Source organism: Eptesicus fuscus, chromosome 12, assembly GCF_027574615.1.
Source record: "Eptesicus fuscus isolate TK198812 chromosome 12, DD_ASM_mEF_20220401, whole genome shotgun sequence".
Classification (NCBI taxonomy): Eukaryota; Metazoa; Chordata; class Mammalia; order Chiroptera; family Vespertilionidae; genus Eptesicus; species Eptesicus fuscus.
Window position 1 is genome coordinate 26,709,135 of NC_072484.1, and position 72,089 is coordinate 26,781,223.

Sequence of the window (72,089 nt, forward strand, 5' to 3'; positions counted from 1 at the left end):
GGTTTAAAAGGTTTCTCTAGTAGGAATGCCCAATATTGAATAGGCCCAGCATGGACAACTTAACACTTATATGTATTCCCATTCTGAGTTTTAATTTGTAAAGTGATCTGTGTTTTAATATAGATATTAATTTCCCATTCCCTGGTCCGATGTTCACAATGGGAGCAGCAATGCTGAGGGACCTAGGGCCATGCCCTGACCCCTTCCCTTCTCTACCCGCTCACCGGAGGTTCTCTCATCCAGATCCAATCTTTAAATCTATGGAAAATCTATTCTGAAGATTCTGAAATCTATTCCTCCATTCCCAAGTTCTCCCCGGAACTCCAGATTCATAGTCAATTGCCCACCTGAGAAACAACCGGTCTCTCATCTCTCACATGTCCCGAAAAGTAACTCCTGGCTGTGTTACCCAAATCTGGTCTTCTATCAAAATTTCCGCACCTCAGTAAACAACACTGAAATCCTCCCAGTTTCTCAAGTAAGAACGCTGAAAGCTAACTTTGATAAGACTCTTTTCTCTCAGTCCTTATGCATCATCTATTGGGAATTCTTGCTGAATCCATAGGCATCAAATTTTCTAAAAATCGAATTCTCTCCATCCGCACTGCTACCACCTGTATTAGCCATCTAGTGTGGTATAATAAATCATTCCAGCACACAGAGCCCTAAAACAACAAGGATGTATTATTTCACACAGTTTCTAAGGGTCAGGGGTCTGGAAGGGACTTAGCTAGGTCATTCCAGCTCAGGTTCTCTCATGAGGCAGCAAACTGTCAACCATGGCTTCAGTCACCTCACCCCGGGAAAGGATGCTCAGCTGAGGTCACTCATGGAGTTGTTAGCATGGCTCCGTTCCTTGCTGGCACCTGGCTGGAGGTTTTAGTTCCTTGCTACATCGGCTTCTCCTCAGGGTAGCTCATAACATGGTAGCCTGCTTCTCCCAGCATGGAAGACCCAAGAAAGAGAGCCACCTGGATGGAAGCAATAGTCTTTTATGACCTGCTCTATTCTGTTCGTCACATTGACTAGCCTTGGTAAAATGTGGGAGTTGACTACACAAGGGTGGAAACACTAGGAGGAGGGAAAGTTTGGGGTCAAAAGTGATGACTGGCTACCATATCACCCATCGCAGCCCACGCCTCCACCCTAGACTGCCTTGGTGGCTGAAATAGCCTCCTTATCCATCTCCCTGTTTCTCTTCTTGCCATTTCCATTCATTAACCACTTAGCAGCCAGATGTAGCGTTTGGAAACATAAGTCTTCTCATTCCTGTACTTAAAACTCTCCAATGGCTTCTCATTTTACTTAGAGTAAGATCCAAACTCTTAAGCTGGCCCTGCCTACTTGTCAGCCTCATTTCCCACCACACCCAGCCACCATGGATATATCCCTGTTCTTCCAACAAACTAGGTTGGGTTCCTCTTCCTTGGGAAGATATCGATCGCAGCTTAATTGTCACCTCCAAAAACGTCAGCACACACTATCCTAACTAAAGGACTGATTCAGACACTCTCCTGCCCAACTGTAATCCTGCCCCCTGCCCCCACATGAACACAAGTGTAGTTTATACCTGTTCCAAGGATCTTAATTTTGTGTTCAGGGGAAGGCAGAGATCTTGATCTGAGGCAATGAAGGCTCCTCCCATCTATATGGAATGACTCATGATTGCTCTAAGCAGGCATGATAATCCTTTCCCTTCAAGGATACAAAAGGGTCTAGAAGTGTCATGTGGACATATACTGACGCATGAGAGATGAGGAGGTGTCTATTGGGGGTTTCCCTTCTAACATAAAAAGAGCAGGCTTGTTTAGGACAGCATCCTTTTCTGGGCCACTGCTTTTCTGAGTGTAACTACAGTGGGGATGGAATGTCCAGAGCTAGGATGGTTGAGATGAGCAATTGTCTTGAGATGATGAGATAAGCAGAATGATAAGAATGATAAATTCTAAGATACAGAAATCACAGGACTCTGATCTTTGAAGTATTACACCATTTCTGCTCTACCAACCTCTACCAGACTCCTTCACATGAAAAGTAACTACATGTCCTTATCACTTAAGACCCTGTTGGGCATATCTTTCTGTTACATGCAGCTGAAACATCCTGATTGATAGGCTCATTCACAAAGAACCGTCTTGCTAAGTGATGATGACTCACGATTTAAGAATCTTAGACTCTGTAATGTAGCGTGTACTTAAAAATACCAGATGACAAAGAACCAACAGAATTACTGAGGCCTGTGATTTTCTTGCTAAACTTTCTTGAAGCTCTTAAGTAGTTACCAGTGAAGACTGAAGTATAAAAGTGACTTGTTTTATAAGCATTTCCGTGGAAAAACCTTGCTTAATAAACCTAAGAATAAAAATGCATCTTTAATGAGTATGACTACTACTGAGAAATAGTAGGTGTTTTGCCTCAAGGATCTGAGCTTGTGAATTACCTGACCCAAAGAAAGAGCCAGTTTTATTCACATTTCAAAGATGAGGAAACTGAGGCTCCGAGAGGTTAATTTGCCCCCAAAGTCATTCAGTTTCCAAGACAAAGCTGGAATTTGAACCTGGGTCCACTGACCTGGCGTTCACAGGCTGATCTCCAGCACTATCCTCCAGCTTCCAGTGGAGATGCTCAGCCCATGACCAACTCCCTTCCTTCCTTTCTCTTTAGATCTACAGAATCAGTGTCTTGGAATGTGTCTCACCTGAATGACCTGTACATCCACACCTAAGGTGCAGCTCACCCCTTGGTCATCTTTAGGCATCTGTATCTTAAAGAGTACACATTGGAGAAAACTTATTTACACTTGCTGTTACTCACCCAGAGGAATATTTTCAATCTTCTGAAGACTATTAAACACCCAACATAATAAGGAAAAAATCTTGTGCCTTAAAGTTAATGGATTTTAATGCCAGAGCTGTTCAGTCCGTGACAGCTTTTCATATTCCATGTCATTTATCTTGGTCAATATTCAATTTTGGCACAATCTCTTACCCATTTAATTGGCTTTACTATTTGCACACTTCCCCCCTGCATCCCTGACTTCTTTCCATATAACAACAGAGTAATCCTTCACAACTCTAAGTCAGATTACATCACTCCTCCTCCCAAATTACCTCATGGCTTCACATGTCAATCAGGGTAAAAACTGAAGTCCTTACAATGGCTGACCAGGCTCTCTAAGATATTGTCCCCTTTTGTACTTAGATCTCATTGCCTAAGATTCTTCGCCTTGCTTACTTCTCTTGGGTAAAGGCCTCCTTTCTATTCCTCATATAAGCCAGATGATCTCTTTTATCTCAGGGCTTTTGCATATGTTGTTCCCTCTACTTGGAAAACTGTTCCTCCAGGTATCTGCATGTCTTGCCTCCCAATTCTCTACCTCAATGTTTTACTATCAATGAAATCTTTACGGCACACTATCTATAAAGTAGCAACACCTACTCTCCATCAGACACTTCCTCTCCTTTTTTGGGTGCTTTTTTTTTCTTCTTCAAAACACTGATTACAACCTGATACAGCATAACATTTATTGCCAGTCTTCCTTCCATTGTCTTATAACCTCCTCAAAAACAGGGCCTTTGTTTTGGTCAGTGTGTTCCCAGAATTTAAGCATGCTTGTCATGTGACAGGTGCTCAAATGAGTATTTGTTGAATGAATGGAATGGGTGAATGGACAAATTTATCTTGGGTAGTGAAGTCACATCATTGTTCTGTGACTGAGTTCCCGCATCTATGAAACAAAGAAGTGAAGATGAAAGGATCTCCACTATTTCTCCTTTTTCTCTTATACCACATAAATCAAAACGCAGGCCTGCCTCCAGCTTGAGAACCAAGGGGATGATCATCAGGCCCGGCAGTTTCTCTCGGTCTTTCACCCGTTGGCTTCCTGGGTGGCCCTGGGCAAGTCACTTAACTCTGTTCTTTCAGTTACCCATTTATAGAACAAGGCTAACACTTACCTACCGCACTGGGGAGTTGGGAGCATTAATTAATGCTTGTAAAGTGCCCTGGTATTTCTCGATTAAAAGATTCAATTAGAGTAAATTGTTACTATTAGGCAAATGAAAATGAAATAACAAGACTATTCTAGGCACTATAATTCATACGAAGTCCAGCTTTAAAAAGAATCATCACCTACATTCTAAAATAATCCACAAAACATTCTCCTAAAAGACAGTTTTTCCAAAATTTCCATCATCTAAGAAGAAATTCAGTTTCAAAGAAGAAACATGCCAACTTTTCCTAACTTAGAATGTTCCCTGGTTGTTGAATCTAGTTGTATATGTGATTGAAACTACATTTCAAAAATTTACCATTAAAGAAAAAGAGAATATAATTTAGTCCAGTGCCTATGTCTTATGCTTAAAGACCAAAAGGAAAATAAATATTTTAATGCATAAAATATTTCAAAGAAAAATGTATCACAGTTGCTCATGTTTGTGAAGATATTCAAGATCACTCGAGAAATGGAGACTACAATGAGCTAGTATATTTTGAAATACCCACACTGTGAATGGAGCTGATACTCTGCTAACCAGGTAACTTTAGGCAAGCTGAGACTCTTTAAAGGACGTTATTAAACTTCAAATCATTTTTATAATCCTCACTGAAGGATATGTTTTTATTGAATTTTGGGGGAGAAAAGGGGAGAGGGAGAGGGAGAGAGAGAGAGAGAGAGAGAGAGAGAGAGAGAGAGGGAGAGGGAGAGGGAGAGAGAGAGAGAGGGAGAGAGGGAGAGAGAGAGAGAGAGAGAGAGAGAGAGAGAGAGAGAGAGAGAGGAAGAAGAAGAAGAAGAAGAAGAAGAAGAAGAAGAAGAAGAAGAAGAAGAAGAAGAAGAAGAAGAAGAAGGCCGAAGCCAGTTTTGCTCAGTGGATAGAGCATCAGCCTGCGGACTGAAAGATCCCAGGTTCGATTCCGGTCAGGGGCATGTACCTTGGTTGCAGGCACATCCCCAGTGGGTGGTGTGCAGGAGGCAGCTGGTTGATGTTTCTCTCTCATCGATGTTTCTAGCTCTCTATCCCTCTCCCTTCCTCTCTGTGAAAAATCAATAAAATATATTAAAAAAAAAAAAGAAGGAGGAGGAGGAGGAGGAGGGGAAGAAGAGAGGAGGGGAGGGGAGGGAAGGAGAGGGGAAGGAAGGGGAGGGGAGGGGTGGGGCGGGGCAGGGCGGGGCGGGGCGAGGAGGGGAGGGGAGGGGAGAGGAGAGGAGAGGAGAGAAGAAGAGAAGAGAAGAGAAGAGAAGAGAAGAGAAGAGAAGAGAAGAGAAGAGAAGAGAAGAGAAGAGAAGAGAAGAGAAGAGAACACCAGTTACCTCCCATACACCCCCTGACCGAGGATTGAACCCACAACCTTTTTGGTGTAGGGAACAATGCTCCAACCAACTGAGCCTCTCAACCAGGGCTAAACTTCAAATAATATTCAAATCATCCTTCCCAAAGAGAAAGCTTTCCAACTGCATTTTAAGCAAACTTCTTTATTCAACTGAAACCCCTAGTACTCTCTGAAAGAGAATGTCATACATTTCATCTCCTTCCTCCATGCCTTCCTTCTAAGCCAACTTCTGTCCTTCCCTCTCTATTCCCTTTCTTCATTTTCTTCATAGTCATGAAGGTTCTTAAAGTGGGTTGACTCTGCCTGCCCACTACAGGAAACCGGGGAGACCACTTCTTTTGTAAGGATTTGATCAGACTTCTGGGAAATTGGGGTTGATTGGCAATGCCCAGGAAGAACTAAGATTGGGACATCAGAACACCTGTTTGGGAACACTTGTGAATATGGTAGATGTGAGTTTTAGAGAAGGGCCCCTCAAAGGCTTACCAGTTCAACAGGCAGGGAATGGTTATTAAATGTAAAGCTAAGCTAATTCACTTACAAGTTTTTTAGACCCCACCCCTGAATCTCCAGTTTACCCATTTTGTCGAATTGCTAAGGATAACAAATGTGAAGGATTTTCTAAGTAGTAAAAACCTATGTAAACTTTCAAAATTATTATTATCTACTAGACCTGCTTTTTGGGAAATGGACTTATTTGGTAACCAGACTAATATTATGGCTTCTCTTCCCAGAAAAATGCACATAAACATAAAAATTTTAAATATGATTTCAGGGGCTTGGGAAATCTCTTAAGATTCAAGAATCCCAGACACTTTGGTCAAAGTGAACCCAATTAAGAAGACTTTCTAAGGAGATCTACAGACAGGATCCCGTAGTACTATGAATTCCCCACGTTAAAAGAAAAGATCCATGGACAATGTATGGTCCAGTAGGCTTTTATTCAGTGATTCATGAACCGGGCAGCATCCAATCTAACAAATAGAAAGGAGCTCCAAATAATTTCACAATGCAAAAGATTTTTTAGACTAATGTGGGAAGGATAGAAGAAGTTACACAGAGCATGTACTGATTGGTAAAAGCAGGGTTACTTTCCTTAAATGAAGCAAAGGGAAGTCTTGGGACCAGGTCAGGTAATTTGTGCTGAATAGTCAAGAACTAAGATTGGTTGACCTAAGCCTTTCTTTTCTGGGAGAGTGGAACATAGGAACTTATTAAAGTTTTGGTTTGCTGACATAAGGCTTAGCATGAGCAACTCCATCTTGGGCTTAATCTGGTTGCTTTAACATCCAAAATTGAGAACATTTTCCTGAAGAAGTTTCCTTGGCTTCCCTTGTGCTATCAAGTTCATCAAGTCTATGACCCACTTCAAGTTAAGAACATCTCAGCTAGGGACCCTTGAAACACTAATTTGGCTCCCTTGGTCAGAGTCTGAATTTCTCCAAGAGAGAAGCATGTCTCATTCAGTAGAATGGTTGAATTGTTGGCATAAAATAAAATAGAGGAAAGAAACATCAAGCAGAGACATACAAAACTCTATACATATATACACACAGATTAATTTTATTTCCTAGATATTGCCAGGTATTTCCCATAGTAGGCATTTAAATCATGTGAGGCATATTTTAGACTTTATCAGCTTCACAATTAACATTTTCATGTGAAGAGTGTTATATAGATAATGGCATCTTCTCAACTTTAATGTGTATACAATTTACCACCAAATCTTTTTAAAATGTTGGTCCTCATTTAGCATGTTAGGGTGAGGGCCTGAGATTTGCATTTCAAACAAGCTCCCAGGTGATACTAATGTGTCCAGCTCATTTGGAAGAGCAAAGACATAGTGAACAGAGGAAGTGTATGTTAACAGTTCCATTTACTAATCACCTATTCACTCACTACTTTTGAGACCAGGATATAAAGGCTGCTTATGGATAGAGTTAAGGTAAAAAAGAGGTCCATAAAATAATAATTGAATAGACTCTCATACAGAAATGCCAAGAATCTCCACTATAATCCAACTGGAAGAGATATTAAATACAAAGTGAGATGTTGATTGGATTTTCCCACTCTCCTTTTTTTTTTTTTTTAATGTTTGGGTTTGTTTGTTTGTTTTTAAAACATTTTTTTTTTTAATTTCAGAGAGGAAGGGAGAGAAAAACATCAATGATGAGAGAGAATTAACTATTGGCTGCCTCCTGTACACACCACATTGGGGATCGAGCCTGCAACCTGGGCACATACCCTGACCAGGAATCAAACTGTGACCTCCTGGTCCATAGGTCGATGCTCAACCGCTGAGCCATACAGGTCTGGCCTGATTTTCCCGTTATCCATCTAATTATATTGATACAGAATAAGCAAAGATATTTTACTTGTACTTAAGTTTTTATTGAACAGAAACACAAAGGTTATATATCTAAACATTTTATCAAACTAGTCAACATGATCACATTGTCAGGGGAGGTAAACTTCTTACCCCAAATAAGAATTTCTGAGCACAATCCCATATACATTATCATACCTAATAAAATGGTAATATGCAAATTACCATCACTCCACTATGCCCACGATTGGGCCGTTGGGAGGCTGGGGGCAGGACTCGGGGTGGCCGATTGGGCTGACTCACGAGTCCCCGCCCCCCGTTCCTCCTGCCGTCCCCAACGGCCAGCGCTGCGGGAGGACCCATGTGGCCAGCAGAAGGCACCAGTGGCGGAACTCGGGGTGGCTGATTGCGTGGCTGCCCGCACCAGTTTTCCGCCAGCACCAGTTTTCCTCTGGTCACCCGCCGATTGGAGTGCCTCCCGCCACTGCGATCGGCCACCCAGAGTTCCTCCACCGGCGGCACTGGAGGAACTCAGGGTGGCCGATCCTGGAAGCACTCCAATCAGCGGTGGCCAGAAGAAACGGCGCTGGAGGAACTCGGGGTGACCGATCACGCTGGAGGCCAGAGGAAACGGCGCTCCGATCAGCGGGTGGCCAGAGGAAAACTGGTGCTGGCGCAAAACTGGTGCCAGCAGCCAGGTGAAGGAAGGTCTTTTGCACGAAACTTCATGCAACGGGCTTCTAGTCCTATATAATAAAAGGCTAATATGCAAATTGACCGAACAGCTGAACAACCAGCCACTATGACACACACTGACTAGGGGGCAGATGCTGAAAGCAGGAGCTGCCCCCTGTTGGTCAGTGTGCTCCCATAGGGGGAACGCCACTCAGCCAGAAGCTGGGCTCATGGCTGGCGAGCGCAGCTGCGATGGCGGGAGCCTCTCCCACCTCTCAGCAGCACTAAGGATGTCCGACTGAGCCATCAGTCGGACATCCCTGGAGGGCTCCTGGACTGCGAGAGGGTGCAGGCCAGGCTGAGGGACCCCTGAGTGCACGGATTTCGTGCTCCAGGACTCTAGTTTAATATAAAGTTGCCCTTCTTTCTCCTTTTGCTTTAGGCAATTTAGCCTCTTCTTCTCACCCCTGAAAATGACCAGGTAAGGTTCTATTACCCTCAATTTCTCTTTATGGTTCCTCAATGCTCCTCAAATACATCTACCAAGGGAAGGTGTTCATTTTCATCTATGTACTTATAACTCCCTACATAACTTTTCAAAGTTCTTGAAAGGGCAGATTTTAAGAGCTTCATACTCTTGCTGTAAGTACACATGTTAATGGGCCTCAATAAAACCAGAGTTTCAGGGGGGTTCTCTACTTTCAGGATCTTTTATTGAAAATAAATTCCAAAGTTTCTCCTTTCTCTTTGTGGTGAATTACTTTTCTACTGTACTTTAAATTGACACGTTTATTTCAAGTGGAAGAAAAATTTTAATTTTCCTATTGATAGTGTTAGCCCAGTGTTATTCTTATATATTGACTCTTTTTTTTTTTATTTCCAAAGGAAGTTTGGAGTGGATCAAGGCCACTTCATCAGAATAGAGCCCCAGACAAAGAGGCAGAACTTCCAAGATCCAGTCCCACCCCTACCAGGCATTAGTCACACAGACATGAATGGACAGCCGATAGCTACCCTTCTAAGTTTCTGCAAATATGGTGGCAGCAGTTTGGCGTTAACATGAACTCTGGATGAGGCCCTAGTTCTAGTTCTCTCTCTGGCCCATGAGACTCTGAGAGGATTTGTTTCTCCTTTGTAATTTCAGATTCTTCCTCTGTGTAAAGAGAGAATTGGCTAGCTGGTCTCTATTGATGATTATAGCTCTAAATGTTGCTTCTATGGGAATCTGATAACAAGGGCAGATCAGCAAGACTAACTCAATGCTCAGTGGGTACCTACCCATAACAAGGGTGTGGGGAACTTTAGTTTTGCTGCCATGTTTATCAATATTTGATGACAGTGTTGCTGGTAAATTTTGCAGCACATATTCCCAAGCCTTTCAGACAGTTATACAAAATTTAAAAAAAAATTAAACCAAACAAACTTACATTCTAGCTTACCTTGAGCTTGCATAAAGGTAAAGATCAAAGATAAATTATGTAGATCTTAATATGTATTTAATTTGATGCTTTATGTCTGGCAGACCATGTTAGAGGTCTGTTGGTGTTTTCTTCTGAAGTCAAGTGTAAACTCCTGGTAGCAACATGCCAAAGGTGAGACACTATGTATATATATAAAAGCCTAAGTGACCATTAAGGCAGAACAACCAGAACGACTGGTCACTATGACGCACACTGACCACTCCGATCACCTGATCGGTGCCTGCGGTGACAGATGCAGCAGAGCCAGGCCAAGGAGGGTGTAGGCGGGGGTGTGGCCAGCTGCCAGCAGCTGGGGTAAGGAAGGCCCCAGCCAGCAACTTCCCAATCCCTGAAAGCTTTTGAAAAACCTCTTCCTGGGGAGGCTTTTCTTTTCCCCACCAGAGGCATGCAATTCAAAGGCGCTAGCTGCAGAGCCGCCTGCCGTAGAGCCCCCTAATCTCTCCCCACACCCAATCAGATTGAGTCTGGCATGCAGAACACTCTGAGCTGCTGCCTGCAGGTGGAAAGCTGGCGGGGATGGGCCTCGGACCAGGACTACCCAGCCCCCAGCACTCTCTCTGCCTGGAGGCATCCAGCTGCAGACCTCCAACCCCATTAACTGGATCAGTGGTGGGGTAGAAAGCGACCCGGGAAGGTGAGGAAATGAAACTTGGGGCAAGTACCACAGGTTCAGTCCCCGTGACCTTCCTCTCCCAGGATAATGCTGTGCTCCCTAACTTCCCATGCACCAAGAGATAAATGTGGATTCACAAAGAGGCAGGCCCCTGAGGAGCTTCAGCTGGGGGGACGAGAGGAGTTACTCACTTCTGACACCCTCACCCTTTGCTTTAAGGCTGCATTCTCCTTCCCTAACACATGTTGCTTGAAGTACACGATAGTTTGTGTTTAGACATGCGATAAACGTGGGGAAAGCAAAGTTTTGTGCTTTAGAACAAAAGAGTCTGGAGTCTTTGGGGAGGTGTTCCTCTCTCTCTCTCTCTCTCTCTCTCTCTCTCTCTCTCTCTCTCTCACACACACACACACACACACACACACACACACACTCACTCCTTCCTCCCCTCTTCCCTGGCCTGGCGAACCTTCAAATCTTCACACAGAAAGTTAAGCCTAGCTCCTCAGAACCCACCCTTGCTGGAGTGGCCTCTGTTTTGTTTTTTTCTCTCAAAAGGTTTTTTTTCTAATCTCTAAACCAGCAGTTGGACATCCCCTGAGGGGTCCAGATTGTGAGAGGGCGCAGGCCAGGCTGAGGGACTCCTGTGCACAAATTTTGTGCACCAGGCCTCTAGTCTTAATATAATCTACCTTGTGTCCTTTTTGTCTCCAAAAACAAAATCGGTATCCCCACGTATAAGATAAACTAGAAGGTAAGTTATAAGATAAAGAATAAAATGATGCTTTTTCATGCTTCTTTTAGTGCAAAAAAAAATATTTATCCTATTCCTGTTAAATTCATCAGAAGGACCGTGATCTATACTCTCTTTAGTAAAGAGTATTTTGATGTCTGCACAACCCTAATGGGTGTTTTATCTTCACAAAAGTCTCTCAAATTCTAAATGATCAAATTTGTTTGTAAACTATAACCCAAATTCACAGCTTGTATATTTAAGAAGAATTAATGCACAAACTACACACACACACACACACACACACACACACACACTCCAGACCATGCAGAAATATAAGGAAAAAACTAATCTAAATGTAAGTAAAACTTATATTTTGACAAGAAAACCACTTGTCATAATAAAGATGAGCCTCAACATTGTGACCTTTTGTTCCAATACCATGAAGATTATATATATTCATTTTGCTTTTCTAGTAGCTAAAACCACACATTGCTACACCATAACTAATGGAAAAAGCTTTCCAACAAGTCTCCTTTGACAGTGCTTAACTTTATTATCCCATTACAATATATTGGGCACAAGGGGGCACTGAAAGAGTGAACAATCCCTTCTACCATGCTAGAACTGACACCTCAGTGTTCACCTTTCATTCTGCTACAGCGGAACTGTTGCTTTCATTCTTCCTTTCTTTTGTCTTTTTTAATACTTGCAAGGAATGTGCCAGCTATTCTGATCATGTGAGGGAAATGCATCCAACCCCATGGGCAACACCACTGTGAATGGCCTTTTCTAAGAGTATACATGTCATGTCATTATGAACCCGCATCATGGTTCACTAAAATGCCAAACATCTGTGGCAAGATTCTACCAGTTCACTACTCAGTAGTCATAACACCCTTCCTTCTTACTAACAAAACCCTTGGGTTGTTGGAGGCAGCTACGATCTACATTGCCCATCCTCTCTAGATGAGTGTGGACAATAACATGGAAGAGGAAGTTGCCGGGGAGAGTTATCCAAAGGGTGTTTGCTGAATTGGTAGGAGTCCATTCCCCTTCCTCTTTCTGCCTGCCTAGAAAGTGAAGGCCACAGCCAGCACTGTATCAGCCATCTTTCAATTCCAAAACAAAGGTGGAATAGAAAAAACAAGCCTAAGGCCTTGTAGGGATACGGAACTTCCATTTCATCCCTACACTGCCTCCTTCCAAATGTCAATGTGTGAAAGAAAAAGCAAATATTATCTGGTGTAATTCCCTATGATTTGGGTCTCTGAAGCTTTGACATAAAAGCATTTTAAAACTGCAATTCCCAAATAATACATCCTGAAAATATCCTGGTTAGCAGTGGTGGCTCTTTAATTATATATGGCAACGGAACTGAACCAAAGGCAATATTTCCCTGAGCTCCCATCCAGTCCCATGAAAGATATGCATGTTTGTGAAAAGTCCTGAGTTAAAATGTGTTTTTAAACATTTTTTTTAAATTTAATTGGACAAATACGAAATATCAATGCATATTCCCTACAGGAAAGTCTTATGGTGATCATAATAAATTCCAAGTCTCCTCTAGATTACTGCTATTTTGTCTACAAAGGCAACTGCCTGCTACATCACCCGCTGGACTCCACACCAGGAACCCCAATGGGAAGCACTACAGGGTCAGTGCCGAGCTTTGCCCACCCACACTGCTCACTGGAATAGGCAGGCAGCTGCACTGCTAACAATTTCCCCTCTCAGCACCCTGGTCAGCGGCCTCACCCTGAACTCTCACAGCTCCCAACACCCTTGGCTGTCACCCCATCCTCACCAGGGACCCTCTTCAATCCTTCCACTAAAAGAAGACTGGAAAAAACAAATGTCCAAAAGCAGCAACTTCTTGAGAAATAACCTGGGCTTCTGTGTCTATTTTTCCCATGAAAGAAATAAATGTTTATTTTTATCACATTAGTTATGCAGTTAGTTAAATGTGATTTTAAATCTCCCTACTATTTGTACTATTATTTTCCATGTTATCTCAGTGGGTAGAAAATTCAATCTAGAATTTTTTAATGAGTGCAAATATTTTTTAAAAATGTGAATCTTTGAATTATCAAAGTTTGATGATGTGCTTTTGGAGTCTAGTCAAAGGACATTATTATTGAAAAATATGTAATTGTTTTATAGAATAACGGAGGAAGATGAAGCTCTAATTATTAGATGAGTTCCAGTGCAATACCTTATTCTACAGAAAAATTACAGTGGTTAGGGTTATCAGCCATAATATTTTTGATACAGAGTTTGAATCATTTTTTAAAATCATCTTTAATCCAAAAATACCTTGCTATATTAAGAGGAAATCACATGGCTTATGGAAAGTAAATTATATATACTGTGGCATCTTTAAATGGATAGGGGATTTATATTCTCTAACTCAACCAAGTCCAGGGGCAAAATCTTTATATATATATATTTTTTTATTGAATTTTAGAAAGGAAGGAAGGGAGAGGGATAGAAAGAGAGAAACATCAGTGAGAGAGAAACATCATGGATTGGCTGCCTCCCGCACACCCCCAGACTGGAGATCTAGCCTGAAACCCTAGCATGTGCCCTGACCTTGTAGGGATACAGGAATCCAACCTGTGACCTCTTGGTTCCTGGGTCAATGCTCAACTGCTGAGTCACACTGGCAAGGCCAAAATCTTTTCAATTGCAGAGTTTCAATTAACACAAAGAATTGTTTTTTAATTGAAAAAATAATTAACTACTGAGCAGGCTACATTAAATAAGGTTATACATTTTCAGGATGGAGGTGTCTCTTTTAAAGTATAAGTGACCATCGATTTCCTCACGAGAGAGGCTTTCACCTGTGTGTTTAGGCTTCGAAGTCTGCAATGCAGACCTTAATCTTGGCTGGTAATTATGAACAGTTTCAGCATCCTGGTTTTTAATATGTTAAACTGAAAATATACGTGTATACATTATAAAAGGTAACATGTTTTTACATTTAAAGTGCTTTGTACATCTGTTCCAAGTAGCTTATGTATCCATTTGGTGAAAAAACACATTAACATTAAAGTCCCTCCTCCCTGATAACCTTGTGTTCAGGTGAAGGACTCAAGGCATTTTCAGCTATTAGCACAAAAGGCAGAGGTGAAAGTGGATCTCGTGGCCACTCTTTTCTCAATTCCCAATACTTCACTACACGCTAGCTACTCAATGTACAGTCTGCAGACCAACAGCAGCAGCCCTACTTGGGAATGTGGAAATGCAGAGTCTCAGGTACCACTTCCTATTAACTCTACATGATCCCCAGGGGATGTGCAGATGCACTGAAGTCTGAGGAGCACTGCTTTAGTGCTACAAAAACTCAAGTTCATGCCAAGTCTATATCTGTGCCACCTGTGAATCTTCAAAACCTATAGCTAGAAATGACACTGTTAATAGAAACTCTGTCATTTCTCTTAGTCCTCACAAGCTAAAAATCAATTAACATAAATTAATATCAGAGATGCTTGATATTTAAACAGAAAGAAATACCTGGCAGACCAGCACACGTGAAGCTTCTCCATCCACTTCCCTTTCACCACCAGGGATGTGTTAGAATGCAGATGGTCTGGCTGCCCATTTGTCTTTAATTTTTCTTTAGGTTCTTTAATTTTAGCTTTAGTAAAGATTATTGTTATATTAAACACACATGTACACATATTCCTGAGGAATGATGTAAGCAATTTTCAATGGCCATTTTCACCATTCTCTATTTTTTCAAGTACAAACTTGAGGACCTATTCCCATGTAAGCTATTATCTATTTACATTTTTGGAAAATTCAATAAATACCTGTTAGGTTCACCAGCACTTTCTTACTAGATGTCTTGTCTTAGATGGATTTGTGTCACTGAGCAATAGTTTGGAAACATTTAAGCAATAATTTAACCTTGAGAGATGGCACTAATGCATTATAAACTAATGTATAACAGATGTGGTCAGAAAGAGGGAAGGTGGGGGTGGGAGGGTGGTTAGGTAGGTGGGAAGAGGTCAACCAAAGAACTTGTATGCATATCTATAATAATAAAAGTGTAATATGCTAATTAGACCAGACAGCCGAACGACCTTTCAGACATCCTTCCGGATGAAGCTGCGGTGGTGGGGGCCAAGGCAGAGGCAGTTAGGGGTGATCAGGCAGGCAGGCGATCAGGCAGGCAGGCAAAGTGGTTAGGGGCAATCAGGCAGTCAGGCAAATGGTTAGGGGTGATCAGACAGGCAGAGTGGTTAGGGGTAACCAGGCAAGCAGGCAGAGGCGGTTAGGGGCAATGAGGCAGGCAGGCAAGTGGTTAGGAGCCAGCGGTCCTGGATTGCGAGAGGGGTGTCTGCAGGGATCGGGCCTAAACTGGCAGTCAGACATCCCCCAAGGGGTCCCGGATTGCGAGAGGGCGCAGGCTGGGCTGAGGGGACCACTGCCCCCTCCCCCATGCACGAATTTCATGCACCAGGCCTCTAGTACTAGTATATGCATAACCCAGTGGTCGGCAAACCGCGGCTCGCTAGTCACATGCGCCGCATCTCCCGTCGCCCGACCGACCGACACCCCCACTTCTTCTAACTCCACTTCTTCAAAATAGACTCGCCCAGGCCGAAAACCGACTTCTGCGCATGGGCCACGAAGTTTCAATCGCACTGTACCTGTGCGCCCACACGTGGTATTTTGTGGAAGAGCCACACTCAAGGGGCCAAAGAGCCACATGTGGCTCGAAAGCCGCGGTTTGCCGACCACTGGCATAACCCATGGACACAGACAATAATATGGTAAAAGCCTGGGGCAGAGGGTGGGAGCAGGCTAAATGAGGTCATTGGGGGAGAAGAGGGGGATGTATATAATGCTTTCAACAATAAAGACTTAAAATAAATAAATAAATAAATAAATATCTTTTTAAAAAAGTGAATATGGGCATTTAAATAGCTATGATCTGGGTTGGAGAGGAGGTAGAGATGTTGAGGAAGACAAAAAAAAAAAAGAATGAGTGTAAGAAAGGAAATATCACTGGAATGTTGAAATTGCAAATGAAACCCACAGAAGTCAGGAAATTCAAGAGTTAAGGCTCCCACTGCTCCCTTAATTCTGCCCCTGGTGTTGGGCGAATGCACTGTGTATGTATCTTTCATTACCAGATCCCATAACACTTAGCAACAGAGCCCTCTTAGGATGGTGATGAAGAAGCATATGGCTCCTTATGAAATAAGCTTTAAATACATTGAAAGGTTAAAAACTAATATAACAAGGCCCTTTTTCCTATAAAAGTTTAATGTTAATTATAAAATCGGATAACATTGTTACCGCGTGAAATATGAAATGCACAAGGCGCACTCCCCTGGGACACAGTTGATGTGCACTGCATGCAGAATGGCATTTCCACCTTCAGTGTATAAAAGTGGAAATACTTCCTTCTCCCGGGGGAAAAAATATGGAATTAGTGAATGTAGTAAAATTTCAGAATCTCTACTTTGCTTTTCATAAGGAGACTAAATTTCAGAGACTTCAAGCTCTAGTTAGGGTAACAATATACTAAAAAACCAATCTGTGGCAGGCTATGGGGAATAACGAATGATTCTTCCCCAAACAAAATATTTTCTGGCTGATTTTGGAAATCTGTGTATGGTATTACCTTCCTTCAGACTTATCTTCCTAATGATATTTATTCTTGACAAAAGAATGCCTCTCTGAATGTATTAAAGATTTTTTAAAAATCATCTCAGGAGTGTGTCTACTTGAAGATGAAAAACAAAGCAGCATAGGATTAAAATGTGCACAAATCATTTGAAAATGCCCTCTCTCCACGAAGGTACAGTAAACAGTTAATGAACAGTGAAAAGTGCACTCTATAGACATATCGGTTTAGTGGTTATTAAGGCAATGCTGACACTTTTGAAGAGAAAATTAACCCTTCAAGGAGTGGCCATATAATTGTGGGGCCCAATGCAAATGAAAATATGGGACCCTTGGTAAAATATTATTAAGAATTTCAAGGTGATGACACAAGAGCTTTAAATCAAGGGCAAGCACTTCTAAGAATGAGGCCATATGTGGCGACACAAATTGCACACCCTGACTCCTTCGATTAAACCAATTCCTCTACTCTGAATTTCTCATGGTATTTGCCACTTTCTATTATTCTTAGTTCTTTGAGTGCCATCCTTACTTCGCCCATTAGCCTGTAAAATTCTTTTTAGGCAGGAACTGTGAAAAGAACATGAGCTCTTGAATCAGGTAAATCTGCCTTTAATTTCCAACCTCCGACACCTACTAGTTGTCATGAACCTATTTGTATTATTTAGTTTCTGAGACTTGGTTTTCTCATCTTTAAAATGGGATAATGAGCCTGGCCACCATGGCTCAGTGGTTGAGAATTGACCTATGAACCAAGAGGTCATAGTTCGATTCCCAGTTAGGGCATATGCCCAGGTTGCTGGCTGGATCCCCAGTGTGGAGTTTGCAGGAGGCAGCCAATCAATGATTCTCTCTCATCATTGATGTTTTTATCTCTCTCTCCCTCTCCCTTCCTCTCTGAAATCAACAAAAATATATATTTTAATGGGATAATGGTAATACCTTCAGGATAAAATTGCTGTGAGGGTAAAATATGATAATTCACAGTATTTGACCCACAGTGAGTACTTAAAAATGGTGGCTATTCATATTATTGCACCATACAGTTTTGTGAGGAGTGCGATGAGAGAATAGAAAGAACTTCACAATGTTTAATGATATGGGATTGGTTAGAAATTATCTGATAAGTTCCTACAATGGCATGCTGTATTGCTGAGGTGAATCTCTTCATCTGCCCAGAGCACTCAGCAGCCCCTGAGAGCAGGTTTGAAATGCAAATTCTTAGACCCCAGCCAGACCTACCAAATCAGGAACTCTGAGGGTTGCACCTGGCCATCTGGGAGAAAAGGGGGGGAGGGTATGCTGAGTCCTCCAGGTGATTCTGATATGTTCTGATGTTCAAGAACCACTGATCTATTACATGAATTGGGCCTGTGTCTTCTTAACTATATTTTTATTAATTTACTAGAGGCCCAGTGCACGAAATTTGTGCACTCGGGGGGGTGGGGGGGGATCCCTCAGCCCAGCCTGTGCTCTCTCACAGTCCAGGAGCCCTGCAATTGATAGCCATGCAGATGGAGGCCCCGCTCACCCGCTTCAGCACCTCCAGGTAGCCTGGGCCTCCCTCTGCAGGGCGATCAATTGTGGGGTTCCACGATGGATTACCTCAAAGAGGGAGGCCCCACCAACCCACCACAGCCTGTTGGTTTGTGCCCTGGGCCTCCCTCTGTGAGGTGATAGATCGTGAAGCCCCCCAATTGATCGCTCCACAGCGGGTGGCCTGGGCCTCCCTCTGTGGGGTGATCGTGGAGCATCCTTGGGTGATAGCGGGGCTCCCCCAACCATCCGCTTCACACCTGCCTTGGCTGGCCTGGCACCAGTGTGTGTCATAGTGTAGTTGTCGGGGGGGGGGGGTCGTTCTGCTGTTCGAACGTTTGGTTGATTTGCATATTAGGCTTTTATTATTATAGGTGAAGCAAGGTGCATAAGAGTACCCAGATTGATTCCAAGTCCAGAGATTTTCCAAAAGTGAGGTGCATTTCTCCACCTTGGCAGCCATTAATGAGGGTGTTTCTCTGGCCAATAGCACGCAATCCTAAGACTTGTACCATTTTGCTTTTGGGAAGAGGAACTCATAGAGATTTTCCTTTTTCCTTTTTGACATTTTGTACCTTTAAGCATATATAGAAATATACATTTATGTGTTTATATATGATTTATATATATTTTTATGTTTATAAAATCATATGTATGATTTTATATATGCTTATATATAAATGCTTTTTAAAAAATCCCAATTTATTTTAATGAATATTTTAAAGTAAATAAACACAACCTAAAAGTGAAATAAAAAAGCATGGCTCAGGCCCTAGTTGGTTTGGCTCAGTGGATAGAGTGTCGACCTGTGGACTGAAGGGTCCGGGGTTCGGTTCCGATTAAAGGCACATGCCCAGGTTGCGGGCTCAATCCCCAGTTGGGGGCGTGCAGGAGGCAGCTGATCAATGATTCTCTCTCATCATTGATGTTTCTATCTCTCTCTCCTCTCTCTCCCTTCCCTTCCTCTCTGAAATCAATACAAATATATTTTTTAAAAAAAAAGGAAAAAAAAAAGCATGGCTCAGGTTCACTAGAATGAGGCCAAAATAAAAAATATTTGAGGCCAAGTAGTGAGGGCTATTCTTCTAGAAGCAGAGAACCAGCCCTAATCTGTTGACTTCCAACCAATGATGCTGAGCAACCGGCCTTGTTTGGGGGAATCCTAGCAGCAGGGCCTCTAATTTCAAGAAATAAGCCAGGTTGACCTCGAAAACTGTTGGCAAGGAAATCACACAGGAGCCAGAGCACTTCACACAATTCTCTCTTTGGGTTTTCATTCTTTTAGGGTTGGTTTCCATGGAAATCTGCACCTGCCAGTTCCCTGGGGTCTTAAGCCTGGGGACTTTGAGGAAACAGTGAGAAAAGTCTGGACAATGCAGATTTTATAGGCTTCTTTGATTTCGTTTTTTGGCTTATGGTCGTCTCATAATTGTGAGTCTACAGAGAAATTCCATTTGTAGTATTTACCACTTTCTTACTTTCTGGAACCTTGAAAACATCAGATAGTAAGGCTTTAGTACATGGTTATTTTGTGTATAGATATGAAATTGGGTCAAATGTTTTCGGAATGTTTTGATAATGATAGAAATCCTTTATGTTTACCGTGAGAAATCCTTACCCAAAGAACTCAGGGCCCTTTAAATCTTTAAAGTTTGCCTTGAGCCAGAGAAGAGCACAGGTTTTTACTATTTTGAATCCAGAGTGTTAGAGTCACTAAGACAGGTGGTCACCAGCTGGGAAGCTGTGAGCTCAGCCAGGTGACCTCTGAAAGCCCCTTATGGAGCAAGAATGTGTGACAATCGTAGTTACAGAGTAAAATCATCTCTGCAGGCCCATATATAGTATGAAGCTCAGTCCTGATTAGCTACCTGGCTCTGTGCCTTCCCTCTCCTCCCAGGAGAATTTAGGTTGAGAAAGGATTACATGCTGTCCTGCCCCCACTGGGAAGGAACAACAGGCTCCTTCAGGGGTGTCGGTCAACACTGACTGAGCTCTGACTCTTTGTGGGTTCCTAGGGGGACTCTAGAAAGGTGATAGCAAATAAATAGAAGAAACAGGTACCTAAGGAAACTTACAGCTGCTCAGGAATACACCATACATGAGGCACCTAGCATTTTCAAAGGGCAGGACACTATGTTATTTTTTTTTTTACAGTTTCTTTTTATTCTCTTTATTGATTAAGGTATTACATATGTGTCCTTATCCCCCCATTGCCCCCCCCCCTCATTAGCCTTGTTTCTGGGACACTATTTCAACATCGACCCATTGGTTCAAGGCAAAACTGGCATTTTAAAAAACTTGTTTGGTATAATATGTTTTGGGGTGTTTTTGTTTGTTTGTTTTTGTATTTGGTTTGCTTGCTTGTTGGTTAGTCGATTTTACCTAGAAAATCATTTTTTAAATGTTAACAGTTTTACTATGCTGTAACTTACCATAAACTGCCTATTTTAAGTAATTCAACACATTTCAGTGAGTTTAGTGAGTTTATAGAGTTATGCAGCCATTACAAAAATCCAGTGTGAAAACGGTTTCATCACCACAAAAAAGATTTCCTTTCTATTTCCTTTCACTGAGCTTTTCACAGAAAGAGAATCATACTATATATTGTCTTTGCCTCTGGTTTCTTGCATTTAATAAAATATTTTTAAAATTCATCCCATTTTAGCATCTATCAACAGTTTGTTTTATTGCTGAATAGTATTCCATTGCCTGAATATACCACTTTCTAAACACAAAGTTTCAATCTCTGCTCCTCATTTGTAACTGTGGATAAGAATCCTTAACCATTCTAGGCCTCAAGTAGAAATTTGGGTGGTTTCCACTTTGGGGCTGTTATACATAAAACGATTTAAACATTCACATAAAAGTCTTTAGGGGAACATATGTTTTCATTTCTCTTAAGAGTGGAATTACTGGGTTGTATAGTAAATTTATGTTTAACTTCATAAGAAACTGTCAAATCGTTTTTCCAAAATGGCTGCATCAGTTTATATTCTCATCAGTATGTATGAGGGTTCCAGTTTTTCTATATCCTTGCCAATATTTTCTATAGTCCACCTTTACTATGATAGCCTTTCCGCTGGCCTCTCATTGTGGTTTTAGTTTGAATTTTCCAAATCATTAATGTTGATGAACATCTTTTCATGTGCTTACTAGTTATTTATATATCTTCTTGGTAAAATGCTTACTCAAATAATTTTTCATCTTTTACTTAGATTGTTGTTCTTAGTATTGGATTGTAAAAGTTCTTTATACATATGAATGTAGGTCCTTTATCAGATAGATGATTTGCAAATACTTTCATCTAGCTTGTGGCTTGTCTTTTCATTTTCTTAATGGTGTCCCTTGAAGTGCAAAAGTTTATAATTTAGATGAAGTACATTTTATAAAGTTTTTATTTTATAGATCTTGATTTTGGTGTTATAGCTGAGAATTCTTTGCCAATCCCAAAGTAATGAAGATTTTCTCATGTTCTTCTATGTTTTCTTATATAAGTTTTATAGTTTTAAAAAATTAGATGGTGTGTAACGTTAATAGATTTTCATATACTAAACCAACCTTGTTTTCCTAAGATAAATCACACTTGTTCATGCCTTATAAATCTCTGTATCTGTTGCTGGATTTGGTTAGCTAATATTTTGAAACTTTTCATCTGTATTCTCAAGGGATATTAGTCTATACCAGTGATGGGCAACCTTTTGAGCTTGGTGTGTCAAACTTCGCCAAAAAACTGAGCATAACTCAGGTAGTGTGTCACTTTGAGGAAAAAACATTATTTCGCAAATGTTTCATCCTCAGGAGCAGCAAATGTTTCATCCTCGGCATGCGGCCGCGTGTCATCAGGAATGGCTACGCGTGTCAGTGCTGACATGCATGTCATAGGTTCGCCATCACTGGTCTATACATTTATTATGATGACTTTGCTTGGCTTTAATATCAGGGTAATACTGGTACTCTTAGAATAAGGTGACCAGACGTCCCACTTTTGGCGGGACAGTCCCGATTTTTAACAATTTGTCCCGCGTCCCGCGGCGTTTTAAAAAAGTCCCGATTTTTGGAAAGAATGCACGACAAGCTAGGGAACGGCGGGAGAACGGGAAGGGAATATATGGTTTTCGGCGGCCATTTAGACAGGATATGAGTTTTATATTATTTTTGTTAATTTTATAATGTTAAACTTTAATAATAACAAATAATTGTTGAGAACTGATTATTGAGAACTGCTTATCAAAGTTCGAATTGTTGATCAGTTGTTAGAATTCGACCACCATTGTTTGGACTTAATGAACAATGGCATTTTTTGGGATTGGCAACGACGAAAACATTTTGTAACTGTCTCTCAGACGATACACATCGTACTGTGTGCTAGTAAGCTAGTTAAACAAGTGATGTCATTACAAATCAGCTATTCAGATAATTTAGGTAAGTAATTTATTTATTTATTTCATAAATACATAAATTTTCTTGAATTTAGCAGACAGTATTCATATTATTTATATTTTAAAGTGGCGGCAAAAAGTCTAGCACTGGCCTTGAAAGTGACACTTACGACTTACGTAACAGCAAATTCATGACCTTTTAAACAACAACAGCAATCTACTAAAAAAAATTCACTCAAGTGAGAAATATGCCAAAGAATAAAATAATACTATACATAATTTTTTATTTATTATATTTGTAAATTGTACTTATGTTGAAATTTAAAAAAAATATATTACAATACTATTTTTGCGTTCTATGAAAATTTTTGTTGCTCCATATAGACCAAATTTTTAATCAAGAATCCCCCCCCCCACACACACACACACACACACCTGGTCAATGGTGTCCTGCTTTACCAATGTTAAAATCTGGTCACCTTATCTTAGAATGAGTTGAAAAGAGTACCCTCATGTATTTTCTCAAAGAGTTTGTGAAGGATTGGTAATATTTATTATTTATATATTTGATAGAATTCACCAGTGAAGTTATCTGGGCCTGGGCTTTTTTATGCAAGAAGAGTTTTAATTACTAATTCAATGTATTTACTTGTCAGAGTTCTAGACTGATTTTTTATTGCTTCTTGAGTTGGTTTGATAATTTCTGTCTTTCCGAATTTGTTTATTTCATCTAAGTTAACCAATTTGTTGACCTATAATTCTTCATAATACTCCCTTATAAACTTTTTAATTTCTTCATGGTTAGTACTGATATCCCCTCTTTCGTTCCTAATTTTGGTAAATAGTGTTCTTTCTGTTTTTTCCTTTAGTCACAAAATAATTGTCAATTTTGTTTGATTCTAAATTCCCTATAAGGATCTTTCTAGGTCTAGTATCTGTAGGAAAACATTCCTGAGAGATGCTTAAAGGACCGTGGTAACAATTAAAGTATAAGCAATTGTGCTGCACTAAAACACTTAGAGACACTTTCTTGGTAAAACTGGCTGGTGAGTATGGACGTGGCTCAACACACACAGAGAATGTCAATGTGTCACTAGACCCAAGCCCCCATCGCCCTTTGACATGCTCAGTGATCAAAATGCACAAGCAATGACCTGATGGAGAATATGAATAATAACTAGGTAATCAAGGCCTAAGCACTATAGATAAACAATATAACATGGTGTTCCTCCCTCTAAACACAAAGTTTCAATCTCTGCTCCTCACTTAGTAACTGTGGGTAAGAATCCTTAACCATTCTAGGCCTCAAGTAGCTCATCTCAAAAATTAGTATAAAATAATTTATTACTTTGACAGCTAAGACAATAAAAACACACATAGTATTTCAAATTCAATAGCACAGAGCCTGGCACACAAATGTGCTCCATAAATGGCAGTAGGTATACTTACTTCATCTCTCCAGGGGCGGTCCTATATATTGGCAATGGAGGTGGCTGTTAGCACAGAAAGTGGAAATCCACACCTGATGTCTCTCTCCATTACTAGATTAATGTGAGGGTAAGTCACCTATCCAAAAAAGCCCTCCTTAAAACAAATATCAATCCCCATGCTAGCCTCACAACCCTATGATGTGGGATTGGGAGAGTGCAATGGGATGAGGTGGGAAGGGAAGTAGGAAAGATGAGGAGGAAAAGGGCACTGAACCGAAGGCCACAGAGGGCCACTGGTTTGTTTTAGGTGGTGGAAGAAACTAGGTGAGAATGAGTAAGGGTGGCAAGAGGCAGGCAGGAAGCACAGAAGACTGATTCTGCCTGAGGCCACCTTGTAGATCCCATTTCAGGAATCCAAGGGCTTCTCTCTTTCACATCTGTATATCTCTATGACTCACCGCTCTCTCTATCAGCAAAATATGCAGTTTCACTCCTCCACCTTGCCTCCCAAATTGGTCCCAAGCCCAGAGATTTCCCAAAACTGTGTCTCATTTATCCCCCTTGGCAGGCGGCACGAAGGGTGCTCCCAGGCTGACATGTTGCTGGCCAGGTTTACCCACTCTGGTGTATGTTGTTTTTTGACACATAGGCCTTTCCACTAAGGCTCTAGGAAACAGTCTCTCCAAGTGAGTCGGTTAGGATGTTAGGGGATATATTGGCTCCTGTAACTGACAAAGTCCAGGGGTAGGGTGGGGATCAGGTATGGCTCAATCAGCCGCTGTTGCACGTTCCCGTGTTGCTCTTGCCTCTGCCTTTTCTCACCTCTAGTCCGACAGTGCACATCAGACTAGAATCACACCTGGACAACATAACTGACAGAGGGGAAAAGGGGCTATTCCTTCCTCTGACTCTCTCTACAGAGGAAAAAAAACTTCCTTTACCAGCATCTCCTTGAAAACATACCCATTTCTGAGCCAATTCTTATGGTCAGAGAAATGCCATCTACTGGTTGGCTATCACCTGGGTTCGTAAACTGACTGCTGGCAAACTTCTCAGGATTTCATATCCACTGAATACTCTGGGAATCCTGTTAGAATGCAGATTCTGATTCAGGAGATTTGGAATTGGAATCTGAGATTCTACATTTGTAGCATCCCAGACAACATCAACGGTCAGTACTTTGAGTACAGAGGAAACAGTGGGCATGCAGACTAGATATGAAAGGGCTGTAAGCTTGTATTCACCATTGAAATCCCAGGGTCTATAATACCTCCTGGTATGTAAAAGTTATCCTATCATTATTTGTTAACTTTGAAGAATATCTCCCTCCAAATTGGGAAATTGATGCAAATAGTCAGGTAACTGATCTTTCTAATCTAGTATCCCTCTCCAGGCAAAACTGTCAACTTGTAAGCCTTCCCAATATTATTTAAACGCTTAATAGATTTGACAGTTACAAATAAATAAGTGATGCAACACCTACGCTTTGAAACCAAAAAGTTACAAAAGTCTCCTTTCTTTAATAAAATTAATAAGAGATAAGCTTGTTAATTAATTGAGACATTCATATTTACACAAAGGGATCTCCTTTCCAGGTACAAAAAAAAAATGCATTTAGAAGTATTACATACAAAGATTACTGAATGCTTGAGTCTAGAAGTAAACTACATTATTTTTTGCACATCTTTTAGCATGCCTTCTTGTATGTAACAAAATGAAGTGGCAAAATGAAGTGTGGGGAAAAAAATAAAGTGACACAAAGTATCTAAATCCAAACTGATATACAGAAATTAATGTCCTAAGAATCCTGAAACACCAGTCAGAAAGAATATATGCACCCCTATGTTCATAGCAGCACTATTATAATAGCTAAGCTCTGGAAACAGCCCAAGAGCCCATCAGTAGATGAGTGGATAAAAAAGCTGTGGTACATTTATACAATGGAATACTATATAGCTATAAAAATGAAAGATCCCTACTCTTTGAGACAGCATAGAGGGACCTGAAGAATATTATGCTAAGCAAAATAAGCCAGTCAGAGAAAGATAAATATCACATGATCTCAACTTATATGTGGAATCTAATGAACAAAATAAACTTATGAACAAATTAGATCCAGAGACATGGAAGCATGAAACAGACTGATGAATCTTAGGGGGGTCGGGGGATGGGTAGAGATTAACCAAAGAACTTACATGCATATGCATAACCCATGGACACAGATAATAGTGCAATGAAGGCCTGGAGGGGAGATGGGTGAAGGAGGGATGGGGTTAATGGGGAAAATGGGGGAATCTGTAGTACTTTCAACAATAAAGATAAATTTTTAAAAAATAAATGAATGTTGATATAAGATACTCTTTTGTTGATTCGTTAGGAAATTTATGAGCATGTGATTTAGACTTCATTTTTTTCTTCAAAGATTTTCTGAAAAATTTTTACATCTTTATAAGTATTTCTTACTGTTTGCAGCCATCAGAAATAACTGTGTTGTAGAGGAAGCAAAGGTACTTGGATGGATGCCTTTCTGAATTCCATACATCCACCCAGAATGATGGCTCTTGAGAAAAACCGTTATCTCCAAAGGAAAAACTTCAAGTAGAAGATTGGCAAACATTTTTAAAAAATAACTCAGATTTGTGACCACTGGCACTTGCCAATACTGTTAAGCTAATAAAGCAACTTTTCTGGAGTTACAGAAAACAATAGCCATCCTCACAGTAGCGAACACCAATGTAAGCTCTTCACCTGTTCAAAACCCCCATCTCACTGATCTGTTGGGTAGCAGGTCTCACAAGACTGTCAGAGGCCCAGTCAGCTCCTGTGAGAGGGCTAATTCCCAGTTCCCATTTCCTCATGCTCTTCCCTGTCAGGGGAAATGCATATATTCCTTTTGGCCTCATTTCTTGAGCTGACAATCAGCCGCATATAAATGATTTCTCAGTTGGCCCTAACCTCCAAGCCTGCCTCCTGCCAATCTCATGGGACAGAAGGTCCTTTTCTGGCCAGGTAGTTTATGTGTGGCTGTGTTTTTTACATAAGGGAAGGATATGCAGGAAGAAGAAAAGAGAAAGCAGAGAGAGATATCATCATCCATTCTTCCCTTCCCCACAAGCAGAAAGTGGCCTCGGCCTCCAACAAAGGAAGTGTAGGGAGCAAGGCCCATTGCTTTCCCAGCAGTGAAAGTAACAAAAGAGCTTCTTGAACCACCTGAGACAACTTTGAAAGCATCAGTGGAGCCAGATCTACAGTTGAAAGGCTGGAACACACTGTGAACAACTTAGGAAAGAAAATATCTGCAGCTAAAATCTTTACAAAAGCCTAGAGGTTGATACCTTCAAAGAGACATTTTACCCCTGTCAAGTTCTTTGGGGAGGCCAGGGGACAGGACTGAAGACAGAGGCACTCCAGGGCATTCCAGAAGAGTAAGGAGCTGAGATGGAGCCCCAAATCCCTGGGCAAAGCCAGAATTGTTATTAAAGCTCTTGAATCTTCCTGGTAGGAAACAACATTTTCCATAGGAATGACTGTACCCCTACCTGATTCTACTAGCCAACCACCCTCTCCTGTGCCCCCATAGTCTTTTTAAGAACTCATGAGAGTTTGCCCACCCTCAGTTCCTACAATATATGCCAGATCTAAACTCATAATAACTGGATGAATCAACATGGCCACAAAAGGATCGAGTGAATAGGTCAATTAGTCCTAAAAGGCCTTTTCATCTCCCATCCCTTCTTGATTTTAGACTCAGGACGTGTTTTTTTAAGTTTGTTGTTGTTTTTTTAATTGAATTTTACAGAGAGAGGAAGGGAGAGGGAGAGAGAGAAAAAAAAAACATTGATGAGAAGTCCTACACGCCCCCAACTGAGGATTGAACCCTCAACCCAGAATCAAGCCAGCAACCTCTTGCTGTATGGGTTGACACTCAACCACTGAGCCACACCAGCCTGGCTGATTTTAGACTCAGTAAGTTTTTGTTTTGTTTTTTAACTGATAATTAACTCCATGTCTTTTTATTTTTTAATACATCTTCATTGTTCGAAGTATTACATATGTCCTCCTTTTGCTCCCATTAGCCCCCTTCAGCCCACCCCAGCCCCCTGCCCTAGGCCTTCACCACCCTATTGTCTGTGTCCATGGGTTATGCATATGTGCATACCAGGTCTTTGGTAGATTATCTCCCACCCACCACCCTCCCCCACCTTCCCTCTGAGATTCCACACTCTGTTCCATGCTTCCATGTCTCTGGATCCACTCTGTTCATTAGTTTATTTTGTTAATTAGATTCCACATATGAGTGAGATCATGTGATACTTGTCTTTCTCTGACTGGCTTATTTCACTTAGCATGATATTCTCCAGGTCCCTCCATGCTGTCTCAAAGGGTAAGAGATTCTTCTTTTTTACCGCTGCCTAGTATTCCATGGTATAAATGCTCCACAGCTTTTTTATTCACTCATCTATTGATGGGCTCTTGGGCTGTTTCCAGATCTTCGCTATTGTAAATTGTGCTGCTATGAACATAGGGGTGTATACATTCTTTCTGATTGATGTTTCAGGTTCCTTAGGATATATTCCTAGAAGTGGGATCACTAGGTCAAATGGCAATTCCATATTTAATTTTTTGAGGAAATTCCATATAGACTCAGTAAGTTTTGAAGAATGGTATTAGTGATTAAAACTAAAATAGGAAAAAGAGGCCTGTAAATATTGTATTAGGAAAATTCACTTAGGGAGCTTAATTCTCTGAACTCACCATTGCCTTTCCAATATTGGAAACCATTAAAAAACTCTAGATAATAGGTTCTAAGAGAGCAGGCTGAACTCTTTTTTGAAACACTACTAAGCAATCTAGAGAATTTTTAGGACCCAAAGTGTTCAGATGAAGGTTGTACTACCTTGCATCACTGCAAAGTGAAGAAGCATTTTCTCCATCCTTCCCATCTCTACACAAGTCTTTAATCAAGGAAGTGGCAGTGATTATTTAATGTGTCCCCTGCCACTTAAGTCTCAGGACACAGTATAAATAATGGAAGTAATTCATTTATAAGATGAGACATAATGAATAAATATAAAGAGCATATAATCAATTTATGGAAATTCACAACATTGCAAAGTTTAATATCTTCTTGAAAAGTCCTTTTATAATTCTAAACATTTGCTACATCTAAGTCAAACTAATCCTTTACTTTTCTCTTTGGTAACCATCCTTCCTCCCCCACCCTCACCACTCCTACTCCCAGTTTTTTCCTAATAGAGAAAGGAGAAGGAAAAGCAAAATAATAACTTAACAATTCCAAGGCTTTACTTCAAGCCAAGGTCATATTTCTAAGCAACTTTGATCAGGTAAATTACTTATAAGTGTCTCAATTTTTCCCTCTGGAAAATTGAAATAATTTTATCGCCTTTGATCTGCAAATTTGTAAGGGCGTTTGGAGATTGAATGAAACTACCTGCTGGGATTTCTGTTTCCAGGAAGATGGAGTAGACATGCTTTTCCTTATTCTTCCTGCTTAGTTCCACTAACAGCCCTGGATATTATATATAAAACAAACACGAGAAGATCTGAAAGGTGAAAAGAGGAAGGCAGGCCTGCCAGGGACCATGGAGAATATAGGTGATGAGTTCCCTAAGTTTTATGTTTTGCTTCATATATTCCAGACTGGATACTGGAGAACTGTCACCCCAGAAATCACCAACAGTCATGGATAACAACTACAAAATAGCCTAAAGGAAAACCTGTTCTCTCAGTCTGAAGGATGATGAAAGGGGTAGTCCAGAAATACAAAACAAACAAACAAACAAAAACCCCTTTCAGATAATAACCGGTCTGTTCCAGCTAAATAATACAGAAAAAGAACCACAGCCCAACCCCCATCATTGCCAGTAAAGGCCAAGGGCAGAGCCTAGACATCCACCCTTGGCAGGTTCAAATAAAGTGTTCCAATCCCCTCTTTCTCAGGGTGTGTCAGAGGAAGCCTAATAAAGAGTCAGAATCTTCAACAGTGTTCAGTGGTATCAAGGACACCCCAAATCACAGTGTCACTAGAAGCCATATGGGGACCCTGAAAGCCCACCCAATCCAGCAGTAACAAGGAGCCCCTCACTTCCTGGTTGTCTATGGAGGCAAAATGGAGAATCTGGACTTTGACCCCCCCCCCCCACACCACACACACACACACACACACACACACACACACACGGCAGTAAGGAGGTAGAACCCCTCCCCGCAATCATCCATCAGAGTACTGTCAGAGGAGGCCTGCTAAAACACAAGACTTAAATAAGACCTAGAATTCTATAACATAGTTTCCAAACTGTCCAGGTTTCAAAAACACACACACACACACTTGTGCCAAGAACCAGGAAGAACTCAAACTAAATGTGAAAAGACAATCACCAGATACCCATTTGAATTATCATTTGACAAGGGTTTTAAAACAACCGTCATAAAACTGCCCTGATTAACAATTATAAACATCCCTGGGGGAAAAAAAATGAACAAATAGAAAGTCTTGACAAAGCAATAGAAGATGTAAGGAAAATGCAAATAGAAATTTAGAATTAAAACACAAAATAATTGATATAAAACTCAATAGGTGGGATCAACAGCAGAACAAACAAGGCAGGTGAAAAAAAAATCAGTGAACTTGATTAGAACAAGAGAAATCATCCAATCTGAACAACAGAGAGAAAATGGACTGAAAAAAATAAAGCAGAATCTCAGGGACATGTGGAACTATAACAAAAGATCTTGTCATCAAAGTCCTACAAGAAAATTAGGAAGATAAGGCTGAAAAAGTAACCAAAAAAATAAAAGGAGAGAATTTCCTAAATTTGTTAAAAGTCCGGGTGGGGGGTTGGTATAGAGATTCAGGAAGCTGAGCGAACCTCAAACAGAAAAAAAAAAAAAAAAAAAAATCAACAAAATCCATTCCAAAACACATCATAGCCGAACTTCTAAAAAACTAAAGACAATTGAAATCTTTAAAGCAGCTAGAGAGAAATGACACATTGAGATAGGGGAAAGATCAATTCCAAGGACAATGTATTTCTCAACAGAAACCACAGAAGCCTGAAGGAAGTAGCACAACCCTTTTTAAGTGCTAAGAGAAAAGAATTAGCAACCCATGATGCTATACCCAGTGAAAGAGTCCTTCAGGACTGAAGGGAAAACCAAGACAGTCTCAGGTGAAGAAAAACTAAGAGAATGTGTTCCCAGCAAACGACCTTAAAAGAACAGCTAAGGAATAGCTCAAGCATTTCACCTGGAAGCCCTGCCTGTCCCCCTGGCTGCTGCTCTCTGCTTCTCTAGCACTGCCCTCGGGTGCACACACATCCAAGAGAAGGGTTCTTGGAACATTAAGTAAGGAAGTCCATAGAAAGAATACATGAGTTAAGCACAGACTTTCCTTCTCCTCTTGATTTTTCTAATGATGTTGGATGGTGAACGCCGCATCCATTTGAGGCTAGGATTCAGGATCTGGAGAAGGGGCTGCGCACAAATGAATACACTAGACAAGAAATATGAATTTAGAAGGCATTGGGGGGGGGCAGGTGGAAACTTTTCTCTCTAGCTGAGAGGCTCTCTGAAACCCCTGGACCCATCAGCTTTTATTTACTTGAATACACATTTGCCCTTTAGGAATGCAAACAGGCATATCAATGGTAAAGTTAAGAAAACAACAAATGGATTATCCAGTTAGGGCCGTGGTCGGCAAACTGCGGCTCTCGAGCCACATGAGGCTCTTTGGCCCCTTGAGTGTGGCTCTTCCACAAAATACCACGGCCTGGGCGAGTCTATTTTGAAGAAATGGCGTTAGAAGAAGTTTAAGTTTGAAAAATTTGGCTCTCAAAAAAAATTTCAATCGTACTGTTGATATTTGGCTCTGTTGACTAAGGAGTTTGCCTTCAGCCATTCGGCTGGCAGCAGGGCAATATTATGCTGATTTTCATCCCTGCTGCATATCAAAGTCCAATAGCCTCCAGCATTTGATGATTAAAGCAAAAATTATAACATTGCTGAATGTGATTGTCAATGAACGTAAAGGAAATACTTAAGATATCTATATTATAAATGGGTAAATGAAGGTAAGATTTCTACACTTGAACTTCTCCACTTTGGTACATATTTATATACTCTAAAAATACTTTACAATGAGATACATTAGAAAAGCTGTAGCTAAATTAACATAGAATTCTCAAATATGTTCAAATGAGTCAGGCAGGAAAAAGAAAAGAAATAAAAGGCAGTGAGCACAAATAGAAATAATAAAAAGGCAGGCTTAAGCAATTGTCAATAATTATTACATGTCATTAAAAAGACATTTCAGCAATTAAAAGACAGAATTTTGCCTAGGGAAGTAAAAAATGTGACCCAACTATGTGCCACCTATAAGAAAGTAACTTCAAATATAATAATTTAGGCAGGCTGAAAACAAAAGGCTGTAAAAACACATGACATAGTATATTTTATGCATATGAAAATCTTAAACATCCCTCTCTCAACAATTAATAGAATAACTAGACAGAAAGTCAACAAGACATAGAAGAATTCAACACCATCAAACAGCACTCACAAAACACTTCACACAATAATAGTGGAAATCACATTCTCTTAAAGTATCCAGAAGATTTGTTCAAGGATAGAATAAATCTTGGCCATAGAACATAAAGTATGTTCTCCAACCACAATGCAATCAAACTAAAAATCAACAGCAGAAAGGCAAAACAAGTGTATTCAAATATTTGGTAACTAAACAATACACTTCTAAATAATCCATGGGTCAAAGAGAAAGTCTCATTAAAAATGAATAAAAATGTAACACATCAAAGTGTGTGAGACATGGATAAAGCAGTGTTAAGAGGGGAATTTGTAGCACTAGTTGCTTACATGAAAAAACAGGAAAAGTTTAGAATCAATAAACTAAGCTCTCGCTTCAAGGAAATAAAGAGCAAAAGTAAATCTAAGTGAGAAGAAGGAAGGAAATAACAAAGATCAGAGCAGAAATTAATGAATATTAAAACAGAGAAAAATCAGTGAACAAAAAGTTTGGTTCTTTGAAAAGATCATAAAATCTACAAACCTCTAGTAAGACTGACAAAAAAGAGAGAAGATACAAAATTATTAATATCTGGAATAAAATAGAAGCTATCACTACATACCCTGCAAACCTCAAATGAATAATAAGGAAATATTATAAACAGCTCTACACATAAATTTGAAAACTTAAATAAAATGGATGAATTCATCAAGAAGTACAAACTATTATAAATCACCTAATATGTAATAGATCATTTAAATAGCCCTATAACTATTTTAAAAATTAAAATTGAATTTATAATTTAAAACCTCTCCAAAAAATAAATCTTCAACCCAGATGTTTTCACGGAAGACTTCTACCAAATGCTCAAAGAATTAATGCAAATTTTATTACAACTTCTTCCAGAAAATTCAAGAATAGGGAACAATTCCTAATTCATTCTATGAAGCCTTACAATAAACCCCGACAAAAATAATACTCCCAAAAAGAAGAACTATAGACCATTCTCCCTCATAAAAATGGAAGCACAAATCTTTAATGATATATTAACAGAGAAGAGAGAATTCAGGACTTCTGGAGAAGATGATGGCATACGTAAATGCAGTACTCACATACTCCCACAAACACATCAAAATTACAACTAAACTGCAGAACCATCAGCATTCAGAACTGCCTGAAATCTAGCTGACTGGGAATCCTACAACTAGGGATTTAAAAAAGAAGGCACATCGAGACTGGTAGGAGGGGCTGAGGTACAGAATGGGGGCTTATCTCACACCCACATGTGGCAGATAAAATCAAGAGGGATACCTTGGCTATGGAGATCTCCACTGAAGATCAAGGGTCCCAGACCAATACCAGGCCCTCAGCGCAGGGTTCCAGTGCCAGGAAGAAAAGTCCTTATAACTTCTGGCTGTAAAAACCAGTGAGGATTATGGCTGAGTGAGACAGAGGACAGTTGTAGTCTTAGGCAGTTCCTTTTAAAGAGCCCATGCACAAACTTACATGGACTTGATCCCTCTGAGCTCCAGAACTGGGGCAACAGTTCAAAAGGCTCTAGGGACATACAGGAGGAACTGAATTGTTTGACATCAGGGTGAGAGCTGGGGGAGGGGACAGCTTTCTGTCAGACAAAAGTGCTGGCAGAGACCATTATACCTTTTCTAAGATCCACCCCCAACAGTGTTGGCACATGGGCACCATATCTGAGTTTTCATCAGTCTGGTTAACACTGTTTGCCCAGCCCTGGTGATTCCCTGAGACATCACCCCACCCAACTTGCAGGAGCACCCAAGCTGTTTCCAGTGGCTTTTCCATATGAATTATGTGTCTTGGCGTGTGCTTCAGACTTTCCTAAAATCTCTCAAACAAGCAGCATCTGGCCTCAGCGTGCCCCATACCTCTGGCTAAGTGGCCCTAGGCCCAGCACTAGCAGCAGCAAGCCTTGGTTCAGAGCTTGGCCTTAGGTAGCAACCATCTGTAGGTAATTTTGTAGTTCATGTCAGGTGGCCCTGTGCAGAACACAAGTGGTTGCTGACCTTGACCTGCACCTCCCAGGTGGTCCCAAAGCCAGTGCACCCAGTGGACAGCTTCAGACCACACTGAAGCACCACCCAACCACCTCCACAAATGACACACTACAGAGGTGGACTCAGCAGGCATCAAAGCCCCATTTAAGTAAGTCCTGGTCTGTGGGGTGGATCCCTACATGTTGATCCTCCACAGTGGTCAGTGGTTGGTGGTCAGTGGCCACAGCCAGTCCTTGCAGCTGATTGGCCTGGGGTGTTGTAAATCCCTCCCATTGATGTGCCAACAGCAATCAAGGTTCAACTACAACAGGAGGTTGCATATAGCCTGCATGGAATGCCTAGCTTGGGTGAATGGAGAGGCTGTGCCACTATCCTCTACAGAACTCCATTGGGCCTCTCTAGCAAGCCAGGAGATGTAGCCACTCTACATAATACAAAGAAACAAACACAGGGAGGATGCCAAAATAAGGAAACAAATAAACATGTCCCAAATGGAAAGAGCAGAACAAAACTCCAGAAACAAAATGTAGATAAGCAATCTTCTAGATGCAGAGCGCAAAACACTGGTTATAAGGATACTCAATGAATTTAGTGATAACTTCAAGAGTATAAAAAAGAACATGGAAACCATAAAAAATAACCAGTCAGAAATGAAGGCTATACTAACTGAAATAAGGTATAATTTATAGGTAATCAACAGTAGAGTATATAAAGCTGAGAATCATATCAGCAGTTTGAAATATAAGGAAGTAATACACACCTAATAAGAACAGCAAAAAGAAAAAAAAATAAGAGGATAGTGTAAGGAGCTTCTGGGACAACTTACCAACATTTGAATCATGGAGGTGCCAGAAAGAGAATAAGAAATTGAAAACCTATTTGAAAAATAATGACAGAAAACTTTCCTAACCTGCTCATGGAAATACACATACAACTCCAGGCAGCAAAGAGTGTCTAAAACAAGATGAACCCACAGAGGCCCACACCAAGACATACCATAATTAAAATGCAAAAGGTTAAAGACAAAGAGAGACTCTTAAAAGCAGCAAGAAAAAAGCAGTTAGTTACCTACAAGGGAGCTCCCTTAAGATTGTCAACTGATTTCTCGAAAGAAACTTTGCAGCCCAGACGGGATCAGCAAGACATATTCAAATTGATGAAAAGCAAAGACCTACAACCAAGATTACTCTACCCAGCAAAGCTACAATTTAGAATGAAAGGACATGTAACAAGGAAAAGCTAAAGGAGTTCACCATCAAACAAATATTACATGAAATGTTAAAGGGTGTTCTTTAAAGAGAAAAAAGAACAAAAAGATAAAAAATATGAACACTAAAATGGCAATAAATGTATATCTGTCAACAATTGAATCTAAAAAACAAAATAAATGGACAAGCAGAACAGAAACAGACTCAGAGATACAGAGAATATTTTGATGATTGCCATATGGGAAGGGAGGTTGAGGGGATGAAGGAATTAAGGTGAAGGAATTTACAAGTACATATTGGTTGTTAAACAAAAATAGTTATAGGAATGCCAAGTACAGCATATAGAATATAGTCAATACTATTCTAATAACTATGTATGGTGTCAGCTGGGTATGAGGTTTGTTGGGATGATCACCTAGTAAGTTATATATGTCTAATCACGGGGGTGTACACTATAATTAAAAAATTAAAAAATGATTTAAATAAAAAATAAAACTTCCTCCCCACCCATTTTTCTTAACCAGAAACAACTTTTTAATTATTATTTAATATATAATTTACATATACTGTGTAAACATGTGTGTATTTTAAATGTTCCTTTAAAAAGAATGGGCTCCTTCTTTCAAATGTCTCCATAATATTTCACTCTATGTAGACACCATTAAATAATGAATAAGTTCTCTATTGATATGTTTTATTGCTATATTTTTTAATATTTTCACTACATATATGCATGGACATCTGTAAAATAAATGTCACAGTACAGTTGTTGAGACTATAAGTGTATGCATTTAGAAATTTTATTATGTTGTTTTCTATTAATGTTAGCCTGACTAATATAATAAATGAAATAAGCTAGATACAAAAGAATACACATTCTACCATATTATTTATGTAATACAAGTAGAAAAATTCATTTCATTGTCAGATTACAGTCTAATGATTTGGGAAAGTTTGAAGGGGGTGGTTTGGGAGAAGGCACAATGGAGACTGGTAATGCTCTGTCTCTTGATTTGGGTGGTAGTTAAGGGGGGCTTGTTTCCTTGATGATGCAGCAAAGTTACACTTAAAACTATTTTATTTTACTTATGTATGCTGCATTTAAAAATGTTTATTAACAAGAAAATTTATAATTAGTTACATTAATTTAGAGACAAAATTCTTTTTATCATGCTTCAGAGCCATTGTGTTTGTTTTATTGAGAACTGTATGTCAATCTCCTTGACTGATGTTTCTGTTATTTTAACTTGTTGTCACCTGAGGATGTTTACTGATTTTAGAGAGAGAGGAAGGGAGAGAGAAAGAGACAGAGAGAGAGAGAGAGAGAGAGAGAGAGAGAGAGAGAGAGAGAGAGAGAGAGGAACATTGATGTAAGAGAGAAACATCGATGTGAAAGAGAAACACCAATTGGTTGCCTCCTGCACACTCCCCAACTAGGAACCAAACCCACAACCTAGGTATGTGCCCTGAATAGGCATCAAACCTGCAACCTTTTTGGTGCATGGAATGACACTCCAACTAACTGAGCCATGTGATCAGGACTGGTATTTATATTTTTAAAGTTCATTTAGGTATAATTTATATAACTGTACATATGTCAAGTGTAAAGTGTGATAAGCCCTAAGAAATATATACACCCATAAAAATTAATTCCTTAGAGTCCTTTGAGTTTTCTAAGAAGAAAATCATGTCATCTAAAAAGACAAACAGTTCCATTATTTTCTGCTCCAGTCCTAAGCCTTTAATTTCTTTTTCTTAGAATATTGCACTGGCAATGACTTCCAGTTCTGTGTTGAACAGGAGTGTGAGAGTAGACATTATTTCATTTTATTGTTCCCAATCTTAAAGGAAAGAAATAATTAGTCAACATTAAATATGTTAGCTATAGTTGTATTATTTTGATTAAATGTCTTTTGTCAGGTTAAGACACTTTATCCCTAGATTGCAGAGAGTTTATTTTCCTTTCTTTACTTTTTTAAAAATCATGAATCGATGTTGAATTTTGTAAAAGCCTTTTTATAAATCTATTGAGATAAGCATAGAGCCTTTCTTCTCTATTCTGTTAATATGGTGAATTACACTGATAAATTTTTGAATGTTGAATAATCCTTCTATTGCTGAAATGAACCCCACTTGTCATGGAAAAAAAAAAAAGAATTATGACCAAGTAGGGATTCTTCCAGTCATGCAAGGCTTGTTGAATATTTGAAAATCAATTCATGTAATCTACCACATTAAAAAACTAAAAAAGAACAATCATCTGGCCACAGAAATTGAAGTATAAAATGCATTTTTTATATATGTTAAAAATTCTCAAAACACAGGAATAGAGAGGAATTTCTTGATAAATAAACACCTATTTAGAAAATACCTATGGCTATTTTTAGATATAGTGGTGAAAGGAATTCAAGAAAAGAGGGACATTAAGATGACCCAGACTGCCTGACAGTGGTCAACATTAGTGAGAAATCAGATGGGACAGAGGGACAGGTGGGAACTAGGAGGGGAAGAGGGGGAGAAATGCCTTCTTCTTCTTCTTCTTCTTCTTCTTCTTCTTCTTCTTCTTCTTCTTCTTCTTCTTCTTCTTCTTCTTCTTCTCCTCCTCTCTCTCTCTCTCTCTCTCTCTCTCTCTCTCTCTCTCTCTTTCTTTTTAATGAAGCATCTTCTGTTTCAGAGGGAAAAGTGAATTCCATCCCATGAGTGTTTTAAGTTCCTAAAAAGTAAATAACTGTTTCAGCCTTTTAAATTCCATATGAAATTATCAATGAGTCATGAGAAAAATGCTAACGTCAAAATTAAAATCAAATGAATCACTGTTTCTGGCTGCAACGCAGAAGCGTTTTGCTCTGTGCTTATACTCTGCTGAAGGCCAAGTGGCTGCCAGCTCCCTCCCACCCCACCACACCCCTACCCGCTGGAGCAGCCCTTCTTCCCAGCATCCCAGAGGCTGATCACAGAGGGGAGGAGAGCAACTTCTCCCCCACCATGAGCATTTTCCAAAAGGGAAGTCTGTGGAGTTACTCCTCTCCCAAAACGAAGCTCCATCACCATGGAAAAGAAAAATCACAAAGGGACCTTGCTCCTTCCCCAGGCTGGCCTCTCAGAAGAGACCCCCAGCACAGTCTCAGTTGGTTCAGCAAACTCTCTCCGTTTTGTGACAACATAAAACCCTATCCCTCTCCCTTCGTATCAGTCCAAGTTGGCTTTTTCCACTCCTGTTTCCCTATCATCTTTCCTCATCCCCACAGAGAGTCCTGATATCCAAAGGAAGGGAAAGAGAAACAGGGAGAGAAAGAGAGCTGAATATAAAATAGAAGTATAGGAAAATTCTAATTGGTTCTTTTAGGATTGGGTGAGTGATGGGGACAAGATCCAAGGCACCAATTTCTACTGTTGGCAAAGAAGGACCACCACTTAACTTGCCTCATCCCTGGACAGCCTTAAGGGTCCTGACTCAGGTGCCTTCCAGAGAGTTGAGTTTTGGCAACAGCTGCCACAAAGGAAACTTATTTTTACTCCACTGAGGCTGATATGCCATCAGCCCTCTAAACTTCCTAGAAATGGTACATAATACATGGACTTACACCCATCCAGAGAGGTTCCTTAAATAGTCTCCCTGAGGTTAGCAGCAGTGCCAGTTTCATATCCTATCTGGGAATAGGGTTTCTCAGAGGCACTGCCTGCCATTCTATGGGAATGCACCTGATCACTTTCTCAAATGTCTAGCAATACCCTCTCTGCTCCTTCATGTCATGTCCTTAAAAGTACCTCAGTGAACTCATAAGTACACCAAGGGGTGAAGTTATAACAAGGCACAGGAAAGTATCTTTCAGACCTCGGACCTCAACCAAGCTTCAGCAGTAAAAGTGATCTTCAGTGAAAGACACTCAGAAGAGAGAGAGGAGCTGGAGCTCACTTATGTATTATTTCGGCCCGATTCCTGCAGGCCAGGCTGAGGGACCCCCACCTGTGCATGTGGCCTCTAGTTTGAATATAAGATCTTTAGTTAATCTCTTCCCACCCTCCACCCTCCCCTCTTCCCTCTGAGATTCATCAGTCTGTTCCATGTTTCCAGGCCTGTGTGTTGAGCATCCTCCCCCTGGTGGTCAGTGCGCGTCATGGCTACCAATCCAACAATGGAAGGGTGGAACGGTGGGATGGTCACTTAGGCTTTTATATATAGAGATGACAAGCTTAGGAGATGTATTTCCTTAAGGCAGGGATAGGTTTTCCTTAGAGCTGCTGTTGTTGGTAAGGGATTCTAGAATTCTTAGCCTTCAGCTCTCTTTTCAGCTGAGACTGTTCTTTCTCCACAGTTCAGTAAAAAGGGAGCCATCAAAAGTAACTTCTGAGCCCTTCTCTACATGGGTAAATGCTCAGTAGCATCGCCAAGGAAGGAGTTACTGTGCTGAGATAGTTTTTAAAAATCACCTCTCTTCTCATGAAAGGTGAATTGATCTCATATGTGTGTGTATGTGTGTAGATAGGTAGATGATAGATAGAGATAGATAGATGGATAGATAGATAGATAGATAGATAGATAGATAGATAGATAGATTTTCTTTTACTCAATCAAGCTATCTTTAGGCAGCAAACACACACCAATTCCTATGAGACTAGAAATATTTGCATTTTTCCTGGGCCTATTTTCCTATTTGTGTTTAGGAAAATACAGCTATTGCAGGGCTCTGGTGTTTAAGCATCATTCTTGTCATGGCTTATTGTATTGACAATACTAACGTACTGATGAGGAAGGTAGGCTTACTAGTGACACCCAGTGACAAAGCGATTTTTAACTCAATGGTTAAGGTTTCCTTATAAGAGAAAATTTTGTCAAATTTATATGCACAGGCCAGATGGGCTTCAGAAGATCCTAATTTCCAAGACATTCTATGATGAACAAACTTCAGGGCTCCCCGTTTGATCCCCAGGCCAGGAAATCCTGCCTGTAAATGAATCAGTGGAGTTGGTAAAGTTTTCCATAGATTTGACTGGATTCCAGTGTAGGGAACCCTGCGAAGAGGAGAGACGGAGAGGCAGCATCTCAGAGGATGAACGAGGGAAAGGGCAGACCTGAAGTGAGGAAAGCACATCAGCTGCAAATTGTGTACACATGCAAAATGGACTTGTGCACACACGTCCAACTTGGCAGACGTATAAAGATCGTGTATTTATAACACGCTCCTGAAACATCTCCCTGAAATGAGCGATTTAAATGACTTTGATTTAAAATTAGGCTTTTAAGAATTAAAAAAAAACATTTCCAATACTATCTACCAAAAAAGCAAGTGCAGCTTCCTGGAGACGGTGTTCTCCACAAACCAAAGCCTTGTGTTTCTGAATGTTGCCTCAGAAAGCAATCTCTTCCCTCCTTCTTTGCCTTGCAACAATTGAAGCAGCTGTGAGCTGGAGTTCAACTTTATTAGTGATTTAAAACACACCCTTGGAAACGAAGCTGGCTTTTTTTTTTTTTTTGTCCATCCAGGTGGGAAGCGTGTTCCAGCAAATGGGAACAACACTTCAGAGAGTTCTCAAACAGATAATGCCGTCAGAGCTCAACATCACAATAATCTCCTACCAGCCATCTACCCAACAAAAGGCCAGGGCAACCTGGTAAGAAAACTAAGCCTTCCATAGAAAGACAAAGATAAAATAGTCAGCTGCCGGGCTTCAACATCTTTAAAAATGCCTTTTCAATCTTTAACTTTTGTCAGGGTGGTTGTCTAGCAACCGGGTGCTGAAAAGAAACTCCACCCAAAACAAAGTGATACAATACAGACACTTAACTTCATGAGTGCGTGTGCGTGTGTTAAGATTCTCAGCGTGCAAAGAGAGAAACTCGCTTTCAGACAATTAAAACAGAAAAAGTCCCTGAGTGTAGATGGCAGGAAAGGAAGTTGGGAGTGAGTAAAAAGCAACTTGCAAATGCGTAATGCGGGATGAGGGTATAGTTTCCACACACTGGGCTAAAGCAAGGTTTACACTCTTAAGTAATAAAAACAAACCATTAAGCTGGGCCCAGCACTGTCAGGAAGTATAAAACAGTTCTTGAAACTTTGCAGTTACTATACAAAAGCTTTTCATAAACTCTGTTTCCTGATCTTCATTAAACGTTCACATCAAGTTGCCATGGGGCAATTAGCTTGCCTCCTGAAATCAATAAAAAATCAACAATTTGGAAATAGTTGTACAGTAAAATAGTTCAATAATTATTCTCTCATAGTGTTGTGGCCAAGTGGTTCCAGTGTAAATGCAGTCCAGATGAGATCATGCTCCTTACGAGGGAAGCTTTAAGCAAATCGCTGGTCTGCAGAGAGATCTCATCAGAGCGGACGGCAACAATAATGCACTCCTGGCACTGCCTCGGAGGGGGCCCAGGGCACGGGCAAACTCAGGCTGGAAGTGGTGTCACTCGGTGCCTGGCACGCTGCTCAAGCACCTCAGAGGCACTCAATCCAAAACATAGAAACCCAAATGAAATGATAAACCCAATGAATCAAAACGTAGGCACCCTATACTCAGCATTTTGACTTTAGAAAGGAAGAAATAAAAAATTTTCCTTAGGTATATATACACATACATATATGACATATATGTATATATGTACATACATATATAATACCCAAAGGAAAAATATATATTTATGTATGTATATAATATATGCAAATATAAGATCTACACATAACATAGGTATTATATAAAAAAGGTATATTTGAAATAAGAAGTTCATTCATCCCAGGATTTATTCAACAAATATTCAAATCTGTATTGCTTGTAAGAAATCTTCAAAAGTGCTCCCCTAACAGTAAAATGAGGCTGCCAGGTGACCCTCTGGGACATTTGGCTGAAGAGAAGGTGCAAACACCAAGTTCTTTCTTTGCTGATCCCCTTTGCTTTTTCTAGCCTGAACCCATTCACTTCAGCACCTTATGCGAAGCTAGCCTCGGCATCATGAATTCCAATCTCCATGAAATCAAACCTCAAATACCAGCTTGGGCAGCTTTTTATCACCCTCTAGGCTCAGTGGTGTTGTACAGCAAACTGTCTTAGAACTTACAAAAAAAAAAAAAAAAAGTCAAGCATCATCTTTTAGTATAAACAAATGCTTCAAATGTGTGACATCTAGTTGCTGTCTTCAAAGGGAAAACTTTTAACTCAGACGCTTGGCACTAAGATCACACGGGATCAACTCCGTGGACTGACTTAAGTGTTAAACTTTTTAAAGTACGTTAAGGGCTTGCACCTGCTCCCCCATCCACATAGATGTACTGACACGTATTTGACTAAACTGACTACGTACATGCCCAAGCAAGCAAGCAAGGCAGATTTTACAAGATAAGCAACCAAGTGTTTTCATGTCTGAGGGTGGCTAGAACACAAAATTGCCAGTCATCTTGTGGGGGGAAAGAATGCCTTTGAAAAAAACTATGTAGGGCATCATTTCAGGTATGGTGAAACGTATTCAAATGCCATCCTGTACACAGGTTCTGTTGTTCGTTTCCCCCTGTAAGTGCTACTTGTTAGAGGAGCCTCAACTTGGCCCAACTTTCTGCTGTTGTGATTAAGAAGGTAATTATGAGTTTTCCTTGGGGACAGCCAGAACAGCTTCACCTGGGAGCACATTAGAAATGCAGAATCTCAGGCCCCACCCCAGACTTACTGAAACAGAACCTATAACACGATCCCAACGGGTCTGTATACACATTAATGCTGCATTCTCCCCGAGGCAGTGCTGGTGACTCATGTGCACATTAAAATCTAAGAAGTCTTACTTAGAGCAAGTCAGGTAGAAGTTCACTTTGAAGTTTGCAGGGCAGGGAGATGGTCAGAAACTCTGCCCTGGAGAATCGCATAAGGCTGTAATTTATGTCAGCAGGGTGAAGGGAGGAGGAGAGCAATCTACCCCCGAGAAATGGACTTGCATTTCTTCCCCCATCTCATCCTACCCGTCCCTTGCAAAAAAAATAAATAAATAAATAAACAGAGAAGGAAGTGCCAGGGCATTCTTACCTCTTTATAATTACCCAGTTGTGTCACATTTATCTTTACTGCAAGGCTATGCTCCTTGGGCCTTATAACAGATTGGGCCGAGGAGGGGGGCTGTGGCATCTAACATTCAGTGAGTCAGTATCTTAATATTAATGACTATAGAATAGAAATATGCTATTTTAAAAAGTGCTGTGAATTGCACAAATGATTTTTCCACCTCCAATAAAAAACTGAGGGGAAAATATAGAACTTAGATTATCTAGTGCTTATGTAGCTTGCTAGATCCGATTTACAGATCTCTCCACTCTAGGCCTCTTGAGATGCAATGTAAAGTAGCAATTGCAGGAGAAATTATGAAAAGATGGAAGCACAGATAAATGTGTAAACCATTCATCCTCCCCCTCCCCAATTTTGTAGTAAAAAAAAAAAAAATGAACAGAGCATTCTGGACCTGCCATGCAGGTTAAAATCAGGCCAAGGAGGCGCATGACGCAGCCCAGACAAGCACAAAAACAGATGACACAATTTAATATACTTTGAAAGGTGATCCCCCACATTCAGAAACTACTACACTTCTTAAAGCACCAACTCTAAAAGGATTCCAAGGTTCCTACAGAACAGTGACTGAAGATTCAAGAGTCAATGCCATGGGCTTAGTTGTGACACACTTTTTTTTCTCAGAATGAGGAACTTAAGCCAAAATGTGTGTAACAACATAAAATGTAAGAATATTCTGTTTCTCAAATGAGCTGCCAAGAGGGACAGAGTCCTCAACTATTACAAAATCTCTGTAACTAAACTGAAAATGCCATCATCTATACATATGAAATATCTATTACATAATTCTGCATATGTATATTTATACATATTATATACCGTATGTGTGTATATATTTACACATATATACATATATATATACATATATATACACATATATATAACATGCAAGAGGAAACATTTGAGTTGATACCAATGAAAAACATTTCAACCAAGTAAATCAGACCCAATGAAACAGAAATCAAGAGTGGCTGCTACTGCCAAATAGATGTAAATTCTTGTGCTATACTCTCTCTCTCTAGAGTATTTAAGCTGTTAAGACGGTGCAGTCTGCCCCTCATTCCCATGGCAAGAAAGGGTGGAGAATGGCTGGAGGACAGAGCCTACCCTTTCCTGTCAAGTTGGATCTAATCCTCATGATCCTCACCTACACAAGAGCAATGGGGATACAGATAAAAAGAAACTAAAAGATTGTAACAAAAGGAATAAAAGACAGCTCGTTATTAACTTAAAAATATGATCTATATAATCTCGAGCGAGGCAAGGATTAAACCTATCACACCCAAAATGTAACTACGTTCACGGTCATTGCAAGTTCATTTCTGGGAAGAATCTGGTTGTTAAGAGTCTATTCCATTGCTAACACACTACTTTTTTTTTTTTTTTTTTTCAGCCAACTCCAAGGCAAGGATATTAGAACTAGGAAAGGATATTAGAATTAGGCCTCACCAATCTTAGCAGGATCCGAGGTGACACAAATTCCTAGAAACTGACCTAAAATACTTCCAGTAAAATAATGGGGGGTTGTGGGTTCGCTGGCTGTACTGACATACCCACCCACAGAACCCTTCCTCGGGTCTGATTTCAGCCCGGGAGCACAGAAGCCCTGCCACTGTTAAGTGTTCATTCTGAGCAGCCTAATTTGACTTCATTCTGCTTGGGCTTCAGTCCAATTGGCAGATGTCCTTGTAGAAGCTGATCTCAGACACTTTCCCTTTCTAATTTATTGGCACCGTTGCCTCTGTTGCATGGGATATCATCTCTGAAACTTTATCTTGGATTCCCCAGGTTTTGCCTGTTTTGTAGCTTTGGTTTTTCTCTTAAATCTTTCTGCCCCAAAGAGGTTCATGTGAAATACTAAATCACTGGTAATTCCTTTAGTGCAAATACGAATTATCAAGTGACTTGCTTGCAAATTTCCTACCATTCCTTGCCTTTTCCCCACCTCCCTCCAAAAGGGGTAACTTCAGAAGCAAAAAATGGAAACCCGAGGTAATCACTGTGAATGCTGTACAAACACATCATTTTCTCTTCTTACAGGTTGGACTTTATAAAATGAAATGCCAGAGCTTTGAAATTTATTATCTGAAATAAGTTTAACATTTGGAGAAATGTGTTCGAACACATAACCTTGGAAAGAAAAGCAAGCTGATCGAACAGAGAATGGGGTAGGCAGAAAACATGATGAGTGCAGTTTTGCTGTGTGTTGGGAGAAGTTAGAGAACTGGGTCCTTCTGAGCATAAAGAGCTCCCAGATGAGGTAAAAGTTAAATGCAAATCAATTTCCAAGTCTTCATGAGGGCCACTGGATATGAATTTTAATTATACATGACCACAATATCAATAATGAAGAAATCTTATGTTTTATTTAATCCTTTGGCCAGGCCAGCCCCTTTGAAGGGACCGCTAGTTTAGGAAAGAAGAACAACAAACCATCATTCACTTTCCTGCAGGTTTATCATTTTCCTAATTATTCCTATTGGTCCTGCTTTACTCTTTCTGCAAATTAAGGGGTGGGGGGGAGGGTTTCTATATTAGATCAGCATTGTCTGGTTCTTATCCAAATATTCCACCTAATAAGGACATTAAGTTCTCATGGACTGGACAACCACTCTGCAACATTCCTGAGAATTGAATAATATAATAATCTTGAAAGTCAGCAGAGTAGATTATCCACTTTTTTTTTCTGGACTTGAACTTGTGACCTTAACAGTAGCACTGCAAAAAAGCAAATGTGCTAAGCACTTTGCCAGAGTAACCTTCCATGTAGACTTTTCATCTTAAATACACACAACTGAAAACAACTACAGTTTTTGGAAAATTATGTACAAACCCAATACTTCTTTTGATTACATATAAATACAAATTAGCTATTTTTCCTAAAAAGTGGTTATAATAGTAAATAAATACAAAATAAATCTGACCATTATACTTCATGTGCTGGGGTTGAACCCATATAAAATGTACAACTAAATACATTTTAAAATCTTTAAGGAATAATTCTCTGATTAAAATATTTGTTTTCCCAACTTCTTTTCGTAGATATAAATATATTTTTCAAAATAGCTGTGTGGTTTTTTTTTTTTTTTTCTCTCCATTCCATTCCATAAATAAAGTCTTCATTGGGAAATATTAAAGTGTCAACTTGGGTTTTTTTTCTTTTTTCCTAAAATATATATATATATATATATATTTATTTTATTTTGCTGTGCTAACGACACCCGCAACCCTCCACAACCATGTCCTGATAGTTCTTTAATACGACCTTTTCGTTTTCGTCAAGGTAGAGCATGGAGATGGCACTCAGTTCCGTGGGGACACAGCACGCCTTAGGAATCTTAGAGTTAACCGAGTTGACCAACGTCTGAACAATGGCGTGATTAGTGGAGTTCAGGTGATCGGCCAGGGGAAAGGGGCACTCCCCATGGCAGTAAAAGGCATGATACCCTGGGGGGGCTACGATCCAGTCATTCCACCCCACGTCGCTAAAGTCCACATACAAAGGGTGTCGCTTACAGCTGGACTTGAGGCGTTTGCGCTGTTTGTGTTTCGCTTGACGCTTTTCTCTTTTGTGCAGAGGATGTCCTTTCCCATCATGGCCAAAAGTTACTAACAAAGGTCTTATTTGGGACCAGCTGTGCTCGTCTTGGTGCAAAGACCTGCTAATCCTAACGTGTCTCTTGGAGACACCCGGCTTCTCCTCTAAGTGGGCCACTTCCACCACAAATCCGTGGTTGGCGAGTCCCTGCGCGGTCCACCTCATCACGGCAGGGGTGACGTCGAAACTCTCCCACCTGCTGGCATTCTGATTAACCAACCTGGTGTCCAAAAGTCTGGTCACCGGGAACTTCGAGTTGCCTGCTGCAGGTTTTATAATTTCATAAATATTTATTCGGTGATGGAAACTGCTGTTGTTTTCCAAAGCTTCCTGCATCTGTTCCCGAAAAACCTGAAGTTCGGCTGAGGTGATAAACTCCTCGGTGGGAATGGAAGTTAAGTTGAAGAAGAATCGCCGGGTTGTTTTTCCACTCATTTCAGGAAGTTCTTCCAAAGATTCTAATTTGATATAAAAAGGTGGGGGGGGGGGAGAGAAGAAAAATACTTGGGTAAGATAAGTAATGACAATCTGATTATATGTAAGAATTTGTAAATCTCACTTCAGCGTATGATTTCACCCATATATAAGTTGGCAGCCAGAAGATAAAAAAATCCCCCCTTTTAGCTAAAAATAGTCTCCCTTTTCTAGTCTCTCTTTTCTAATATTTCTAATATGCGCATCATGAAACACAATGTCATCATTCATTGTTATGTTTTTAATGCAATACATGAATACTGCTTCCAGGTGGCTATAATAATGGGGGAAATGGTGAAGCATTTCTTTGGAATTCACAGACTTTAGGGCCAAAAAAAAAAAAAAAAAAAAGTCAGCACTATAGTTAGTAGAGGTCTAATGAGTGAGGATTTGAGGAAATTATTGCATTTTGTAAAAAGAAAAAGGCTTTAATGTCAATCCCTTAAGCGGTATTCTAAAACATTGCTCTGCAATTTAGATGATTTACAAATCTCGATATACAGATTTCAGTTTCCTAATTAAAGACTCTGAAACTCAACATCAACGATGACATTTTACAAAGCACACCCTACTATTTTACTCAAAAATCCAGAGACAAAGGCATGTACAGGAATCTACTTCTTTGCAAACGTAAGGGTGGTACTGGGACACTGTAGTAATTAAAGCCAGACAATTTCAAGAGAAATATCTTCCCAAGTGTTGTCTGTCCTCTCACCTCCTTATGACCTCAACATCAAAATCTCATTTTAGATGCTTTTAGAAGAAACATAATGACGCTCCTCTGTAATTCCTTTATCTTTTCAAAAAATAAACCATCTTAAAAAATAAACACCTACCCAAGAATAGACACAAAACAACAAAACTGATAAAAATCTATAAAAAGGCCATTATGACAGTTATAACACAGAAAGAGAATCTCATCCTATTACAGAATAATCTTTATATATCTACTGTCATTATTTCAAAATAGACATTTAAGTGGGTTATGCATAAATACTCTTTCTGATTTAATATTCCTCAATTTCAATAATAAGGAGTACTGTTTTTTTAAGCAAACAATAAAAAAAATAGCATAGCACCTTGAATCCTGTAGTCTGCAAGTCATCATAGGTACACAATGGTATTAAACTGATAGTATACAACACTAGAATCTGAAATATTTAGGTTCATTTTCTTCTAGCTTTACCACATTCTGTCATTTGACTTTCAAAAAACATATCTGCTTCATTCAGGATCCAATGTAAGTGCTAATAAAGTCTATTTGGCCATAGTTCCAGGTCATCACCATAAGAGGATACCATATTTTCATTAATTTCATTGTTGTATTTTTCCTAACTCAAAGAGCTAGGAAACCTGTGTAAACCTTCATCATCAAAGCAGCCATGATCAATGCAAGCTAAGTGGAAGCACTGAGTTCAACAGGGGCAGGTTATGCCAAATTATGGAGCAATGCTTCAATGTGAAGCTTCTCCAACTCTAACCTCCACACAAAACAGCTAGGACACTTTATATCTTCAAACGCAGGTTCTGATTCAGTGGGTCTGGGGTAAGGCCTGAGATTCTGCATTTCTAGCAAGCTCCCAGGTGAGGCGATACTAGAGGGTACCAGTTTTAAGGGATGCTTTTCACATTCAAGTACAACTTGCTGGGAGCACATTTTTAAGTGCCTTTTTGTTGAATAATATGAAAATGCCTAGAACCACTAGTGTTGGCCAAGGAATGAGTCGAGGCCCATGAAGTAGAAAGACCTCCTAAAACTCATCTACTAGGACACAGAGACTATCAGGCCAAGAAGTGAGCCCTCTAACCCACACCTACTGGGGATACCTTTTGAGAGCCATCCACATTCTACCCCCCCCCCCACCCCGTAAGTGAGCAATATTTTAGACCAGGCACTATTTTTAAAATAACCCTCCCACCAATGCAACTGGGCTCTCCTCAGCCGTTCCCAACGAGCATCAAGAGCTGTAGTTAGCTTCTTTTCCTCCCCTCCTTGAAATTCAGGAGCCCTCTGATATTTTTTCCTGAGTGCATTCGTTAAGTAGAGAAGCCAAGGGCTACTAGAGGAAACAGGATACCAGAGGAAAAAGGAATGCTGACCAGCTGTATTAATGAAGGTGCCCAGAGAAATCCTAATTGCAACAGAAACTCTAAATCTAAATGCATAAATTTTCAAAAAATTATAAACACAGACATGTGGAAACACACACATAGTCAGAGGAGGACGACTATTATTATTTTCACAATAATTCTATGACATTCTCCAAGGCAAGCATGAGAGACAGGTAATTGAAGTACAGAAGATGAGTATAAAGTAGGAAGAAAATAGAACAATAACCCTCCAAAGATAAATATAAAATTGAATCAGATAAAATTGCCACTTTTTGACCAGATTTGACCTATAAAAACGGCAATTTCATGTGCATCAAAATCTCACTGCGGGTAAGTGGCAAAAAGGATAATCACTTAGTTACCTTAACAAAGGGGGGGCACTGTTGAATAACATCAAGTAATGTGAAGACCTTTCTCTGACTTTCAGCTACATCTCAGTCAACTTATTCCTTGAAGGAGCCCTTAATACCTCCTTAATACCAAAGCCTGCAAGACAACACACCCCTGACTACAGACTCAGGTCAGAGAAGTAAGTAAGAAGTTCTCTGAAAACTCAACATCAAGTTTTTCTTCAGGGTTGAAAAATCAAAACCGATGTGAAATAAAGTAAATTAAAGAAAAAAAAGAAAAAACTTCTGCAAATGATCACAGCAAGCCTGGGGAGTCTGAAAATAGAGAGCATTGACCTAAGTAGGTAATGAATGCTTTTTTGGAGGTTTATACAGTTGTTAATTCTCTGGAAATAACCCTTGTGGAATAATCTGAACTTGCCAAGGGATTTGAGGATTCCAGCCTATCTCAGACCTGGGTTCCTGAACCCAGTTCTTAACCAAATAAATGTTCTTCACATTTATTTAGAAGTTCTTAACCAAATAAATGAAGCTATGATGGCAAATATGTAGGGGAAAGAAAAATAAGGCAAGGGCATTCAAACTCTCCTTCAAAAGCGAAGAACCATCTACACTCTGTCAATTATTCATCTCCATCAAAATAATCCAAAGATAAGGCTGAATTCTCCCAGCCAGCCTAGGTCTATTCTGGCCTGCTCTTTCCTAGATAAGGGGAGAATATGACCTAAAAGAAAGAATAATGCTAATGATAGCTAGGGTAATGAACGCTTCTTTTCCCTGGTCTAGGACTGAGAGCTTTATATGAATTATCTCACATCAAATTGATTACAGAGAAACTACTATCTCCCTTTTGTGAATGAAATAGTTGGACTCAGAGAGGTTATGTGACTTTCCTAAGGTCACAGAGCTAGTAAATGAAGAGCAGAGCTATGGATTTCAGACTAATGCATTTCCCAAGATTCCGGCCACTAGACGGCACTACATAACATAGAGATGAGTCAAAAACTCAAGCAAAAGTCAGAACTATTAGGAGTACGCTAATAATTAATGTAATGATAACCATACAGTGAGTTATTTTCCAGCTATAGGGATAGAAACACACTACCTAAGTGTGGCAAAGGGAGCACAAAGAACTAAATGAGCAGAAGAGTACCGTGGCAGGGCCCACTGGGACATACAGATCTTGTTTGGAACCAGTGATATTTTGTGGCTGCCTTTTTGTCCTATAGTATGGTGAGTTTTAGCAAAAAAGGTGAGTGATCGTTATGTTTTGAGAATTTGCAACACAATCTGGACCCCCCAAAAAAGGTCCATTAAGATAACAAAAACCTGGGGGTATTCCAGAAAATCAGTAAGGTTGGAAATTACTGTCCTGAAATAAAATCTAAGTGGCTGAGAATAATAAATGATACTTCCTAGAATATAAAATAATGGTTACAGAACTGCTATATCAAGGAGAAAAGATAAAACACAAAGGTTACAATGACTCAATTTTTTAAAAAGACAACAAAGGAGATGGCAGCTAAAGGAAAAATATGGTCATAATGGCCATAATCACTAACCCTGATTTGGCTTCTACCCACCCTTAGCTCCAACACTTTTGGAATGATTTAGTGCCCTCTTATTGTCCTCTGACTACTTACTTAGTGAAATACACAAAGGGCAAGTCTCAAAAACAAAGACAAAATAGCTCAAAGAGAAGGGAACAAGAGAGATTATAGAGGAAACACACACACACACACACACACACACACACACACACGCACACACACACAAGAGAACAGAAAACAGTGCAAGAACTACCATTGGGCACCATAGCCTCAATCTCTCTGAGCATTTCCAAATAGAACGTCTCTCCTACTTATAGCGGTCTTTCATAATCACACTGAAATACCTGGGGACACCAGGGAAGCCCACCAGGATAGTATTGCTTTCGGAGGTGTCTACTGTCCAAATCCTTTGGTTGCACTTGGAATGTGACCCAAGTTCTCCTTCACAGGGAACTTGCCTGTTGTACGGCTATTTTCACAATAATTCTATCTGTGGGAATGGGGTTCATCTCTATGTCAAAACTTTTGTCACAGAGGCAAATAATTCAGTTATTTCATGCAAAAAGACTGTCTTTCAGAGTCTGGAGAGCAAGCATGTGGTCCTTGTATATTCCAACCTTACAGGAAACTGTAAAGACTGTTTGCACAGCCAATGAAGTCAACCCATTTCAATGTGTTTCTCACTACAGCAAAGCACAACACACTCTTTCCAATTAGAGAAGTAATTTTTCTATACTCAGTGGCAGTTTGCAAGGCTTATGTGGTCAAAGCACTTCTTAATGACTTTGAAAAAAGAAAATTTTTTCAGCACTTGGGCTTTCCCGAATAAAAAAGCCACTGCAGAAAGGACAAGACAAAGTTTAAGAGGAGAAATGACAACTGATAATTTTGTCTCTGATCACCTTCCATGTGGTCCCTTTATCTTCACACATTGGTTGGAAGAATGCCATCATATCTCTTGTCTCGTAATTTCACCAAATCTTCCAGATCCCACCCACAAATAAAACCAACAAGTAATTCTTGGAATCTGACCTTTGGTCCTTTACCAGATAAATGCCTATTAATTCTATATGAACCAAATTCTGCTCTAAAGCCAGCCACCTTAATCATATGGTTTATTAAAAGATTTTTAGTGCTATCAATGTTGATATACTAGTTGTAACAAGAAATGGATTGGTTGAAATTTGGGGCAAAAATTACATAGCTTTTCTCTATCCTCTAACTGCATTAAGTTCTATTAAAAGTTGATTTTAGGCAAGTTGGTAACTTCTGTACTATTTCACACATAACATTTACATTTGTTAAAGATACAGATTCTGACGTATTAACTAAGCATGCTATTGAAGTTAAAATAACACATTCAAATAATTTGCAGCCAGTTCGGTTTTGATTAAGCCACTTCTAGAGAAAGAAATATGTAGCCGTCACTGATGGAATCCTCATGCAACTGAGTGTTTTAGGTGTCAAATGATTTAAATGATCTTCCTTTTATGTTATGAGAGACACATACCTGGCCTTAAAAGTAAAGAATGGTTTCCATGCTAACCTTCCAGGAGAGGTGGCTCAAGCAGACGCTCTTATTTTTCTACCCCCCAGAAAAACTATTCTAACCAGCGTCAGCTGAAAATGATGAGCTGGCTCTCTAATCATCGCAAGGTTATGATGAAAACATTTCTACATATCAGATTGTAGATTCCACTTGAAATTTACCACCTCAGCAGGGCTAGGCAAGAAAAAGGGAACTTCGCTCCCCACTCTCCAATAGCCAACAAGTGGTTGCCCGGTGACATGCAACTTTGCACCCTTCTCTAGAACTTGAAGGAACCTGTGCTCTATTTAGAATGTAGGCAATTTAAAAGTGTAGAAAAAGAATTGAAGTGGAACGTATTTTTGACCAATTGCTCTAAAAATCTTGGTACAACACAGATCTCCAAGAGCTGCTCTAAGACATTTCGTATCCACGGAATGCCTTTCTGATGAAACAAGCAGAACACCCTACCTTAGAAAAACCGCATCCAGTATCATAAAAGAAAATCCACATTTCAATGCACGTGAAGGAAAACAGGCAGCTGCTGCAAGAGCTTTATCTGAGGCTTCCCTAGTCTCTACTGGGAGTTCATCTCAGATTTAAGCACAAGACAAGAAAGTCATTGTGGAAACAATAAGATTGATTGTGGAATTGATCTCCCACAGGGATTAGATAGGGATTCGAAAATTTCCAAACCAGGCCCAGATCAACTGTAAATTAGAAAGACTTCGGGGCCCCGGGCTTTGATTTTTCAATACAATCTCTGAAAATTCTGCCCTTGGCTCTGTCTAGCCTGAAACCCCCGCCTAAGCAGGAGAGGCAGATTTATAGAGTGAGGGCTTCCAAACAGACGGAAAGTGATCCCAATCTGCCCTCCTCCTTCTCATCTTCCCCTATGGGATTCTTGCACGTTTAGCTGACTAGGGGCATGCCTTCTGCCCTCATCTTTCCCATCACTTGATTTCTCTCCAGTTCCAGGAGGAGGAGTCGCTCTGCTGGCTGCCAGCCAGGAAGAGGGTGCGGATTTACCAATGGGGAATCCCTGGCTCCCCCACCACACAGGCAGGCAGTGAGTTACAGCCGGGTTCAGAAAGGTTCTTACAGAGGCTGGACTGGAAAAGGCTTCCGTGCCCGGGCCCAGCTGCCCTTCCAGGGATGCCCGCAGTCTGCCCAGGGTGGGGCGCTTTGCGGGATGACTCCCCGCCCCCGTCCCCGCCCTCACTCCCCTGCTCCACGCCTCACCTTCGTGGTGGAAGCTGCGCACGGTGTTGGCGAGGCTAGCTGCCCTCTCCAGCCGGTGGTCCGGGGCGGGCGCGCCCGGCTGGCCCGAGTGCCGGCGGTACAGGTCCAGCATGTAGGGGGGCACCACGGCGTCCCTGCTGGGGGTGGGTCTCTGCTTCAGGCCGAACATGCTGAGCAGCCGCAACTCGAACTCGCTCAGGACGTCGTCCGAGGGCTGGGACGAGGAGCGGCCAGTGGACGCCGCGAACTTCCTCCGGCCCAGCTCGGGAATGAGGCTGGCCGCGCCGCCCAGGAGGACCTGGGGAAGCAGCAACGCTAGAAGACAGCGGGTCCCGGCCACCATGGTCGACCTGCAGACAGGGCCCCGACGTGAGTCACCGAGCTCCCCGCCCAGCCCTCCCCCATTCCGCCCCCGCGGCCTCGGCTCCCGCTCGGTCCGCCCGCCTCCTCCACCAGGGTGCCCACCTGGCTTGCACCGTTTGCGGGGATACTTCAGAGCAGCCGAAGCTAGAACGTTTCGGAGGGTGGAAGGGCCCTAGTTCCCGAGCCTTAAGGCTTTCTCCCTCCCATTCCACTCTTAATTCCTCTGACATGATTTTGAAAGACCCCCCCCTCCTACCCCCCAGCGTCAATGACTGTCACCTTTATTTTCTATGAGACTCGCGCTGAAACAGTGCGGGGGAACCTGGGAAAACCACTACCGGGTCTGACACCCCTTGTTTGTCCTCTAAACAAACTCACACACTGCTCGGCGCTCGCTTGCATAAAAACACGCACGGATGGTGCATGTGACTTCCTCAGAGGCACTGTATAGAACTTCCTGACACACACACACACAGTCTATGAATTCCAGACCTGGTAAACTCAAGGCCACAGCTTCCGAAGCCACTGACAACCTGTGGCCCACGCCTCTAACCTCAGAGATGTCAGGACAGCCCACTCCAATCCCGGACCCTTCCCCCTAAATGCAGTCAAGATACAAAGGTATCTTCCTGGGATTACGTTAACAGCTAATATCTATTAATTCGCATGTCAGTACAAGGCGTCCCTCGAATTCCTGGAAACAAACAGGGAGAAACCCCAACTTTGAGTAAATTCCCAAATGGGACGTGGCTCGGAGTAGAGACAGCAGGTCTCCTGGAGAAGCCTGAAGAAGGGAGGAGGGATGTCCCATGGCAGGACATACAGGTTGGCAGCTAACGGGTGAAAGCCAGGGCCATCCTCTCAAGGGGAATCTCTGACTTTCTTTAATCATCCAAGTGTTAACAGCCCTAATAAAATACCTAAGAGAGGAGGAGGAGGAGGGGCGGAAGAGTCTGAGCCAAAAGGGCGAGGCTGTCGCCCGGGGGGGGGGGAGGGAGGGGAACAGGGGGAGGGTAGTTGTATGGGGGCATTCCAGCAGGGGCTCGGCTGCACGTGGACTTGGAGGGGGGGTCTGTTTACGTCCGGCCTGGCGGGACCCGGGATGGGGAAGGACTCAGCTATAGCGGCCGCCCGGGCACCGCGCCCACCGCCCCCAGTCTCAGCCCCGGGCCCACGTCCTCTACCTTTAGGAGACCGCAGACCGTCTAAGAAGCACGCGGGGACACGTCCATTGAAAGAGCCTCCACATGGAAAAAGCTCTGGCCGAAGGACCTGGCGCAGGGAGCGAGTTCCCTTCCTTTGCCTCCTCCTTCTCCTCCCGGGTGCCGGCCGGGCAGTTCCTCTCCTCGGGCAGGGAACGGCGTCTCGGGGTCGGGCCCAGAAGAGTGGAGGGCCGACGGGGTTCGGAGGCGGTACGGCTAGGTCCACCGGGGCCAAGGCACCGGCACCGAGTGGGGAGCACAAGTTATTCTCCCTGCAAGTTCAAGAAGTCTCCAGCCAAGTGCTGACACACAACAACAGCGAGCAGGGGGAGGAGTGCGGGGCAGGGAAGGGAATGGAAAAAGGAAAAGTTGGTGCTGTTGTCGTCCTCAGGAACCAGCGCCCGCGGGACGCGTGGCCCCGCGCGGGACCGGCTCCGGGACTCGGGGGGCGAAGGTAGGGCGCTCCGCGCTAGCTCCGCCGCGGCCCATGGTTCGGAGCAGCCATCCTGGGCGACGGGGGGTCCGGGGAAGGGCGCAGCGGCGATCTCGGTGCCAGGCGAGTTGCCCCCCCGCATCACTCTGCCTTACTCCAGCGCACCCCCATCCGCGCTAGCCGGCTGAAACCCCCGCGGCTCCGGCGCTCCGTCCTTCTCGGGCGCATTCTCCGGCGAGTCCAGCAGAGTCCCGGCCGCCGAGGCGGGTGGTCGCGCTCTCCTCGCCCCCGGGCCAAGCTGCTGTACCGTCCGTGGCCAGTCAGGGGTCCAATCACACTTCGGCCGGTGCGTCCCTAGCCTCCGAGCTCCCGCAGGAGGTGATCTGCATCGCGGCGCTCAGGCTCGGCTCCCGGGCGCTCTGCGCGCCGGTCCTTCGCTCCGGCGCGGCCCGGGCAGCTGAGGCCACGGCGCAGGGGCGCGCACGGCCGGGCGCTCTAGCGCGGATGCCTCGGAGACCCCAGTAATCCCGGAGGCGTTCGCCCCGAAGTCGTTCGGGTCGGCGGCGGAGCCCGTAGAGGCTGACGTCCGGCGGCGGCTGACAGTCCCCGGCGGGGTGTGGGAAGCGGAGCGGCGGGCGCAGCGCGAGCCGGGCGCAGCGCAGCGCGGCGGGGCGAAGACTCCGGCGGCGGCGGCGGCGGCGCCGTGGCGCGGCGCTCGCGGCTTTTAAAGGGGACGCCGCCTGCCGTCTCCCTCCCGGCCGCGGCGAACACCTCCCCCTCGGTGGCGCGGCTCGCCGGGGATCCCCGAGCGGGCGGGAGCTGCGCGCAGGGGTGTGGACTGCGCGCCGGGGCAGCCGCGGCGGGGTGGGGCCGAGGGCGGGGACGCGCGGCAGCTGACGGGGGCGCTCGCGCCTCCAGCCCCTGTCCTCACCCGGGAGATCTCCTGGGCGCCTGACCCTTGCTCTCACTCCAGGGGCGCAATCCGGGACAAATGCGAAGTTAAATCCTTATTTCCCTAACTGGCCCGTTATTTAACTTTCAGTTTGAAGTTTTTCGGTAATAGACCATTAAAAACAAAACAAAACTCAACCAAGTTACAAGGCATCTTGGCATAGGCTCGGGGTAGACAATTCTGTAAAAGAAAACTAGAGTTTGAAAACTGGGTGTTATTTAAACTTCTACACACAGATATATGTATTTATATATGTAAACACGTGTCCATTTATATTATGTAAATGTGCACATATTTTATTCGGATAAATGTAATATACAAATAAACGTGTGTATGTCTCTATAAATATACCTATACATGTAAATATATGCTAATGAAGCACATGTTTCTATAAATATAGCTGTATATATGAAATGGATGTCATCCTGCTATACATGACACGTGCAATGGACTGTGTGTGTGTGTGTGGCAGCGTGAAGAGAGGATGAGAGGGATTTTATTTCTTTTTATGGTAGCAATCACTTCATGCCTTGTGATATTTATCTCACCCAGCTCTGAGGCAGGTGATTAGTAGTTCAGAGGAAGTGTGCAGTGTGAGCCAAGCCTACAAGACAATTCTGGTTTGAGACCTTAGATCCTTCTGTTCCAACCCCTTCCACCAGGCCCCAGCAGCAGGTCTGTGCCATATGGTCTAGTCCCTTGTCTTTCTCAGCTGAAATATTCCCCAAGTCCACTGCACTCTTGAGTTTCCAGGCTTCCTCTCCCTCTCGGATTCCAGGATCGTCCACACAAAGTGCAATGGAGTCACTCAAATGATCCCAGAAGCCAAGGGCAAAAAAATTTTTGAAAAAGGCCAGAAACAAAGTTTGACTGCACAGCACCTTCAAGCCTGTGAACCAGAAAGGGAAAAATCTGAAGCAGGAGCTCATAACAATCTACTACCCATGTGTATTATTTTTTCAGTTGGGAAGCTAAAACAATTCCAGGTTCTGCTCACATAAATCGGATTAGCAACCCACAGAGGGGAATTAGGCACTTGCTGTTTCTGAAAGTATAAAGGTCAAATAAGGTATTTCAGAGGAAGCCTACATACTAGGAAAATAAATGGGGAGCTGGGGTTCAGCAAAATATTCAAGAACTTCTGCCCTAGCTGGTTTGGCTCAGTGGATAGAGTGTCAGCCTGCGGACTAAAGGGTCCCAGGTTTGATTCCAGCCAAGGGCACATGCCTGGGTTGCAGGCTTTATCCCCAGTGGGGGATGAGCAGGAGGCAGCCAATCAATGATTCTCTCTCAGCATTGATGTTTCTGTCTCTCTTTCCCTCTCCCTTCCTCTCTGAAAACAATAAAGATATATTTTTTAAAAATTCTTTCCCCCCTGGAAATAAAGGGCTATGAAAGTTGACTGTTATTCTGAATCACTGGACACCGAACAACTTGGCAATAGAACATATGCTACGCATAGACACAAGTTTAAAATGTTTATTGTGCTTTTGAAACTATTTCCTTTCCTAAAGTTTAATTGTGAAGTTAATAATTGTTTCTGTCAGCAGTGAGATTTAAAAAAAAAAAAAACTAAACTTATGAGACCTAAAGCAGTATGTAGCTTTTAAAGAGAAGGAGCAAGTTGATAGCTGTTGGATGCTCTTCAAGTAAAGATGAAAAATAAATCTCTGGTGATGACATCAAGGATGTCTCCCAGCTTTAGGCCTTCATAACTTGCGAAATGGGAACCTTGTTAGTTTATGAAATAATCTTCAATAGTCACGAGTCTGAGGGAAAACTGGCATTTCTGGACACTCTATTCCATTTCAGTATTGCCCATCACAAGATTGCTTTATGGGTGATTGTGCGATTTCTGAGGAACTGCTGAATGAATGCCTTTCCCAAGCACAACTTCCTAAATTTTGGCTCTCTTTCTGTCTTAAGATCCAGTCTCTTTGGTTGTTTTTTAGAGATGGCTGCCCTCTTGTGGTAAAAATGAGTTCAAACGCCTGGGAGAAAGAAGTCAATAAAATAGATAATCTCTCAAGACTGTATTGGGATACAAAGTACAGGATGACTATACCTATTCAATTTCTACACAATAGGAATAGTTAAAATGATAAATCTAAATGGAGATGACCTATCTCTTTTTATTCTCTTTGTTAATAGCCACCTTCAACCTTCATCTCAGAATGCAGGGTTATTAGTTTGAGGCAACCCTATCTGTTTGCCTTTAAAATACCACAAACTGCTAGCTATGGTCAACTCTATCTCTTCCAAAGGTTCAGTGAGTTTTTCATCCCATAAGGTGAGATTTATTCTTTCTTGGTGCATCAAATTTGCTGTATTTGCCAGATGTGGGGCGTGGGAAGAGTGGGAGTGGGAAATTGTTTGGGGGAGGGAAGATGGTAGTTTCAAATTCAGCCACTTGGGGTGGGGGGAGGGGGTGGTCACAAGTTATGTAGAAAAAAAAAGCAAAACCTACCAGGTAAGGATTCTGTATAAAGGAGGTTGCTGCTCTTCTCTTCCAGTCATTTCTTGCCAGTTTTTGAAAAGATACCAGAAATCCGTATTTGATTGTGTGTGGACTTGGCCTGGGATGAAATTATGTACTTAAGGAGTCATACTTTGGCAACTTCTCCTTTAGAAGTTCAGCCCAGATAATGTTTTATTGCATCCTGGAGCTATTAGCATTCACCATTGTTCTTGCTAGGCCAACCATTATGCAAATGAACCTTAAAATAATGATCCTCACTTTTGTAAAGGCTATAGAAGGCATTCAATGATCCATGTTCCTTGTAATTGTCATTCCACTGAAACCTGTGGCAACTCCCCAGAGAAACCTCCAGGCTTTTTAACAGATACCTTGCTGTGGTACTAGTGTGACACCCAACACCAATTCTAACTGGATGAGTTTCTTTCACAGGAACCAGGAGGCACAGCAAAAGCGCAGCATTTAGTCAACCTTTGTCCTATTTAGTGTATATTTACATACGGTAGGAAGGAAGGGTGGAGTGGAGTAACTTATTTGTAAAACCAGGCCTAGTAGGTCAAGGCAGGGTTATTGATTTCAGTCAAATCAGTGTTATTGATTTCATCTTAAAAATTAAGAGAGAATGCATTTTGTGACTTGACTAGATTGCATTTTAGGATGCACACAGTAGGCGGTCTACAAATAAGACATGGTTGGGTGACTTAGCTTCTACTGGTAATTCTGTGATTTGGCGATGGATAGCTGAATTTAAAATAGTCATCTCAAAAAACTGAAAATGGAACTCCCATTTGACCCAGTAATCCCACCCCTAGGAATATATCCTAAGAAACTGGGAACAACAATCAGAAAGGATATATGCACCCCTATGTTCATAGCAGCACAATTTACAATAGCTAAGTTCTGGAAACAGCCTAGGTGCCCGTCAGCTGATGAGTGGATCAGAAAACTATGGTACATCTACACAGTGGAATACTATGCTGCCATAAAAAAGAAGGAATTCTTACCATTTGCAGCAACCTGGATGGAATTGGAGAACATTATGCTGAGTGAAATAAGCCAGTCAATGAAAGAAAAATACCACATGATCTCACTCATTTATGGATAATAAAGAACATTATAAACTGTTGAACAAAAAGATAGATACAGAGGTAGTAAAGCATCAAACAGTCTGTCAAATTACAGCAGGAAGGTTAGGGAGAGGTGGGGAAGATAAGAGATCAACCGAAGGACTTGTATGCATGCATATAAGCATAACCAATGGACGCAAAACTCTGGGGGGTGAGAGCATATATGGGAGTGAGGTGGAGGTGGGGGGCAATGGTAAGATATGTACACATATAATACCTTAATAAAAAAATAAAATAAAATAAAATAGTCATCTCTTCACCTCATCTGTTGATCGGGATAAATAAATACATGTTCTGCCTGTCTCAGATGGCATAACATGTGTGGACTTGGAAAATTTAACAAGGTCCTACATACAAGATTCTGATTGCTATGCACTCTATGTATCTTTTTGGCTTTCTGCCTAAAATATTATGGTCTGATTTTGAGAGATAGGACTTTATATACCTTTTCTCTTGTTTCTGACTGTTTTTATCATATTACTAAACAGTGGGTATTTTGTCAGAAATGTCATCACTTGGGTCAATCTAAGGCAATAACAAATTCAGTCTCAGTTCCTTCATGAATAATATGTAGAGATTAACAGCTGATCTCCTCACAGAGCTGTTGTTAAAAATAAAAGTGAAGATATGTGTTAAGACAAAAAAAGTTACAAAATTGGAATTACTATACACATGCAAATTAAGATCATTGATTCTTAGAAGAATGAATGTTTTGTTATTTTCTTTTGCACTTGGGAGACACCAAAAATGAATGCTAAATAAACACATGCATCAGAAAAATAATTATGGTCTTCCAATAAGCTATTTTAGATATCCATTAAAATTATTTTATTACCAACTATCAACATATTTGTCTAACTTGTCAATGATATTTAAATGTTTTGATCTTGTGTTAATTAGATTGTGAAGAGTCAATGATTCCATACAGTAAGAGTCTTGATTCCATTTAGTAGGAGCAACCCAAGGCCACAACATCAGATAAGAAAATGTAGGATTGCCCTGGCTGGTGTGGCTCAGTTGGTTGAGCATCGTCCTGTGCACCAAAAGGTTGCTGGTTAGATTCCCAGTAAGATCACATGCCCAGGTTGTGACCTTGAGCCCTGGTTGGGAGCTTGATCCCTGGTTGGGGTCATGCAGAAATCAGCTGATTGATATTCTACGCTCATATGAATATTTCTTTCTCTCTCTTTCCCTCTCCCTTCCTCTCTCTCTAAAAATCAATAAAAATGTTTATTTTTAAAGAAAAAATGTAGTGTTGTGTTTTGAGGACCAGGGTTCATATTTGGAGTTGGGTTTGGATAAGGTCAAGGCAATACATACTAAGGTAAGTAATATTTATTTGCCTTATCCTTATTCTTCAGGCCGGGACCCAGCAGGAAAACGATGACACATTCTTTAACAAAGAATTTAACAAAGTTTACCAAAAGGAAATTGTACAAAAGTGTGCATAGAGTTGAGGGAAAATGACAAGGAATGGTGAAGTACCCTGCCCTGCTTTAGGAAGCTTTTCAATCCTTAAGTCTACAGGGCCACAGGGTGAACAGGGATAGCCTGCTGTAGCTATAAGACAGAGCCATTGGCAGAGTGGGGGACCTCTGATTGAGGGACACCTAGGAAAGAGCTGGAAGCAAGAATAAATGGCTCAACCTTTCTTTTCTCCTAATCTCTGAATATCTGTCAATATCTCCACTGGCCTAATTGGACCAGGACAAGTACTTGAGTCATCTAGTGCTGTGTAACAAACTACCACAAGCATAATGGCTTGATGCCCCTTTAGCTCGAAGTTTGTATGGGTCAGGAATCTACTCAGGGTCTCACAAGGCTGCAGTCAATGTGTTGGTCAGGGCTGCAGCCTCATTTAAGGCTTGGTGTACTTTTCCAAATTCACGAGGTTCTTGGCCTAATTCATTTCCTTACAGCTTAGAATTCACTCATGATCACTTCTTTCATCCAGTCGAAGAACATCTCTTTACTAGACTCTCTTCTAATTAGCCTGACCTGGATATATTAGCCTGACCTGGATAACCTCCCTTTTGATGAACTCAAATTGATTAAGAACCTTAATTATATCTACAAAAACCTCATCACCCATTGCCATATAACATAACCTAATAAGGGGAGTCATATCCCATCACATACATACATCCAGATCATTCTCAAAGGGAGGAGATTATGTCGAAGCTGGAAATCCCAGTCTATCCAACCCATAGAGATTCACCTCTCAGTCACAGAGCAAGGTAAAGGGTGGATCTGGGGTGCGAAGAGAGAATACCCAACATAGTCAATTTTGAAAGGTAAGCAGACTTTAAGACCTTGAGTTTGTTTGCTTTTTATTTTAAATTTAACAAAATTGTATTGCTTTTTAGAGAGAGAAGAAGGGTGAGGGAGAGAGAGAAACATTGATGTGAGAGGGAAACATTGATTGGCTGCCTCCTTCACGCGCCCCAAACAGAGATTAAACCCACAACCTGGGCATGTTCCCTGACATGGAATCAAACCGGCAACCTTTCAGTGCATGGGACAATGCCCAACCAACTGAACCACACTGGCCAGGGCATGCCTCAAGATTTTTGACTGGTAGTCTGAGGAGTTTGGACTGTATTCTTTATAAATGGATCATTGTGAAATAATTTGACCTGAAGAATGCCATGGTTGGAGATGCATGTTAGGAAAAAAAATTCATGTGTGGTAGAGTATAGTGGCAGGGAAAGGGAGTATAGAGAGACTGGAGGTAAAGGGACCACATAGTAGCTTTTGTAATTATTCATACAAGTGGTAAGGGGGGCCTAAAGTCCACATGAAAAATAAGTCTATGTGAAAGCTACAGAGGAGATGAGATGGGCAGGTGTAGCATGGAGATGGGGAGAGGGAGGAGTATCTGTAGGTTTGGAGCTTGGGTGAGAGACAACTAGAAGTGCTGTTAAGAGTGAGGAGTGTGAACAGGAACCAATGGGAAATTCAGGGGCGGTTCTTTGTGGAAGTGCTTATGATGGTCTGGTTAAATATCCTCATGGGAGTATAGAACAGGTAATTAGACACTGGTCTGGAGTTCAGGAAAAAGATTAGGGGATTGGGTTGCAGATTTCTGAGCTAAGGCTTAGCCATATGAAGAGGAAAAAACTGCCAAGGAAGATGCAGAAGATGTTGCAGAAAAGTTTTAGAGACGTGAAAAACAGACAACGGTAACTTGTCTTAGAATTCATAGGAGGCGGGTTTTTTTTGTGTTTTTTTTTTTTTCAGAAGAAGAGGCCGGTCCACAGTCTTCAGTGCCAGTGAAACTTGGGGAACAACAGATAAACTAAGAGTTTACAGCAGCTCTTTGAGGTATAGAAGAAAAATCACAGGTATAGAAGAAAAATGAAGTGGGAAGGAGACTACATGGAACTGAAGGAGGAGTGAGGTGAGGTAGTTGAGTAAACAAGTGAAAGAACATAATGAGAAGGAAATATCGGTATTTGAAAAGTATCTCCAAATAGTTCATGAAATAGTTGCCGCTATCTGGAGGCCTTTAGCAAAACCAACACAGGGTTTGCGTGTTGGCTTTGTTGGAAAATTTCTGTATGGTTATTTCCTTTTTACAAGAAGAAATCTCCCAGGAGAATAGTATATTTCTGAGTTCTAATTAATACTCAGGGATTCTTCATCTTCTACTTATAACTTTATTTGCATGTTTCTGCACCTGTCACAATTTGTTGGACTACATGCAGTTCAGTAAGTCTGGCATAGTTACTTCTAGACTGTGAGTCATCCTCATGGTTCCATAGAGCCTACATGGGACCAATGGCAAATTCTTTTCATCTCCGTTACCTATTAATTAGTAAGAGAAATTTACAAAGGTAAAAGGGCTTTGAAGGCAGCGAGGTTAGAATTATGATAAAAATACTTAGACTGAACAATAGCAATTCAAGAGAATCATGTTGACCAGTGATTCTTAATGGATATTCTGGCGCTGGGAATATTACACAAATTGTCTTAATGGCAGACAAAAAGGTTTTGCTTTCTGCCCTAATTAATGTAGAACTGACTGACTGAGCAAATAATTCAAGATATGTGTGACTTGAGAGATTTCGAGAAAATATTTCATCCTCTAGTATTTACTCTGCAATGACCACTCACAGGCACTGAAGACCCAATGTAGCCCGTATGTCAATGCCCTCACAGCTCCTCAGCCCAGACCTCTTCAGTGCACACCTGATTGCCAACTAAGGCCCTTCCGCATGTGGAGAAGTGTGCTCTGCCCACATGTGTGGCTGGCCAGAAGAGCTAGGGAATTATTACCCGCAGGAACAGCGCTCAACTAATCACCTCCCTCAGATCTCTGGGTGGGGTACTCTGAGGTGGGGTTCTCTGAGGTGTATGATTGAAACTGACTCCCAAACTTCCAGTCACCCACAGTGATAATTGGCTTGATAATGCCTCCTTTATTGGAGGCCTTCCCTTCCCTGCCTCGATTCTCCACTTCCCCGATGGTGTTTTTTCCTCCACTTTCCTGGAACTGACTTGTACTCAAATCCCTGTCTTAGAGTCAGCTTCTGGGGCAACTCAAAATAAACACTGGATATTCTACTGACTTGAGATAGCCCTATCTGAAGTGCCTCAAATTGAAATCACACTCTGCCAAGATTGAAATAAAATTGTTGTCTTTGGAAACCTATTTCCTTCACTTTGTTCATTTATTCATTCAATGACTTTTACTTTTCCAGGCTCTGCAGTTTCTGGGGCTACAAAGATGAATAGGGTGAGTTATACAAACCGATCAAATAGAAGTTTATATAAGGTACAGAAATTGAACCAAGAATAGAGTGACCACCTTCCCTTGCAGATCACATGTTTCCGCAGGGCGGGGGGCAGAGAAGGAATACTTGAGTTGAATCATGAAAACTGAGCAGGTGTTGGGAAGATAGGCAAGGGGGAAGGGAATTGCAGGCAGGAGGAACAGCAGGGGTAAAGGCAGGAAAGCATGAAACATCAAGATCCATTAAAGAAATGGCCGGCAATTTAGTGTGACTGGACAGAAGAGGTGAAAGGAGGGGTGCCAGCATTTTGCTGGGCAAAAGGAATTTGGACTTTTCCCCATAGGATTTACTTTGAGAAAAATCTTTTTTGGTAGAAGTGAGCATGATGGCTTGGAGGAGCGCCAGATCGGAGGCAGAAGGACAAATTAAAAGGATGTTGTAATTATTTAAGCAAGAGATGAGGAGTCCTTGAACTCAGCAAAAGCATGGGGTGAAGGAGAAGGCTATAGAAGACTAAAAAGATAAGATGTGATGGCACTTAGCCCACGGGGAATGAAAAAGGAATTGGAATGACATTAACCAGCATAGAAAGTGCAGAGAAAGGAACATGCTCAATTTATAAGTATGTAGATATTTAGAAAATTCTTTAAAAGATTTGTATGGCTTCCAGAATCCAAAATTTCATTTCCCAACTATCAGTGATTATAGCCTTAAAATTATTCCCCCAAGGTCATTCATGTCAGTAAGTGTATATCCAGGAGTAAGTGAAGTTTATTTACAATGGGAAACTAATCATTTTAAGCTATTAGGGTGTTATTTGGTGTTTGAACAATTAATAAAAGACCAATTTGCATGCATAATGTAGCTAACAGATGGGCAATATTTGGTCTAATCCCAGAGTTGAAAAATTTATAAGACAAATAAGGAAAACAGCTATTACATTAAATGCCTTGAAAATTAATGCTAACAGCAGACCTCCTGCATTTCTAACAATTTTTCCTAACTTGGTATGACTCAGCAAACTACTGTTTCAGCATCATATTGGACCAGTAAACTACTATGTACAGAAAAGATGGGGACTTAGGGGTGTTAGTTATTTTAATATGCTGATGAATAGAATTACTATATACTAGAGGCCCGATGCATGAAGATTCGTGCAAGCACAGGCCTTCCTTGCCCTGGCTGCCGGCACCACCTTTGCTCCAGCTGCAGCCGCCTTTTCACTCCAGCCTGGAGCCGCCTTTCTGCCTTCCCACACTGCCCAGAGACCCAGAGCGGCTGGGGCCATGCTGAATGTCTGCATCATCGCCATGGCAATGACACAAGCATTCCGCCCTGTCCCCAGCCACTCGGCACCTGTGTATACAAATTAACCAGCCATCTTTGTTGGGTTAATTTGCATATTCACTCCTGATTGGCTGGTGGGTGTCATGAAGGTATGGTCAATTTGCATCTTACTCTTTTATTAGTGTAGATAACATTTCAAAAGTTAAATAAAAGCTGCAATTTTACTTATTTACTAGAGGCCTGATTCACGAAATTTGTGCAAGGGCCTTGGCCCCAGTCCCAGCCTGCTGCCATGGCTGGGGGCCTCTGCTGCTTTGTCTGTAAGGAAGGATGTCTGATATAATTAGCATAGTATACTTTTATTATTATAGATACACTACATAAAATATAAGAAAAATGTCACTAAACAAAATTTATTAATTTTTGATTATTTTAAATTTGGTGAGGTTACTATAATGAAAATTTCAGGACATGTTAATGACCAAGTATTATCTTTGTACCAGCTGTTAATAAAAAAAACATGTAGAGAGGGAAATTTTATCACATTTATTTTGACAATTTGAGATACTAAGGAGTGGTTGTTACAATGAAGGAAAGAAAGAAGGAAGGAAGAAAGGAAGAAAGGAAAGAAGGAAGGAAGGAAGGAAGGAAGGAAGGAAGGAAGGAAGGAAGGAAGGAAGGGAGGAGGGGAATTAGTTCCACTTGTTATTTGTTCATTTGCCATAAAAGTATTATAAGGAGTGAAGATCTCTTATTATTTAGGTGCTCTTATTATTTGAATTCAGAGCAAGTTCCACTTTGCTTCACTTTAGCTAGAGATTACTACAGTATCCCAAAGTGCCAAACATAGAATCAGACACAATCAGAACCATTTGACTATTTTCAGTCTAAGTGCATTTGCTAAACATTCTCATTTATATATTCTAAGTAATTTTTATTATGGAACTCCAGAGAGATGTCTGAATTGCATTCCCACATGTCCTCCTTCATTTTCAGCAAAAACCGAAAAAGCACTCTTACATAGGAAGTAACTTTCAGATCAGTTGACTTTCGCTTCATGTCCTACATCAGTAATTAAAACTAATCTTGATTAGTTGGTGCTTCCTCCATGTGGTTAATTTGGCTCCTACCTTCAATTAAGACACAAAAGAAATTGAATGATAACAGCTCTTCTCCAGTTGTCTTTATATTTATTTTTCAAATAACTTGAATGAGGTAGACTGACCTTAAGATTGAACACTTTTCAGAATTATATTCTAAGTTATTTTCCTCTTGTGTTTCATAATGTTTTTGAGCTCTGTGCTCTCTCCTCCAAGTCCACTTAATAGGAAAGCCTCCAATGATATCTATTTTTAATAAAATGTAAAGATCTCATTTTGGAGAAAGCAGGTTTGGAGTTGGGAGTTGGGGAAGAAGAACTGGGGAAGAGGCTATTATTGTGTTGCCACAAGGACCTGCTCCATCAGGGGAGAAAGAATGCAAAGGGCAGGTGCATAGCCCCAGAACATGCTCATAGTAAATTGAAAGTATTGCTCCCAGTTTACAAAATATCTGAATACTTAGGAAATTCACTTTCATTTTAACCTAACAGAAGTTTATAAACTATTAAGAAATTGATAATGATGAAATCACATTTTTATATAATACTTTAAAGTATTTCAATAAAGTAAAGAAAAAATTATAATGACTCACAATCCCGTTACCCAAATAACCTGTTAAGTTAAAAAAATAATTCACACATATGTTAAAAATTTTAAACAGCACCAAAACATATAAAATGAAAGTAAAGGTCTCCTTCCTTCTTTTCTCTCCAAAATGACTTTTTCTAAAGGTAACCAGGGTTAATAAGTGCACATGTAACCTTATGAAAATTAAAACATTACATGTATGCTAGCATATGCACATATGCATGTGTGTGCATTTGTGTGCAAATATTTTGCACAAAGAACTAATATCTCACATACTACATCCTACTTTAAAAAAAATTAAATACATATACTTTGGAAATCTTTTTACACAGATCTGACTTATTGTCTTTAAGGGTAATATTATTGCCATGATTTCTTTTTTTCTTTTTTAAAAAAAATATATTTTATTGATTTTTTACAAAGAGAAAGGGAGAGAGATAGAGACTTAGAAACATTAATGAGAGAGAAACATTGATCAGCTGCCCTCTGCACACCCCCTACTGGGGATGTGCCCGCAACCAAGGTACATGCCCTTGACCAGAATCAAACCTGGGACCCTTTATCCTCAGCCATTCCCATCCCGGGCAAGCCCCCACCACCCCATCAAAAGGACTTTTAATACTCCATGTCATATACTAGTATTCACTGATGCTTTCTTATAATATTTTAATGGATTCTATTATCCATCTTTAAATCTTTAACTCAGCTGGAATTTATTTTGGCTTGCCAGTTTCCCATCATATATATTAAATTATCCATTTATTATTACTGGTTTCAAATGTAATTTTTCATTTATATGTGGGACTATTTTATTGATCTATTTCTTTTTTTATCTAATTGCATGGAAATCTTCTCCTGATGGAATATAAAGTATGAAGGGGCAAGGATCTTATATACCTTGTTTGTAGTTAAATCTACACTATTTAAAACAGTGCCTGAACATAAAAGGCCTCGAATAAACTAGTTGAACACATGAATAATAGGAAGCTCTATTTCTTGATTTATCAACTTCAGATATCATCTATTGATTCTCCATATAAAGATAGAGAAATCAGTACTTGGACACATTTTTCAGCTCTGTTCTTCACCTCCTATTTTTCTATTGCTTTATTATCCTACCTAATAATAGACAAATATGCCAATTGAACGTACCTTCACTATGCCCACGATTGGCCAGGAGGCATGGAGGGGCGGGACTCGGGGTGACCAGCTGGATGCTGAGCTCATATCGCCAGCGGCGACGCGAGCTCAGCGTCTGCGCCATGACTGTGCTGCGGCACAGAAGGGGCCTCTGGGGCAGCGAGCCCATGTCCCGCCCCGGACCATCAAAAGCGGGGGAGCTGGGTGCCTGTCTGCTCTGGCACCAGCGGACCCCCTGCCATCAAAAGCAGGGAGCAGGCTGCTAGCAGTGTCCGTGGAGCATGCTAGGCTTTGCGGGGCAGTGGATATGGCCTGGATGGCAGGTTAGGCCTAGGGGACCCTACACGTGCATGATTTAATCATGCACTGGGCCTCTAGTTATTTATAAGTGTTCAATAATTAGAATATAAACTTTCTGAAATCATATCTTGCACATTGATTTAATTTTAGTTTTATATGTAAATGAGTTCAGTGCATCCCCCTGTAGTCTTATCAGGGCTTCTCCTAAGGTAGGTTTTATTAAAGAGTTACGGGTTTCATGATATTCACTCTACTCATTAAATGAATGAACTAACAGTTACATACTGCTTTCTATATGTTAGGCACTATTCTAAGTGCTTTACAAATATTAAGTAATATATTAATTTAAAAATTCTAGTTCTTGAGTTTTTGCAGATGATTCAATTGCATTAAAGTTATATGCCCTCTTAGCTTAGTTTAGGATTTTTATGTCAACCTCCCTTTATACAGCCTCTATCCCAAGTAACTTGACATCACTCCACTGCCTCAGACAATGGATATTTCTGTGGAGAAGTCGGAGGCCAGCTTGATTTTTACCCTTATTCGCAAGTTGCTTCTTCTACCTGTATTCCTGAAAAACACCTTGACCTTCGAAGTTGAAATTTGAGCAGGATGTATCTGTGCGTGTGATTATTTATTAGTTTAATCTTAGAACACATGAAATAGCACACTTGATTTGTTTACTTAAATCCTTTTCATTCAGGTAACATTTTCTTGTATTATATATTTAATCCCCTTTTCTTTTTCATTTAAGATTACTTATCAGGTTCCTTTTTTTAAATTAAAAAATTATTGAGGTATAATCGACATAACAGATAACACAATATAGTTTCATATATACTACATAATGATTCAATATTTATATAGATTGCAAAATGGCCACCACAATAACTCCAGTTAACATCTGTCACCATACAGAGTTATACATTTTTTTCTTGTGATGAGGACCTTAAAGAGCTACTCTCTTAGCAACGTTCAAATATGCAACACAGTACTATTAACTATAGTCACCATATTCTACATTATATTCCCATGACTTCTTTATGAGACATTTTCTTCACGTTTTCCCACACGCTTGGAATGCACATGTCTTCAAATTGGAGATAGATGTTCACTCACAGTCTTTTCTCCATCTGTTCGTGGTAGAATGGAAGTGAGGGTTGCATTTGGGAAGCAGGGTGAGAAGAAGGGATATTGGAGTCTCTAGTTTCTCTCTGTCATATTTCAAAGGTGTTGAGTTGAGTAGTGTGCCCTTTCCTTTATTTGATTCCTAGCAGTGTATTTCTTTCTTTCTTTATTTTTTTTCTTATTCTTTTCTTTAAAAACACACACACATATGTATTGTTCTGTTTCACTCTGTCATTTTACTTTGGACAATGCAATCAAATATTTATTTGCTGGGTGCTATTCCATGTGTTTTAGTTAGCTTGGTCTAAAAGCAGATGCCACCATGCAAGAATAAACCTATAATCAATCCTACAAGGTCCATTGGCACTGAATGACTTCCCCAGATGATAATGTTGAAGCTAGGACTTACCTCACTTGCTCAGTTGTGATGACTAGAGAA

At 41.0% G+C, this 72,089-nt stretch overlaps 1 protein-coding gene across 2 annotated transcripts; it reads right to left on the bottom strand.

Moving 5' to 3' along the window:
• Positions 1–44,418: 44,418 nt before the first annotated feature.
• On the bottom strand, positions 44,419–56,687 carry BMP2 (bone morphogenetic protein 2). Of its 2 annotated transcripts, none has more exons than XM_008141076.3 (3): positions 56,366–56,687; positions 54,819–55,168; positions 44,419–48,020 (listed from the first exon to the last, which is right to left on the bottom strand). In XM_008141076.3, exons 2-3 carry the CDS (start codon positions 55,159–55,161, stop codon positions 47,176–47,178), a joined length of 1,188 nt encoding a protein of 395 aa, XP_008139298.2. In that variant the 5' UTR covers positions 55,162–55,168; positions 56,366–56,687; the 3' UTR covers positions 44,419–47,175. The 2 variants fall into 2 exon arrangements, with proteins under 2 accessions (XP_008139298.2, XP_054579782.1); XM_054723807.1 differs by lacking the exon at positions 56,366–56,687 and adding an exon at positions 55,674–55,693.
• Positions 56,688–72,089: the final 15,402 nt, after the last annotated feature.

Bases quoted from the DNA above. Each gene is read 5' to 3' on its own strand.
- BMP2 (XM_008141076.3), bottom strand. From the start codon at position 55,161: ATGGTGGCCGGGACCCGCTGTCTTCTAGCGTTGCTGCTTCCCCAGGTC. The intron at 48,021-54,818 runs GTGAGGCGTGGA...ATATCAAATTAG, and splicing joins GCGCAGCTTCCACCACGAAG to AATCTTTGGAAGAACTTCCT.